Genomic DNA, 72,089 nt, shown 5'->3' with positions numbered 1-72,089 from the left:
ATGTTTTGGGGCTTACAAGGATATTTTGCAATATATTTTGGTACTTTATGAACTTTTGTAATAAATACTATAATGTTCCTGGTTCTGTGTCTTGCAAGAGCATTCTTCCAGGGACAACACTTCTGTGTTTGCTTGGAGTTATGAATGGAACTGATATGTGCAGAATTCTCTTGTTCCTTTCCCATTTATGTACAAAATGCTATTTTACATTTCTACATCTCATAGTTAAATCCAGGATATATCAATTTTAAAACAGTAAGGATCCTTTGACTGATGTCCACTGTTTAGGATACTAACCTGAACCTCAGAAGATCCAGATTTCACTCCTTATTCTGCCACAAGATAAATGTTCCTCATCTTTTAGCATTGTAATGTTCAGTATACCTAGATGTGCATATGTGAGTTGGGTACCTCCGCTCCTTAAACTAAAGGATGAGGGGAGTCAGGCACTATGGGTTGAGTATTATTGTAGTAGTATTATTTCACTGATGGAAGAATTTCTGCTCTGTTTTGCACCTGTGGAAATTTATTTGATCTGCAGGACTTCTGTCCTCACATTGAAATAGGTTGGCTCATCAGAGAGTTTATGTTTACTGATAATAGTGGGTTGGTAACAGTCCCACCAACAGCCGGCAACTGTTCTTAACTGCTGTACCTCTGGCAGGACATATGCTTGTCTTCATTAATAGTCCTGCTTTCTTCTCCCAGTGGCTTAAATTAGGCTGTTTGGTTACAGGCATCGGTTCCCATTGCAAAACAAGTACTGGCAGCCCCTGTCTCACAGCTGAGAACTGCCTGCAGACAGAGAGCTTAGCTTGGAGTTATTAAGCATTAATTGGCATTAAGGGGTATACAAACTGTGATTCCATTGACACTCTCCTTAGTTGCAGACCAATCTCTGCTTTCTGCCCATCCACCTGTTCTAACCACACATTCCCACCCCATGCCGCTCCCTCTGTTAATTGGATCTGTGAAAGGAAGCCAGCTTAAAAATGATCTTTTTTTCAGGTTAATTTTTAACACAGATCAGTGTTCAGCACTGTATCCAGTTCATCACTTAACCCTGTGCTCTTGTTGTGCTAGTACTACCAGGGCTGACGGCAGAGAATGGCAATAGGGGCAAGAAAAACGGTTCAGGTGGGCTTGTGGCTGAACACAACACTCGTGGATCCAGCTCAGTTCCACACTGATCACGTCCCACCAGAAGGCTGCATCAGCTCTACAGGCACCCTCCTAGGTTTGCTTGCAAGAAAACAGCAAGAGAAGATTCCTAGTCCCTAAATTTTGCCAGATGTTCAGCTACGGGAGTTTGTTCATTAAAGTTCACATGGCAGCCTGAAATCCAGCGGCATGTTTTGTGATCAGCCAAAGTGAGTTGACAGCTCCCTGTGCTGGCAGTAGAGGTAACCCAAAATATGTTGGAGTCCAACCAGACAACTTGCCCATCCTAGGAGCTGGGAAGTGATAGTCCAGGGTCATGCACAACTGTGATGACACCATAAAGCATTCTACAACAGATTGTATCAAAGCTTCATGTGAGAATCCTGAGCAACACAGAATAAAAACACCAATGTTTGTAACTGCTATGGATGGTCTCAGTGCTTCCACACCCAACCATATTTGTAGTTCTTGCATTGACCTGATCTTTCATACACTGCTAATATATGCTGCGTTTTAATATTTTTATATCAGCCTGAGACTCCAGCATCAGTTTCTGCTATTTAGAAACTCTGTCTCCCTTTAGTTTTCATTAATTTATCCTCAGAGAAGGACTCCTGAGTGTCATCTGCTGGGCTACTTGTCCACATGGAAGTAACTTGCCCTTAGCATCTAGCAGACATGTCCAGTGCTTCCCCTGACAATTTCTAGATCCTTCTGCCTCATGCAGATTTTACTATGTCTGATTCTAGCAGACTTGGAAGTACACTTCTTTCCCCAAGCCAAATTGTATACTTTTTTCCTTGTTGTTTCTTCCCTAGTTAGTACCCTGTCATACTGCAGTGAAAGCAAGGATTACATCTGTAACCTTATAAATCTTATAGCACAATGTGGTTTCAAACTACTTCGAGATTCTAGTTACTTGCTATGATACAAATAACTAATAATTAGAAATTGGAAAATACTATTAAATCCCTTCTGTTTCTAAACTGTGTGTAAAATTTATCTGTTGATACCATGTTTCTCTTTCCCTTGACATTTTATTAGGTTATCTGTATTCTAACAAAGACTTTCTGTCCTTGGGTCTCAAATTCTCATCTGCCTCAATCACTGTTACATCTTAACGATGCATATTCTGACTGACTGCCCAGTGATTTCCTTACTGATAGATTCTGGAGATACGAGCAAGGTCATATCTGTCTATTAAACAGGAAGTAGCCTGTGAAGGAGAGAAGATAAGTATCTGCAAGAATTACTGCCAGTTTATTTGCCACTGAAAGAGCCTGTATGTGCTCTGGGGTGAGGGCCTGCTTGTTGCAATATTCTTATTTCTTACAGGAAAAATCTCCAATCCCAAAAGCAATCCACAGCACCTGGAAATATCTCCTATATTGGTGCATCACTTCACCAGGTTTAGTTTGCAAAGGCTAATGGCTGTTCTAGGTCAGGGCATACACCTGCTCTTTCTTGCTAATGATTCTTTGAATGCCTTGCTTGTTTGGCTTCCGTAGGTAACCTCTACCAACAAAGAGGTCCTGTTCATTAACCAAAGATGTGACTCCAAGCAAACACTTTGGTCATGTGTATTTTTAATAATGTTTATAGAGTTATATGCAAATACCAGCTTGGGCTTGTGTCAATATCTTTGGGGCAGAATGTGCTAGAAGGCCTCAACTCCCACTGAAATCAATGGATTTAACCATGTTGGACTCATCCCAAACTTCAGTGACCGCCTTTACCATGATGAAAAGTCCCAGTTTAACACACAGGGTAGAAACAGCTCATTTTATCTGCTCTATGACTTGACTAGCTCTGAAACTTTGAGGATGGCATTTGTGCTGCCCAAGCTACAAATAAGCAGTCTGGGACTTGAGTTTATTTCTAGTCATGCATAGGGTCAGTAGGGCTCAGCAGGATTTCAGGGCTCTGGTCTCACTGCAGAATCAGGGCTTAAGAACAGGCACAAATGAAACTACTTTCTCAGGGAAAACCAGATGAGGATGTTAGATAGATTTGTTTTCTGTTTTTTCTTCCCTAAGACAGTTTGAGAAAGACATAGATTGACAGTGGTTAATATTTGTGGGCGCTGTGGAGTAAGTGAAGGTTTAGGGTGAATTTTAATAAACAGCATGAAGTTGGATTTGTCTTCCCCCCTTTGTGGAAAATAGTGGTTCCTCCAGAGGAGAATCATTTGAATCTGTATTGACCTTGCTGCATGAGAAGTTTAAAGAGAAACTTACTATGGATTAATTTAAAATTCACTCTTTCTATTACTTTTCCCAATTGCCTTTATTATGGAAATGAAGTATGAGGGAAAAGGTTAGTAAAATGGAAGACACTAGCATGGGTTTTCCACACCATTAACCAATGGCTCGTATGAGTCTACAGGATGGCTCCAGAGAGTATGTTAATGGAAAGGTAAAACAAAAAAACCCAAGAATGATGATACCTTGTCCTTTTGCTGTATCTGTGCATGCGATGATTTTTCTCTGCACTTTTCCAAACTGTAACGTGAGATGTGTCACAAGTCTAATAGTATAATTTTATACTATAACTATTTGATATTCCAGAAGGAAGTATTATATTGATTGTCTGCTGACTATTTGAATTGCAGTCCCAGATTACTGCTTGTTTACAGATTCCAGTTCTTTGAGGCTTCGTCTCGTATAAAGGGAGCCAAAATTCTTGAGTGTTGCAAAAGCTTAACGCAGGCTGCAGATTGCCATTGTTGGTCAGACAGTTATTGTCAGCCCAGTGCTTGCATCTGCATGAGTGTAGAAAAGCAGCCCACCTAAGGATATTTTAATGTTGGTAATAACTGTGGAAATGTTAATAAAACATTGAAAGTTATAAAAGTAATGTGAGGGCAACTATCAAATTGTATTAGAGCCGTTATGCAACTGGAAACACTAGAAACCCATGATAGTATTAGTATGCCTAAATTACAAGAACAGGGCTTGATCCTGTAAGTGGGAAGCGCCTGAGATTTGCTCCAGAATACCTGAGTTGAAGATACCTCTGCTGAGCTATAGTGGCTCCTTTGATAGACATTCTGTGGAGCTCAGAGATGTGGGCATCCTCCTGCTCTTCCAACACAGGTCTGCCCCGAGGCGCCTGCAGGCCGTACACTGCGCTGCCTGGGATGCTGAGCCACGCTGGTCGCACAGACACTGTTGTGCGACCTCAAGCCATTCCCGTGGCCTTAGTTACAGACTGTCTGGTGAATGTTTAGTGATCTTGATAGTAGCTTCAAGGCACCCTTAAAAGATGGCATAGACCTGCCCACTAAATGTCTTCCAATGTAGGAATGGTGCTGTTACCTGCCCTGTCCCTGCTTCCCCTCCTGCTATTCCCCATGAGGCCATTTGCATTCCAGCGGTGGGACGAGCGACACAGGACACGTCGTTTCAGGTATTTAGGATCCTCCAGAATGAAAAGCCAGCCAGAAATACAAGCTTTCATTATTGTGATTCGGTATTGCTATGTTATCGCCATTGCAAAATGCAAATGCAGAGCACTTCTGAAGATCAGGCTTCCCGTAGGGGGGGTCTGGAGTTGGAAACCTGATTCCTAACATGTATCCTCCTATGCTCTGGCTTCCCCATCGCTGAAATGGCAATGGCAGCTGTAATGTTAAGTACTTCGAGACCTCTGTGTTACTGATGTCAGGCAGTATTCCTAATGAATGAAAGACTGCATCCAAATGTCATTCTCCCTTTGCTTTCAGGCTGTAGCAAAGCTGATGTCAGTGGATTGCCGTTGTCACGGTGTTTCTGGGTCCTGTGCTGTGAAAACTTGTTGGAAAACAATGTCCTCCTTTGAAAAGATTGGCCGGTTTTTAAAGCACAAGTATGAAAACAGCATACAGATATCAGACAGACTGAAAAAAAACCTACGCAGGAAAGAGAAAAGCCAGCGAAAAATACCAATTGGGAAAGAAGACCTGCTGTATGTGAACAAATCGCCCAATTACTGTGTCGAAGACCAAAAACTGGGGATCCCTGGGACTCAGGGAAGGGAATGTAACCGCACCTCGGAGGGACCCGATGGCTGCAACCTCCTCTGCTGCGGGCGCGGGTACAACACCCACGTCGTCAGGCACGTGGAAAGGTGTGAATGCAAGTTTGTCTGGTGCTGCTACGTGCGCTGCCGGAGGTGCGAGACCATGACCGATGTACACACCTGCAAATAAGATGAAGTACAGAAAACACAGCAAGGTACACACAACAAGGCAGTAATTACTCGTACTATGTGGGACTGCACGGGGATCAGCTTCAGTGGGAATGGGTATTGCCAAACAATATGTAGTTCAAGCATTTGGCGTATGAAAGAGCAACTGAGGGAACAGCAGCCTGCACACAGGGACAGCTAAAACAACAAAAAAGGACTCCTGATGACACATTTGAACATGTAACTCCATGAGCATTAAAGACTTTCCAAGTCTTTAATAGCCACAACATCCTGAAGGTCCATGTGGTCGGTAGGTACAGTGAAGAAAACTCAAGATCTTTTTAGCCAGAGAGCGTGTAAGACACGTTAGATATAATCCCTATGTCTGTATTTTTAAAACTGGGACTAGATGGATCCACTAGATGGTTCATTTCTGCAGGCTTTATTAAAAAAAACAAAGATAGGGGAAATGTTCTGCTGTTGACCATGAAGCATTTGCTTTGCAACCGTTCGGAAAGCTGTCTTCTGCATAATATGCAGAAAAGTGTCTGGTACTGAGAAACATGTGTGACTGCAGAGACCTGGGCACTGCCTGGGTGGAACAGAAGGGTCCATTGGCGTGGAGCAAGCTGTGTCCAGAGTAGAGGGGCTGGAGCACAGCTTGATGAACATGAATGGTGTACCAAATAGCAACCTCGGGATTTTTTATAGGTTGTCTTTCAAATGCACAAAGGACAGGTCTGAGAAGGGACAGAAATACAGTTTGGTATTTGAAGGAAATAAAATCCTTTGCAGGCATTTCCTCAGTATCTGAATACACAATTTGCGAGTCAGACGGTCATCACCCCACTCTTGGACTGTATGCAATAACCTGACATGTTCAACCATCTCACTGGTGGTTCACCATCATTTTCACAATTAACCATACAAGATTCAGCCCCAAAAAATCTGCCATAAAGCAAAAGATTTTTTAAAACATTGCTTTCTCTTATAGAAGCAGCAGCTAGAACTTTTCATTAGGTTGCATCCTAAGTAAGTTCAATGCACAATGTAATTTATGAATTGGCTTACACTACTAAAATATTTAAACTGTTATTGATAACATTTTCTCCCCCTCCATATGTTGGCTCAATTTTATTTTACATCTGTGAAAGGTTGTTTATTTTTATGCAATGATTTAATGCCTGGCTTAAAAAGCATCATGTGAAAGGATTTCTGTTGTTTAAATGTGCAAAGACCTATTTTTGATAAGACAAGAAAGTTTATATTTTGTAAATATTTAAATTATGCAAGTTATGTAAAAGGTTTCCAAAACCAATGTGATAAGATTACAGCCTTTGACATTTGTTGGTTAGATATTTGTTACTATTGTAGTAGCCTTTAACTGATTTTTATTTGCATGTGCAGGGGGAAATTAGTCAGAGAATTACATAAATGTTCTTTTTTTTTACCATCAGGGTGGTTATAATTGTTGCAGTTAATACACACTGATGAGAAACACTTACTATGATTTTCTAAATGATCAGTTAATTAATATTCTGTATACTTTTTTAATTCTTTTAAATCCATTTCACAAAAAGTGAAATTCTGGCTCCAGTGGTAAGTGCAGAACTCCCACTGACATCAAGGAGACTTGCAAGGCTTTGCAATCCCTTAACTTGTTCCACACTACCAGTCAGTTTTTAGAAATAAATCATCTTGGACAGTTTGGTTGAGGCTTTCAAAGTTACTTTGAGGAATTCATTTTCTAGTTGTCAATTATTTTCCCATGAAAGACGGTGACCAGATTCCCTGTCACTCTTTATTGGATGTGTAGGTCAGGAAGAAGCAAACAAAATCTTCTGTTGTGGTACTTCACTGCCTTATGTGGAGTATCTTAGGAACATCAGTTCAGCAACCAAGAAGTCCTTTATCTGCTAGTTATTTTTGGACCTTCCCTCCATTTTGGACCTTCCCTACATTTGGCCAGTCTGTCTCCATTGACCTAGGCAGATAGATAATGATCCTGAAGCCGTGAAATCTGCTGTCTATGGGAAGGGTGCTCAGCTCTCCAGTCACTGTCACAGGAGGATTCAACACCTTCCCTGTGAAAACTTGGATGGGGAGGACACATCCTGGTGGAAGACCCTGAAGAGAGAGTTGTGAGCTCCAGGTTGTTCCCATCTTCCAGCAATGAAAGTAAACCCACAGGCTCCGCAGGCCATGCCACAGCACCTGTTGGCAGCATGAATGGGACATGCTACTGGTCACTGTTGATATGAAGGTGTTGTAGAGACCACCTCTCTCTCTTTCTGAATCTGCCCTACGCCAGGCTGCTGGCAGAGGTAAGTGCCTTGGTGCCCTATGTGAGACTGCTCCTAGCGGTACCTCCACTGAGTTCAGTGTTGAGGTCACCACTGTTTTGTTGTATGGGGCTCCAGCAGGAACCAGCCACTGCGAGTTCAGTGTGGAGACCAAGATCTTCTCTTGAAGCAGTCCCGATCTGTGTCTTAAAACTACCTTAGCTTTTACCAGACCTAAAGGTTCTTCCATGCCTGATCTGTAAAGTAAGGAAAATCACCAACGTACTTCTCGGTACACCTTAACTTCTGGCAGGGTAGGAAATGGGGAGAAAATGGTCCTGGACTCCTGGGTCTAAGGTCAGCTTCAGGGATTTGCCCAGGAGAAAAATCTCAGTGGCTGTTTCTGTGTGTTTGAAGGGGAAAGGCACTCACATCAGCATTGCATGGCAACCTGGGGCAGTCATGATGCAGCCAACGCAGTCAGGGTGTCTCTTGCCTGCTTGGCTAGCCAGTATTTGATGCTGCGTTATTTTTGAGAGGTCGTCTAGTTCCAATAAAAATATATTTTTGTTCTTAAATGTTGTTGTTAATAAAATATTTTTTTCTGGTTTTGTGAGGGGGAAGAGTGTATTTTTGCAAAAAATGGCAAAAAACAATGAAGATAAGTGGCAACACACATGGTTTATGAAAGCTACAATGGTGGAGCAAACAAGGTAACAGGGGTTTGAAGCTTCACTGGCAGCAGAAGGACCCATCTTGCCTCTGAGAAGCTGAAGAGAGCTATTTCATGGGAGGTGGCATTACCCTTTCTGCAGCAAGGGCAGAGCACTGGTGAGAGCAAGCGCATGCTGTCTGAGGGGCTGCTGCTTGCTCTCCTGCTGCATTAACATTGGGGGCTTGGAGAGGGAAGCAGAAGCAAAGCTGAGTGCATTGGGGAGACTGGAGCATGAGCCCCTCTCTTTACCTATCATCACAGCTGAAATTGCTGTTTAAGTTAAGATCCATTGTAACTTATCTAAGGTACATCCATCAAACTAGTTCTGGATGGGCAGCATCTGTGAAAGCAATTCTGGATGGGATCAAGATATGAACATTGTTTTGTAGTAGCATCAGGGCTAAAGAAATTAGCTGACATCTATTGCGATATTTATCCCATAAAACTGCCTTTACTCCTTCCACACTCTGGAAAAGCTCTCCTTGGGTGAGAGCAAGAGGGAGAACCATCTGTAAGACAGCATGCCTTGGCTTTCAAAGAGGAGCCTACGCACGACATACGTGGTTCAGCTACTTTTGTGGGCATATGGCACTGGGATTAATTTCATTTACTCAGTTTAATAGGGTGGGGTTTTTTTCCCAGGGCTGGGACTGGAGGATCAAGGTTGTTGACTCTGAAAGCATAGCCTTATAATACTCTTGTATAGCTTTGCAATAATACATCCTTTCTGTTTGAAAGTAGCTACATGTGTGCTTATCTGAGCAAGCAATATTAGAAAAAAAATTGGGAAGAAATTCACAGTTTGAGTGGGGGAAAGGTCTTATCTCAGTCCTGTTCCCTCACACTGCCCTTTTATGCATGGAGCAGCAGTTTGTGAAAAGTAGCAAACCTATGAAAAATGCCACAAGTTTACTTTTTGAAGAAAGGATAATTGTAACCTTTTCTGAAAGTGAAAATGGTATATGCTATTTTGAAAATAGAAATGCATGTGGACTGGCTGCATGTTTTAAGAGTAAAATTGTGTTGTTGATTGAAGTGCTGACATACTCAGAGGAGTTACTACAGGAATACAGCTGGTCAGTCTGTCGACATGCCAGCCTGTGCGTGCATCGGCAACTGAAGAACACCGTCTTCTCCTTGCCTGTTGGAGATCCCTTGTCAAAGGATGTATAGTAAGTGGAGAGTGTCTCCATTGCTATCAAAATGTCTTTGTGCTGGGTAGCACTTTTCAGTGAATGACAAGTATATGAAACGTGTAAAGTAAATAGCAACAATTAGCATTGGTCATTCAGAGGAAATGATGTTAAAAGGACATCCACTTTGGCTGAGGTTTCTGACGGCACTGAGATGCTTGATTTCATCAAAGGATGAGGTTTCACAAGATAGCAAATTTGACTTTAGGGCGATTCCTCATAGATCAAAACTGTCATGGCTAGGTCATGTAAAGTGCTGAGCCCATACCAGCTCACTCTGCTGGCTAAAATTTATTAAAGACATGTAAAAGAATCATCCCACTGTGGCAGACTTCATGCCAAATGAGGCACTGTTTGTCTGAGCCCTCTAACTTATGGTAGGTACCACACAGGGTGGAATATCAGGAAGTATCCGAGTGGAACAAATGTTATTATTTGTTCTAGATAACCTGCCAAAAATGCTAATTGTGAATCCTCTCCTGTCTGTCCTGCCACGTGATCTGGAGTGCCCAGATGCAGTAGCGGTACTAACAGTGAATGCGGTATCATGCCTTTAGTTTTCATTTCACACAAAGATTTGCAATAGCAATTTTTAGGATTTTGCACACTTTCACAATTCTTACTGTTAGTGAATTGGCATGGGCGGACAATAGCTAACAATACCTAACTGAGAAACAGGGCTTCACACCCATACATCCAATGAACATCACTAAGGAGGGTAGTAGTAGTATTCTGACTATAAATGGAAAACTGGGGAGAAATTACTTGCTCAAAGTCACTTGCAAAAGCAGTGGCAGAGCTAGGTTTAAAAAAAAATAAGAATAGGCAGGTGTCCTGATCATCAACCTAATGCTTTGGCTACCTGGTCACTGCATTTGTTTCTCAGCCCGCATAGTTTGAAACTATGGTTTGCTAGGTAGGACTATACAGTAACCATCCAAGTCGTGACTACTGGGCAAGCCCTGCTGCAGAACCCAATACAGTTTTTCAAGGACAGGCAAAGACTAAAAGAATCAGTTGGCTAAAATTGTGTTTCCAAAACATGGCCTCCTGTGGTTTGTATTTCTGGAAGTCAAATGTGCTTTTTTCCCCCACACAAATGACAAATTCATCCTGAAGGGAATGGTGCCTGCGAACTCCACGTTAATGCTGCAGATAACTAGTGCTCAAATACCCGTGCCTGTCCCAGAGTCTGCTGTTACACTAAATCAACAACTGTGTAATTCCACAGGTAGTTCTGTTAAATAACTAATGGTTTACTGATTGGAGAATGAAATGGGAATTAATCCTCTCTGGCCACTGTGTCAGCTTGCAGGGCTGGAACTATGGTGGCAGATAGGAACATGAGACTGCAATTCATTTCACGGCTAGCAGATAACACTGACTGGTGATCCCTCTGTCCGAGGCTGGAATTTGGATGCCAGGGCTGACTGTAAATGGATGGCCTTTGGTGGAGGGGGGCTATCACTTCGTTTGCACAGCAAAGAGGTGTAACAAATAAAGCGTCTAGGAGAGTGAAGGCAGACACACACGTGGAGTTTAGATGCACTAACTGAACTGGAGAAAGACAGAGACGCTCATTACAGGGTAGTGCCACATACCTTGTGAAACCTTCTGCTGAACCTGAGCCTGCAAGCACGAGTACAGCTTGTCACAGGCTAAAAGATCAGAGCCTATCTCAGGGTTTGGCCATTTCATTTTCCTCTTAGCCTTGCTATGTTTATGACTATACAGTGTAATTTTAAATGAGCTGCACATTTTCCTTGTTAATGCTTCAAGAATCATCAGCTGACCATCCATTTTTATATATATATTTTTTAATATAACGTTATGTGTTTATCAGGATGTCTTAATTAAAATGCTGAAACATCTGATTGGGTAAGACTTCTATAATCATTTTCCCCAAAGCCCTGAAAACTTGTATTTGATTGTGGAGCAGAGTGAAACACGTCATGAGCATTTCTATTTTCTAGAGAAAAAGCTTGACACTATACTAGGGGTTAAAAACAGACTGCAGTATTATTTATGTGGATGATGATTTACCCTCTGTGCTGAAAGGTACATTGTGCCTCGTGTCAGTAGCACAAAAAACAGCTGACAACTGAAACAATGTCCCATTCTCTTGCATGGACCAATCTGCCCCATAATCTAAGAAATTAATTTGACACTATTGTGTCTCAGTATGTGCTAAATAATATTTTGACGTTAAACATGCTGAGTTCTTAGAGGATTTATATATCATTAAGAGAATCAACAGGCAGAGGAAGACAACATCAAGATACTATTCAATTCCAGTTTAAGATGTGTGATTTGCGTTTTTAAAAAACAGTTCTGGCTAGTCAGTGCTGATTATGCCAATGGGAGCAAAACCAGAAGTTACCTGAAACTTAGAGAACTAAGCTGTTAAGTTTTACATTTGCTGACTTTGGAGCTTTAGGCTGCAGTCTCATGGCAGGCTGGGTTTGCCTGCCAGGTTGGCTGAGTGTGTGCTCAGGCTCCCTAGCCCCTGCCCCAAGCCCAGCCCGTTGATCGGTTTAGCAATATGGTTCACAGAAACACTCCACAAACAGTAGATTTGGAGCAGCAAACTGCAGCAAGGACATGGCAGTAAGAACTGAGCGAGGTGACCAGGAGTAGTAACTCCTTGAGCTGACTGTGCTGCCAAATCAGAATATTGTCCAACTATGGTTCCACACTCCACATGCATTGAAAACTCCAGGTTTTTAACATAAAACAAACCTACAAAACCGAAACCCACACAGCATGAATGCTAAGTATTTGACAGAAGTTCTGCAAACAAAGCAGCTAGTGAAATAGACCCATATTAGTGATTTCTATGCAAGAGATTAAGGTAGAACCAAATTTTTGGGATTATCCAATGCTACAACTACCTCCTGTAGAAGTTTTATGATCCCTCACAATGTGCTAACATTGTGCCCTCTCAGGAAAACAAGCAAGCCGTGTACAGTAAGAAGGGTTGATGCTTCAGGGCAGGCACATTTTCCATTGATCAATGATTTCGTGGCACTACAACTGCAAGTAACCTTTTTAAGAAGCCCTCCTTGCTTTGGGTCACTCAGGACTAAAGAGCACTAAGGCAAGTATCGCACTCTCTGCTGAGACCATATTTGGGGTAACACAATTCTGTCTACTTAAATAATTTTGAAATATTAGTTGGGTTCAGTGGGGTTTTTTTCCATTTGCTGATTGTCCCATAATTGCGATGCTAAGAAACCACTCTAAACCTCTTGCATTGTAGTGCAAGATCAGCAAGAGGAACAGAATAACCAGCTGCTTTGGGCTGCCTCCAGGGATCAGAAATTTCCCGTAGAGGATGGAGTGATTTCTGTGCATTTGACACAGTACATAATGTGGCTGGACTATTACAGTGCTCTATACTGATTCCTAACCCTCTCCATATATATTTTCTAAAGCCCTGAAAGAAAGTTTTAATTTCTACATACCTCAAAGGATAACAAACAGATGATGTTAATTCTATTTACTAATACACCACAAAACTTAACACAAGGTATAGTTATCTACATTGTGTGTTAGGTGCTTTTGAGACATCTATGAGGGCTTAGATATAAAAGCCATAAATCAAGACATTATCCACCAAGTTTTCCAATGGGAAGGATGATTCAGCTACTGAGATCTGGGAACATGAGGCTGTACTGATAAAGACAATGCTGAAATATTCAAGGTTGAGGAAGATAATTAGCCAGAGAGGATTGCTGCAGCATTTGATAGGAAAAAACATTTGCAGACTATGTTCCACAGAAGATAGCACTCCCTTCCACTGCCATCCATCAAGCTCAAAGAGGAGACATGATTCCTCCTCAGATAGGAGTGCCTTTTCTCATGTCAATGAGGTTATAGCTATATCCTGTATGGACAACACCCTAAGAAAGGAACAGACCGTTTTGAAGGAACGAGTGATTACAGATTTACAGATTATAGCAATTTTAAAAGGATAAATGCAAGATTAAAGGAACTGGGTTGCGTGTTCTAGAAAGAAAAAGATAGGGCCAGGAAGAATGTAAAAGACATCGAAGAGGAGAGTCATCAATTTTTAACTTGCAAAGAAGTAATCATTAACTTTCAGCAAGGAAGCTTTGGATGGTACATGAGACAACCTATCTAGATGGATAGTTAAGCATAGGAAGAGACATCTGAGGAACCTGTTATAACCTGAGTCTGTGAAGGATGCATTAGATCTTGTTTGTAAGGCTGAAAGGGCTGACTACAGGAGCAGCAAGGAGGAACTAAAAGTGGGTTTAAGCTAATATTAAGATAATCCGAAATGTAATTAAACACCGCAAATAGCATTCTCTCTAGCTGTTCCTAATTTTTTTGCCTGCAGGGAGGCAGCAGCAGGAGGTGGCTGAGCCGAGGTCTTTGTGTCCTTTTGGCACATTGCTCAGAGGGTGAGAAGCAGTGTCCCTCATATCTCTAGTACAGCATCAGAAGCTACTGACACCTCATGGTATCACCAAACAGGCCGAGAGCTGTTCTTGCACCTTCCTGCTTTGGCCTCAAAGTTCCCATCCAGCCATCCAGTTTTCTCTTTCAATTTTCTTAGCCAGGCCCCTTGTATTAAGGCTAGTGTATGGTCTTACAGAAACAAAACTGAAGAAGATTTCATCAATAAAAAGTCCCTTGCCTGGTATCCATGACCTGAGTCAGTTTAGGGAGGAACTATGGCCCTTCCCATCCTTACCCAGGAATGTCAGTCAACACTTATGGTGGCAGTATTATTACTTTATTTCCTCCTTGAATTTATCCACCTGGCCACTATTTTATTAATACACTCATTCTTGAAAAACACTCACACTGCAGAAAATCCAATTTAGGAGACGTGACGTACACATCAAGTGTTTAGTAATCAGGCCAATGTTTGAGGGAACTAAGTGCCACAGTAAGGCATCTGGAAAGCAAAACATGCCAAGCAAAGGGAAACTTTTTCCAAACTAGCACTTGGGAAACTAAAGCTGTAAAAGGCTCTGCTGTTTCCAGAGGAAAAGAAAAAAAAAGAAGTTTGATCGTGAAGGACGGTAGGAAAGATGCAGAGGGCCTATCAAGGCAGACACCCCCTTCAGCTTCTTTCTTAAGACTCCTATTACCCACATAAAGCAACACTAGCACAGCAATTGAGAGCTTTGGTTTACAATGAAGTCTTCAGGTGGCTTGGATCCGAGCTGGGCCCTCCTTGGGAAAAATGAAGTTAAAACCTTCTTGTGTTCTCCCCCCCTCTTCTCACAGCTGCATTTTTTGAGGTAGACATCCCCCACAATCTTTCTCTTTCTCTCCCTCACTGCTCTGTTCTCAACAAGTCCGCAAGATGCTGCAAGCATTCCCATCAGCTTGTGTATGAAAATATGCATCCTGGAGCTTTGTCACACACAAGTACTTTCATGTGAAGCTACCTGTACAAAATGCCTTCATCTTTGCAGCTGACTACTTCCTACCACCAGGGAGGCCAGAGAATTAATCTTTGTGTGTGGTAACTCAAAGGAAATGCACACAGAATATCAGAAAGTCTTGCTTCTTAAGAGTAAGCATCAGAAAGTTTACCTCAACAGGGGGATATTGTAACTAGCCCGCTCAAGACAGAAGAGAAGAGATGGTATAACTAGATCTCATGGCAAGTCAACAGACCAGGATGATGGACAAGAGCAAGGAGACCTCACTTGCATGACCACTCCAGTACAAGTCTTATATACTTGAAGAGAGTCTTATTAAATATATGATATGATACAGCTGTGAGGACATGGGTTAGAGAATAAGAGGAAGATTTCCGTCAAAATCACAAGAATCAAATTATTTAAGAAGTTACAAAAATAATTCTACCATTTTATCGCGTTAAAATCTGTTGTTTAAAAGGTTTGTGGCAGGTGCAACTTTAAGGGGTCAAAAGAAGTCATATTTACTTAATTCAGATTGCTGAAAAGAAAAAGCACAAATTTAAAAGATACAAGGGCCAAAAGAGGTCTATCTTTAGTCTTATTTCCTCTCCAATTAATTTTGTAAATTTTAACTTTTTAATTTGATGAAAGATTAAATATTCATTGGCATTCAAAACCAAAAGAATGAAGACAAGAGTAGCCCAGGGAAACTATTCATGCAGACCAATATTTTTTTCTCTTAAACCCCTGCCAAGGAGCTTCAAAATTATTTTGATATTATTCTGGATAGCTGCATAACCAATACTGGAATATACACCAACAAAACTGTATTTCTGTGAAAATTCTAGGACCTAACACAATTAGTTTTCCACAATAGCCTAATGTTATGAAATAGAAGTTATTTTCCAATTGAGAGAAAGAGGGGGGTTTACTTTGATGAAAAAATATACATGATTTTGACATGTCCTCCTACACAAGAAAATCTGAAAGATTTAACAAAAGCAGTTTCACTGTATAAGGTGCATTTATTGCTGTTCTACATTAAACTTTAGGGAAAATCACATTATTTAACAAGCCAGTTAAACATATAGAACCACCCAGAATCCAGTCTTACTCTGGTATCACAGGTTATTTATTTGACTTACAAAGTAATTCCCAATATTGCTTGACATTTTTAGTGCACAGAATTAAATTTGTCTCAATGCATCAACAATAATAGTATTTTGAGTGCCACTATGTTCAACTCGCACTGTGGGTTCCTCAAAAATCCTTTGTGGCTTTTGCCCCATGGTACTAACTGGAAGTTTTTGAAGATTACACCAGAACTCATGACATAAAGCTCCAAGAGATTACACCTAATTCTGTGTCAGCCCCTATTTTGTGAATACCGACACCATCAGTTATACCATACTAACTTAGTTTCGGCAAAAGTTCAAGCTGGCCCTACTTAAAAGAAACAGAAGATTCCAGAGAAAGCAATGTTTTCTCACAGCTCTGATATGAGCTAAAGAATAAGGCCACTTCAACTTGGTCCATTTTTTTCCATTAAAGAAAATCTGATTAAGGAAACCTTGTCAATTAAGTTTAAATGTCACACATTGCATAACCCAAGATACAATGCTTTCTCTAACATCTCCCTGTAAGAACAAATTGCCTCAGCTCACATTAGATGTAACATAGGTGGTAAAGGTGCATAATTGTGTACCCTGCAACAACTCTCACTAGAAGGCAGACTGCTTTCTAACATTCTTTGTGATGGGAAATTTATTCCTGATGTTTGAACTAGAAGAGGAAGCTATTCCATTATGCACATTTACTATGTGACTGGCCACTATAGCTGAACAGCTATAGGCAGAAACGATGGTTAAAGCAGCAGTGCAAAAATTGCTAGAAGAACTGAACAATTTAGCTACAGTACTGCTGCTTAACATGCCAAGTCTCTTCTACAAAGTAAACACTATTTTCATGTTAAGTACAAATACTTCCAAGCTGCTTTTAAATATCATGCACGCTCTTTATATATTTACTTTCGTTCTCCCCTAATAAAAATAATTTATTGTGCTTCTCATGGCATATCTGTATTACACTATCATGTATTCTTCCTTTGCTGATTATTCAGTTTTCATGGGGGACTACAAAATAAATTTCTGGAGCACCTGGTATTAGAATAACCAAATAGCTTTAATAAAAAGTGATGCTGCCATTAAAAAAGGCAGAGGATAAAAAAAAATAAAGCTCTTTATTAACTTATCACTAAAATCTACATATTCCACAAAGGTTACATACTCACAGCAACATTACACTGTTAAGAGGACAGTACAACATTTGTCAGGATCTGTTTATTATCCGCACATGCAATTTATTAGCCAGTTGATCTACAAGATATTATTTACCACAGGCAAACTAAATACTGTGCTTTTAAGAAATCTGCATAGAAATGATTTGATGTTTCTTTTACTTTGGACATATTTACAAAAAGGATTTCTATGTGTGTTAGCAATAAATAATACCAATATTCAAAATGTCAGTGCTCATGCACACACCGACAAGATGGTTGCATGCTTTAAAAATATTATTTACAGTACAGTCTCCTTCATAGCCCTCTCCCTAATAATAGCAGAAAGTGCATTTTCTTCCATGTTCTTTCTCCTTTCCTTTCGTTTTCATTTAGTCTTGCTTCTGAGGGATACAGCCTTCCATCTCAACAACTTCTGGCCAGCCTTCATACTTGTTTGTGTCCTTGTTGTTCTTTATATGCTATAAATAGAAAACATCAATCTACCGTTAATGTAAAGCCATTTTATCCTGTTGCTTTAACTCACAGCTTTGAAAGACATTTTATTGACTTATTTTCAGGTCATGGCCAAAGAGAAGACATCACTATTAAACTCTTGTGCTTTATATCAAATATAACAATCTCTCAGTATTCACCACTTAATGTAACTTGCTCAGACAGGTGTGTGCTTAAAATAGTTAAGCCATACTGGGGAAAAAAATTTAAAATTTATTGTGGATGTTTATTTAGGAAGAGAGACAAGGAAGAAAAAGACCAACTGCATTAAAACATGAAGCACTAGGAAAAAAAATAAGGATACCAGATTTACAAGGCACTGAAAATGAATAGTCAGAATTTTAAGAACATTAAATAATGTTGAATGTTCAGTTTGGTTTGTTTTTTTTTTTAATTAGGGGTTTATTTTTCCACCAAGCAACCATCTGCAGTCAGATAAGACATTGCTGCCTCCAAGAGTTTGCCACTGCTCCTGCACTAGTTCCCAGTCCCTCGCAAAGCTGGCAAAAGAGAACACACCTTCCTTACTCTCCTAGTACAAAACTACCTTTACTGGTAATTAAAGGCAACAATGACACATGCTGAATTTTAACAGCTAAAGTATGGGAACATATTCTATTTCACATATTTTGCTATGGCAGCAATAATTTTTGCCAGAAGTGCAAAGTGAACAGCTGGGAACACCAACACCTTAACTACCATTTTTCTGTCAGAGGTCTACCATTGTTAGTGCATCTAAAATACAAGCGTTCGGCAGTGAGTTTTTAATTCTTCAGTTTAATTGCATTCATTAGAAAGATAAATAATCTAGTTATTGGGATACTAAGATCTACCCCATATAAGATTTTTTTCTTATTTGTGAATCACCAAACAATCTTTTTTGTACATTCAAGAGGAGGAGGCTAGTCAAGGAATAAGTTTGAAAATAACACTGTGTGTCACTCCTGCAATAGATAACCATCTGGAACAAATGCATGGTATTTATAACACGTTATGCCTTTATTAATGTGAGCTGTTAAATTCCAGTAAGTTACAGAATCACAGACCTGTTCAAATGGACTTTTAGTCTTAATTCCTTTTCCACCGCAGAAGACCCAGTTGTCTCTAAAGCCAAGGTTAGTAATAGATGTGCTTCCTAATTCAGCAATCAGTTTCCTTGCTTCCTCATTAAGCCTTGAACAAAACAGAGAAGTTCAGTATGTGAATAAAATACATGCCCTTAGAGCTTTTATTGTTCAGTAGACCATTCAGCTTTAATCTGATTAAATATAGTTTACGTCAGTCAATATTGGGCAAGATCTATCTTTCAAGATCAGATAAGGCCAGTTCTGAAATGACCTGATCTAATGAACACTGCTCTTTAACATTATAATCTCAAGGAATCAGCATACAAACCTATCAGTACACCAACAAAAGCCAAGAACCCTCTCCTGTGAGAATTTATACATACATCTCAAGTCATGTTAGCAGTTCTCCAAGCAACTAAAAAAGTCAACCTTTAAAGTAAACATTGTTTGCAGGCTCAAGCTGAAGTCTAGATAAAGTAAAAGCTATTTCAGATTAGAAGAACGACCTAAATATATCAAAGAAGTTCTTGTCTGTTGGGTCAATTAATTCAAAGTTCAGAATGCTGCCCCACAGCACAGTTCAGTGCCTGTAGGTCCAAGTAGGATAATTTTAGCATGGAAGGAAAAATTACTCTGTAGGATGATAAGTTATCATTCCAAAACCTCCAAACAACAGCTCTTTATTTCTTCCTTTCAGTTACTATATTTGCCCAATTGCTAAACCATACACACAACTTCTGATTATTACTATTTACTGAGATACAGTTGTATGACTCACTTCAGCTAAAATTATAAAAATGATTAAGTTCTTTGGACATTATTTGCACAACCCACACTTCAAGTTTCTAGAGCATTAGGGCAGCTTATATTTAAACCAAAAATCAAAATATTTCATCTTTTAAACATGTTGGTTCTTCACAATTTTAATTGCTTTCAAGAACTGGCGTTTATGATTACCATCAACCACCAGTGGTAAGGTTTTGGCTAATTATGTAGTATCACTCGTAAGCAGTAAGTAGTCCCTGGCTGTAAGCATGAATGGGCCAAATTCATCTTCTTGTTTAGCTGATATTGTATCTACATACAAGCTTTCAAAAACATCAGCTGTGACATGATTATTGAAACAAACTAAATGTACTTATTACCTAAAACAAAGAAGAAAAGAAAAAGAGCAAAAAGAAAAGTAACAAAACAACTGAACAGAACAACAGACAGAAGATCCAGCCTTGGCATAATGAAACATTAAATTGCTTTCTTCTAAAAGCAGTGAATGTACAGACACTAAAAAATTTACTGCAAATACTGCATGCTGCAAAGTCAGGACTTTATCATAGGAAAGCTGCTCCTATATAAAAAATACAGACAAGCTGTGGATAACAAATTGGACTAAAAGAGAAAAAATGTAGAGAACACATTAGCAAAAAGTTAAATATTATTAAAACAACAGAGGAAAAGGAAAAAAACCCTCTTAATTTTCACTATGAAAAGCAATCCTTTGGACAGGATGACTTAAGTGAGGAGTAGATTACCATGCAAATTCTACGGTAATTTTTAGTATCTATTAAAGCTGACCAAAGTTGGGAAGGTTGGAAGATAATGCTTAAAGAGAACTAAAACCTCTTAGGCTATGTCTACATTAATAAACTGAACAGCTTTAGGGTGGGACAGTCCAAACACTGAGGCCAAAAAGTACAAGGCATACACTAATAACCTCTCAGATTTCAAAAGGAAGGATACAGGCAAGGCCTATTGGGAACAGTCTCTGCACCCCTGTAACCACCAAACTCCGTCTTGGAGTTGATCTGAGAAAAGTGCTGGATGAAACAGACCAGTTTCCACCAGAATATGTTCTCACAGTCATGTTCCTATGTCTGGACATACCTGAATTTACTAGCATAAGACAGAATATGCTATCAGCAATAGGAAAACCAGCACATCTCCAAAAAGACAGATATCCTTGGCAGCATACATTCAGAAGCAGGGACAAATTCTAGGAAAGCAGCTAGAAACCTACAGGGTCTTCAGGAACCAGGAAGGATAAGGGTATGGTTTAGAAAAAGTATAATGCCTGACATGCAAATATATTCTTCATAGCTAAGAGTAAGCAGTTTGTTGGACTGACCATATGACCTACATTGTCTTCTTGTTGCATTAACATCTTTTCTCAGAGGAGCAAAAAAACCCAACTATGTGTACTGATATAGCAATTGCTAATTAGTCAACTATTAATCTCTAGCCTTTTCAGATTTTCGAACACTTGTGATATTTCTGCTAAAGGGTCTAATTTAATACCTAATTTACTGTTTCTCTGTTGTTGGGATCACAAAAGTATACATCTAACAGTCCTCTATGTAAATACATACATAACCCATTACACCTGGTTAGTTTTAATTTGATCCTTGTTTGTCCCCAAATCATATCAGCACTATAAAACTAATAAACTGAAAGCATAGTTTCAAATCCGTCATCTTGGAAGAACAAAACTTTATCAAAACTGACTGTGTGATAAAGAATGCATTTTTTTCAGTATAAAAGGGCATTTAAAAGTTTAAGCAATATTTACTATATAAATCAATGACATACTTGGTTGCACCATCATCATATGTTCCCATTAGCACTATCGTTCCATCCTGGATGGACTTCAGAAATTCAATAAATGGTGCCACATCTGAAACAAGAGAGAACAACAAAACTGTTTAATAACAAGCAACCATTCCATATTTAAACACCTGCAATGCCTTCCTGCAAAGACATTCCTTTTAAGAATATTTGTAAATGTACTTATAAATTTATAAAAGGATGCCAAGTGGGAGAAAGATAAAACACATCAGGGAGAACTCTTTCATTTTATAGAAGTAGTTTCATCCACATTGTGTAAAGACCTAACCATTAGTGGGAACTACTTGGGAGAAAAAGCGTGTTTGATAAACCATACCATCCCCTCCCACCTCAACTATTTGTGTTTCTTTAAAGTTGCATACTCCTCGCAACTACAAAAGGTAGAGGTGAAGCACTCCCTTAACTATCACCTTAAGTCATCACAGCAAATGGAGCCGGGGGGGGGGAAGAGTTGTTTCTCTCTAACCAGCTAAGGTAATAAGGTAACTGCACCTACCTCCTCCCCACATGTCAAAGAATTTAGTGTCTAATGGTTCTCCTGTTTTACCTGCAGACAAAGAAATATTCGGTGTCATCAAATATAGCCAAAATTATTTTACAGACAATATGCCCAACTCCTCTTAATGATTCTTTCAGAGAAAGTGCTGCAGAAGACGCCATATAAATCAATTACTATGGTAACTCTTATCTTTTTATGAAGATTTCTCCTTAAACAGCATAGTAGTTTGTGAAAAGGTGCAGGAAAGGGTAAGAGGGGAAAAAAAAAAAAAGACAAAAGATGAAAACTTCTCATTTTGCTTCAGGCAGAATATAAAGTAAAACAAAAAGCCCACAGCCTCTAAAACCAATAAAGAGAATTCACTTCATACACTTGCCTTTAAGTTGTTTTTGCAACAATAGATAGTACAGCTATAGGTTGCCTTTAGTGCCACATGAAAAGTAAGAAAGATTAAAATTCCACTGCATGTTTTGCTATAGACTGGAAATTCTTAGTTGATTTAAACATTCAGAACAAATAGAAGAAACTGGACAATATAGTAATCTCATTAACTTTTTTTTTTTTTTTTACACTATGCTGTCTACAAAGGCAGTATTTGATGGAAGGTGGAGTTTTCTTTTTAATACATTCACTTAAAAGTTTGGAAGACAGGGAGAAAGACTGGCAGCTATATAATACAAAGGTAGGTATTTTGATTTTGAACAGATTGAGACAATTTAGGAGGGCAAAATAGGATTAGGCGAGTATTGTTCAAGTCATGTCTTAGAAGACGTAAACATGAGTACAATCCAAATATAACATTAATTTATATTGCAGTGAAATGACAAAGTGCTATCTCAGTGCTACAAGGAATTGATTCCTACATATTAAGGACAAATCTGCCAGTACTGACGTTCAGTTCCGCTTTCAAGGTGACACACAGGTACATTTGTTTGGTTTTAATGAAAGTTAAGAATCCTGAACACAATTACATAACATGGTGTATTTAGGGACAAGATCTATAGATACGGACTAATCAAGTATACTGATTTCAAGCTAGGAAATAATGAGCTGGTCTTTCCATGTAGTAACAGAATTGTTAAATAAGTTTCACTGAAAAGACAGCAACAGAATAATTCAGTCTACAAAGTTTTATTAGTGGTGGCAACACACAAAGTCAAAAGTAGCAGCATGCATCTCATGTCTTTTTCCATTTTACATGTGCATTAGGAATTTATCTGACATATCACCGAGATAGTAATGTGGAGTGCTGTGGTAACTATTTTTACTACACATTTTTAGAAACAAAAATGTACTGAGTTTTTCTACTTTCTAACAAAAAGGTGTTAAGTGCCAAGATCTGACATTACCTCAGTATAAATATGCTGAACACTTCCTTTTCTCCTCCTGCTTGCCTTTCACCATCCCTTAGTATTTCACCTTAAATTTCAGAAACAATTTGAAAATGAAGACAATCTGCTCACTTAAAATGTCACTTACCATTGACCAAGGCCACATTTATTCCTCTGCCAACATTATTTTTAACTCCACTCATTAAACTGAAACAAAATAAACAATTTTATTTTTAATAAGACAATTTACTGATGTGAAATATTTCTGGTTTTTAAATAGGATCAAACTGTAAGAGATACATAGTTGAAAGACCACATGTTCATGAGTACTTAAATGAAGTAAAATCTCCTTGAACTAATCTGTGTGCTCTTATAGCACCACTGAATTGAGAACAATAGATCAAATATTCCCCAGTTGTATCCATTTCATTTGATCATTTGGTTGCTTAATCATCTTGGTTTCAAAGTATGTGTGTATATTAAAAGTGTCACAAAAAATAAAGTGCTATTTATGTATTTAAGAAAATTCCTTGTAGTTAAAAAGCCTGAAACAAATAATAATTTGAGGAGCTTAGCACAGTCTTGTAACCAACATTTTAAGCTTTTTTGAAAGCACGTGATGAACAAAAATGTGTTAATGAGTTTAAAAGTTAACTCAGAGGCATTTAGAATTAACATTGCAGCATTACACTAAGAAACAAGAAAGTCAAAGCAGTTAGCAACTTGTACCTGTAATAGGAAACCTAAATCCAAGAAAAATAGTTAATACACTCATGGGACTTTAAAACAAAAGTTGAATATAATCTTGGAGTACAGTTACACATCTCAACGAAACTGTCACAATCTATGACAGCAATTACTTGGCCAAACTCAGAGTGGCAAAGGAGCTGGAAAGAAGAGATGCATTGTGAAATGTGAAATGGAAGCCCTTCAAAGCTGTAAAGAAGAGCTAATGGGAATGTCAAGACCGTTAGCTAGGGTGCTGTGCTGCCTTGGGCCATGGTGGGTGTACCACTCCAGTGAGAGGAAGCTTCCAGACCTCCTCATCCCTTTTCACTGGCACTGTATAAAGATCTCTGTTCTGCCTCCAGACCCCAAATATCCCAGCGTTAACATTTTGAAGCTAGGAGTAAAAGAGTTAACGTACGCAAGGAGAAACAGGAGTACGGGTTGAAACAATTACATAAATTAAGATAATGAAGAAGTCCTCAGCTGAGATTCAAGAAAGCACCTCAGCATAAGCATGTAGGCGCACATATCTCATTAATTACAAACACACTAACAGATGCTTTAATTCCATCCTGATCAGGATTTCTTCAACACCTCTAGCTAGCTCTAGGAAGGGTCTTGCAGATATGTACAATCCTGTTATGTTCAAAACTTTTTCCACTTTTCTTCTGCGATCATATGATTTTCAGGTCATGTCTGCACATCCATTCTAAGCAACGTTTCAGAAGGACCACATCCTTACACACACAACTGCAACATCAGCTTTCCCATGCTAACTTATTAGTGATAGGCTAGAAACAAGAAATGGTCTGTCACAGAAGTATGACAAAAATCTTCCTCTGTGATGCTATCTTTTGCACCCAGGATGAAGACAGAAGCCAAAATTTAGAGGAATGTCAAATTTAATAGACAACTATCAGGAACAGACTCAGTTTTAGCTAGTCCAGAGAGGCTGTGAAAGACTACCAGTTAATGGTAACTCTTGGCACAGTGACTTAGGTTTTAAAGAACCAGTAATCAGAGATGAAAGAGTCCATATTATTCTGTTAGTCCTCTAAGTTATACCATCTGCCAAAAATTCTGATTCAAATTAAAACTCTAATTCCGTAACTTCTGAAATAGAAGACTTGAAATTTTCTGCTGAAATGCAGAATTCAGTTCTGGTTAGTAGGGAACTCCAGAAATATTTTAGCCACTGGAGGATCATTTCTTCTCTGATCACATGATTTTCACGTCATGTCTGAGCACCTGTTCTAAACAATAAAAACATATGGCAAATAAAGACTGAAAACATTAATGAAAAAAAAGGCAGTGAAGTTCTGAACACGGTCCTTTGCTCATATACAATGTAGTGGACATTTAATTTACCAAAAAGAATAAGAACTTCCTTTTATTTTAACTACAAAATTCTCTGTAAATAAATACCAGTCAAAAAATATCCAATACTGGGGTGACTAGACACTGAAAATCCACACATACATAACAAAAGTTATAATGGACTTCAGACAACAAAATCCTGCAAATATGAATACAAGAATTACTAGTTATTGAAGAAATGCAGTGCGACATTCTGCTGCTATAAGGTTACTGCGGCACAATCATGCAACTGGCTTCTTAACAGAAGTAAAACTGCATGGAGGAGTTGCTGGTAAAGTAGTATAGCAATATCGCCCCTTCTTCTAAAAAGCCCATGAAGTAGCAACTACAATATTTAATATTTTGATGATGACTACAGTATGTTTTTTCTAATTTGGATTATGTCCTTCCAATATAGGAGAACAAGGCTATAACTGAATTTCTATACAGCAGAATTCCTATTTCACACCAAAATATCTATATAAGCAAAAAGAAAAAATGAGAAATTAAATGCATTCTGAATTATATCAGCACCTTCAGTGCTCTCAAACCAAGTGATGTCCTTATGTTTAATACACAGCAAAAAACCTACGTTGCAAATATCATTGACAAATTATGAAAACTTGTCCCTGCTTCCTTGTCTTGGAAGTATGAAGAAAAATACAAAGTAATCAGAAAAAAACACTTTGCAGGAGTGAGTTCACAAAACATCACTAAAAAAGAGCTACTGAAGAGGAAATTAGTTCTTTCAGAGCTCTGAGATACTTTACACACTTGAGATAGCTTGTGCACTGTCACAAAACTACAGGCTGTAATGCGACAGTTTTCTCACACGAGGGCAGCTGTTCATCAGTTTTAGAATTCTTCCAACAATCTACAATCAACAAGTTATGGGAGCTTTTGAAAGAGAAATCAAATGTCTTATGAGCAAAGCAGGAGATGATATAAAATTAACCAAATTTTCTGGTGGACATTTAAATAGACATTACAAGTCCTCCTCAGAAGGAATTCAGAAGGATTTTTGCCAAGGGAAACTGGACTTAAGACTCCAATAGCTGTGCACTAAAGTGCACAACTAGTATTAAAAGAATAGAGGATTTCCTGCCAGCAACTACTTTCTTTTCATCACTTTCTTCAGTGAAATATCCAGTAGAGGATTTTTTTTTTTTTTTTGGACAGGAACAACAATCTCTTCTTAGTTAACGAGTAAGTGATTAAAAAAAAAAAACAACAAATCAACCCTACAATCCTGAAGTTAAAATATTACTTGCACTCCCACAACTTGTAATCAGTGAATCACCCTAAGTCTTCACTGATATTAAGCTTCCTAGCAACCAGAATGAGAAGGTAGCAAGTTTTCTAACACCAACAAAAACACCATGCAGAGAGATTAGATAAGACTGTCCAAGGTCATGAAGCGAATCAATGATAAGAGTGGAAAGCAGAACCTAGCAGCTTTTAGTTAGTATGTGCCAACAGTGAGCTCATGCTCACTTTACACGTGCTGCCCAACTACACCGTGATGCTCCGCTGCAAATGCACTCCTACACAAGTGAGCAAGCTTGAGCTAAGTCAGCCGCACAGAAGAACAGCTTGAAATTTGAATGGTGCTTGCGGTTCTACTAATAACACAAAGCAAAGAAGCTGCATGCGTTTAGTTGTCAGGGAAAAAAGCTCCCATTTCAACTTCGCTACATCTTAATTGCTAGTTAGTGCTAAAAATAGTCTTCTCTAAGATCGTATAAGACTACTCTCTAAAGTAACTCTAAGATTAAAATGATGGAAAATGTAAATCAATACTTTTTATTCTCTTATAGATTAATTATCCTATTTACTATATTACACGGGGTTATGTTGTTCACAGTGAAGTTGCCATTTGCTCTAGAATTCATTAGCACTAACTGCTGTACGTGCTGTCTGAACCACTCTGTACTAACATAGCGTGGGCTGAGAAACAGCTAAACTGGAGTAGTTTAAATGCAAATGGAAGGCAAAGGCTTGTAATTGTGACCAATATTAAAAAAAAAAATCCTTGACAATACTAACATCATGTCTTTTCCAACACGTGACATGCAAAATTGAGTGGATAGATTATGTTACATGACACACTCTGCACACTCTGGGTGACAATGAGCAGGAGCAACCTAAGAGCAAAGAAACAAAGAGTCTAAAAGTAAATATTAATATTCCCATTATGGGGATTACTGAAAGTTACTCAGTTAAATACTCTAGGCACAGTATTATTTATAATACTGTGTTAAAAATACAGTTATCAGAAATACAGGACTTAAACTCAAAACCAAACTGTTTCAAGCAGTTCCTTTCCTCATTACACAGTTATTTTAAGTTTATTAACTTTAGTTACTATCAGCACAATTAAGTAACTACTGATCATTAAAATACTATTTTTCCCTTTTGAAGTAATCCTTTAAAGAAAAGTGGAAAATATGTTCTGACATTGGTACTGTGGAAAAGATAGTTTAAAAGATGACTTGCAAAAGACAATTCCACAGCACGGTTTTAGCTGATGACATGCAGTTAGAAGTATCAAGAGTAATTACTTAAAAATACAATTGTGCCTCTAACAGTAATTCAGTGAACAAGAACGAGTTACTTGGAGGCAAGTTTGCATCTGACTTGACAAAGTCTAACTAATCCTTAAATCTGTAAGCCTGAAATAAAGTGTAAGCTATCTTGCATGTATTAAAATAGCATACATTTCTGCATTTACTGCAGGGTAGTAAGTGTTCTTCATCAGAAATTAAAGTTACAATGCAGTATAATTTTTTCATGTGGTCAAACCATTGGCAAAACAAAACCTACGAAGAATCATTTAACCTACTGATTTTGTGTGCAAAGTGATACAAGACAGCATTTGAAAGAGATACTTAAGAGACAACAGGTAAAAATACTTACACATTATCTTCTACACAAATTTTAGGTCCAACTACATTTGCTGCTCCACTTGCCATTTTGAATGCAAAATGCTTTTCAGGACAAGCTTTAGAGATTCCACACTTGTATCTTGGAGGTTTTGTAGCTTTCAAAAGGAAATAAAACAGGATTTTAGAGACAATACCACAGGTAGGCTAACAGAGAAATATCAGTTAGGTTTTCTGAAGGAATTCAAGGAAAAGAGCAAAGACAAACAGTATTTCATCTGCAGTTTTATAGCAGCTTAAAACAATCTAGGTTCCTGCAGTATCTCATTATTCTACTTCTTGTTCTCACCCTGCTGCTTGCTCTGGCACTGTCATCAAAAGCCACATGACAAAACCACAAGTGAAATGCTGGCAAAAAACCAGACTTTGCCACAAATTTAGGAAAATCAGGACAAGAGGAAAATTAGTTTCTGATTGCATTTAAAGTGTAATTAAGACTTCCTTAACTATGAAAATTCAACAGTCTTTCTGTTATTAGCAAAACCAAGTCACAGCAGTAACACATGCATATTAATACTCACAGCGTGCAGCTGCATCCAGTGCTGATCTAGCTAAAATGCAAAAAAAGTTATACAAGATGTTACTATTAAAGTATCATCTGCTATAAAATATCCTATAAGTTTAAAACCTTTCTGTACCCCTATAAGAACAGGTTGGTTGAAATGAAGTATCAAATACATCTGAACATTATGTTCCAATATAAAACATTAACCTTTACATGGTAGAAGAATGAAAGTGTTCAGGAACCACATTTAGAAGCACTGCCTTAATTTATGACTCTCTGATTAACACAAAGATCCATGGAGATACAAAACCACCAGGGATTTGTGGAGGTGTGGGCACTAAAGTGAAATGAATTCCCTCCTTACAGCTTCACCAGGATGGGGTTCCTTCCACCTAACACTGGAAGCCTGCAACTCAGGTGTATTTGAATCCAACCATTCATGACTCCCTTTCTTGGCATAGGAAGAGACGCAAGTGACCTCGTCATGCATTTGTCTGCAATACATCTGTAATACTTAATGACACCTGTGTCTCTTCAACAATTGTTAAAGATGCCTCTGGTGACTGGTTCAGATGTTGGCTCACAGTGTAGTAACCTGCAGTTAAATAACAAGAACGCTACCCATGCAGCTGCTAATCCTCTTCTGTGTAGAATCTGGGCACATGTTCTGAAATGTTTTGATTACTGCATGTTCAATCGTACATGGTAGTGTACCTGTGCTAGCAAAAAAGCCCACCCAAAACATAAATTCTGAATTGCTTAAGCAACAGAAAGGCAGAGTGCAGATTTCCAGAAACATCATTCAAGTCACCTAGTTTACAACTCCAGACTAAGACTGTAAGTACCAGTGAACAGAAAAAGCAGGTAAAATTATGCATATTTGGCAGGCAAAAGAATCAAACTGATTAAGAGAGTAGGTTAAATATTTCATACAGTAAATAACTTAATACACACATGTATATGTATAATATATATAAAAAAACAACAAGTACACACATTAAAAATAAACACAGAATTCTTAAGTGTAAGAGCCTGAGTCAAGCTTAAAGCAAAATCAACATGATATTCTTGATTATGGGTCAAGTAAATATTAATAGATGTCTGGAGAAAAAAGAAGTCATCACTTACCAAATATGTGTCCTAAGTTTGCATCCATTTTTATTTCAAACACTTGAGATATGACATAAAACGTCAATAAAAATATTGCTATGACTACTACCAACTTTGCAGCACCTATTTAGAAGCAGAGAAAAGTTTTTAAAAAAAATCTGCAAATGATAACATTAAGTTTACCAAAATTAACTATATAAGAAATGTATATCAGATTACATTAAGGTGAACTCAGAAACAGGATGATAATTTGTGGACTCACTAAACAGAAGTAATCTGCACGAAATGGACATTATAATGCAGGATGCAACTGAGCCAGTCCATCAGGTTACTATAGCATATATACATACCCTGCTCTCAAGCCTTCTCCAGCTTCATGTTTGTCTGACACCACAGTTCACCAACTCAGCTCAGCAGCCAGGAGAAGCCACAGACTTTTCCATGGAAATCCAGCTTAACAAAATGAACTAAGTTGATCTAACTGGCTGCTGTCCAAAGGGGACATTTCTGCCTCCCCCCATTCGACCTCCCTGTTCTTAGCCATGTGTATCTGTTTCCTCATTGTTCACAAATAGTCCTCTCCCCTCGTCCCCCAGAATTGAGCTACCTCTATTTTAACATATGGCCAAGACTGAGTGATTAGGGATCTGTTCATATACTGTAGCTTGGCTGCTATGGTTAGTCAGGTCTGACCATTACATTAAAAAACCCCCAAAAAACTACCAAACAAACAAAAAGCCTCCTCACCTCCTTTTCAACAAATTTAAATTACTGACCTTCAAAAAGCAGATTTGAAAACTCAAAAGAGCTAATTTAAAAAGTAATAAAAAGCAGTACCTCTCCCCTCCCCCTTTTAATATGTTGAAGCCTCAGGTAGCTTGAAGTTTTATAAGCCTAACTTTCTCCAGTGTTGAGTGGTCAAACTACCTCCTGGGAGAACAGCTGGAAGCACACAACCACAACAATTTAAATCTGAAATGGAAACTCGGGTGTATGTGGTACTGCCATGAACCCCACCATTTTTTAGCATAATTTTCAAGGGATTTTTACAGAATACTCCACTCCTACCTTATTGCAAAATACTAACTGACTGAGTGTAGAAGTTAGGTGAGGAGGCATCTGATCAACAGCCTGCCTTCCTGTCTCACCCCAGTATGTCAAACTGTTTGGAAGAAGCAACCTTACAGCATGCTTCTGTTTCTTAGATTGCCAGCCAAATAAATCCTTCAGAAAAAACCCAAACTTATGTACTCCTGCAGTTCTCAGACTGCTGCTGTGATGGGCTGTTCAGAAAACCTTAAAATAGACAGATTACTCAGCCTTCAGAAGGATGAGAGATGTTAATCAATCCTTCCAAAAGGCTAAAAACAAGATAAGGGGATAGAAAAATAAAAGATGAAGATAGAGATACAACTTGTTTGTTTGCTTGTAGTTCAGTCTTCCTCTCCCACTTTCCCTTTTCGTGTGTGTGAGCACATACATACTATGTAAGAAAACACAGATGCAAACTTAATTTAAAAATATTATGCTGGAACTCCAAAGATTATTGCACTTGAAGGGAAGTGAACCACATGCAAGCACTCGAGAAAACAGATGATCTGAACATACGTTAAGAAGTGGAGAAAAGGTTTTCAAAGCAACACTGCTTAAAAAGACAAGATGGTACCAGATTTTAGAATGTGTCATCTAGCAAGTAGCACTTGGAGAGCGTGTTGTTTCAGTAGATAGTAGGTGAGATGAACAAGAACTCAAGTCTGAGCACTAATCATCTCCTCCACTATATATCCTGAGCCTTTCAACTGAACTGTGAGTGCTCCCTCTAAGGGAGAGGTAAGAAATCTCCTAGAAAATTATTTTAGCACTTGAACCAAAACCAGCCTGTTTGCTACAGGTTAAACGTTTTATAGCAACTGCTGTATCTTCATCTGTGGGTTTTAGCAACAAAAATAGTTAGATGGAAGAAAAAAAAAAAAGAGGTTTGGAAAAGTCATTTTCCAGGTGATTTAGCCATCTTCTAAAAACTGTAGCATTTTCCAGTTCTTTATCAGATTTACTTTAGCAGGTTGTTTCCAGTTATACATATTGAGGATAATAAAACAACTTTGGAAGTAGTGACAAAAATCAGAACTAATTTCATGCATTAATAAGGTTAATGTGCAACTCTTGGAAAATAAGGTGTCATTCTCTCCTAGAAGAGCCAACAGTTGCTCCTTCTGCAACGTAAAACTACAACTATCAATAAAAGTGCAGAAACTCAAACCTGTTCAATTGCCACACAGGCTATTCTACTACAAGGAAATATCTAAAATACTATTTTCTTGCAGTGTTATATTGGCAAAGATTTTTACAACCACTACACCTTCTGTCAAGTAAAATCAGTTTCTTAAATCCTGTACTACAGTAACTTACCTCTATGAAAAGGCTTTTATAGCTTTCAAACTCCCAGTAACCATTCAGGAAGTTTCAGACACTATACTATAATAGCGCATAAGACTTTTGGTTGGGGTGTGAGGCAGGGAAGAAATAGCTTAAGACATCAATTGGCTATTTCCTTATTCTTTCATCATCTTACACAGTTAGCAGACAAAGTATGTCAAATCATGGCACCTTAACCAGTCACTGCAGATCAGCTGAAGCATTTTAACCAGCTGCTTGCTCTTAGACCATCCCAAATTCCAAAATGAGTTTCATTAAACACCAGTTAAATGGAACAGCAATGCCTGTTATGCCAGTTAAGTTTATTCTAAAACCTTATTGTCACAACTTGTTAATGCTGTCTATTGCACTTGTTTCACAAGTGACAAAAGTCTGATTTTACTGAGCATATTTACCTGCTATTCTCATGTTTAGTCTTCAGCCAGCTAATGACACTACTGCATTAAAAATAGCCACCTAGGAAAAAAGAAAAGCACATCATTGTAATTACAGTCAAATAAGCACTTTTGTGATAACAGTAAAAAAACCCACAGATTTTCTAGCCAATAACATTAATGATGACTGTCATGAATACCTAATTCTTAATGCTCACAGTAAAGGGAAGAAGATTTAAGATGGATTTCTGATGTATTGCTTTCATTTGTTACTCTGTGAAACAAGTGTTCTGAAAAACCATTGATTTAATTTCATCAAATCCACTACCAATTCTGTTCAACTGTCAGCCCTTCAATCTGTGACATAAGTATTTATCAGCGCTGTATCTAAGCAGTCTTTGATTTCCTAAAGCTATGTGGTAAAAGTCAACAACTCCATCTGCATTGCTTCAAAGTCCTAGCAACTTTTGGATGCAAGTTGTTATTTGGCAACATAACATAGCAAACTACGCTTTGGAGAGAAAAGATTTAAGCATTTTGGCCTTTGCGATACTGCATAAACTGCATTCAATTGAACTGAAAGAAGGTTATTCTAATACTTTAATCTATGCATTACAGAAATGTAGTAACACATTCGTCACTCATAGCAGCATCCAGAAGATTCACGATGGTCAATGGTGACAGAAGCACCAACCCTAGAACTGAGACTATTTCTGAATAAACTGAAAACCATTGCCTCTGAGCAAACACCACACAAGCACCCAAAAGTTTCTTCTTGAGAAGAGCTTGCCACCACGTAAAGTCAAAACGGGCCACAACCTACACAGACTCTGTTCAAAGGCTGCTACCAGCTTCTCCTCAATCAACCCCTTGTCCCTGGGCTGTACCAAATCTCTTGCCCTCTGCCTGAAGAGCCACGGCTGCTGCTGGCCCTGCACCAAGGTCATGCTCAGCCACGGTGGGCCCATGCTGCACTGAGCCTGGACATCTTCTGTCTCGAGTTTCCCCCTACTCCCGATTCAAGAAGCACAAAGCAAAGATGACCACGTACAGCCACTTGGCACCCCCAGCACCGACATGGTATCTATGCAAATCAGGTTTGGCAAACATCGTAATCTTTACTAATGAAATACTACATATCTATTAGAAACACGGTAATTTGTTTTACAACATTTAAGTAGATTAAGCACGTAAAAAAATTATTTTAAATGAACTGAAATTAGAATTTGCGTGAAAACAGTACGCTACCTGAACTATTGTATTTTCTTCTGTTCTTATCACAAGTAAGAAAGGGCCCTCAGTTACTTTCAAAAATACATGAGGCATTCAGACAAATAACAGTCTGTAATCAGTACTTCCCTTTTGGATTTAAAAAAAAAAAATATTTCTGAATTTGCATTTTCCTGCATAACTACTTAAATTTAATATGGGAAAAGAAAAACTATTGGCATTCAGGGATCTTGTTGGATCATCTACACTAAGGACGAATTTGAAAATATGTAATAAACTATAATTCTAACCCAAGTAGCCGTCCCACACCCCCCATCACAAAAGCTACAGCATCCCTAACACTCTGCAGTCCTATGTCATGACTTCAAAAACCATCAAAAATATTATCTTTAGAAATTATTTGAAAAACTATTGTTACTAGAAGTCAGGAAGTGCAAATCACTTGAAGATCATCACCAAAACTCCCACATAGCTCTCATGGTCTATGCCAGGGAGGAAAAATTGATATTACATAAACAACCTTTTGCCTTCACTTAACTCAGTATCTGTAAATTCAGTGATTTGTGTTCAGATCCTCTTTGCCAAAGACACAGTCATTGTGCTCTACTGCTCAAAGTTTCCAAGAAAATGGTCAGCAGAGAAAAACACAGGAAAAACCAAATACAAGTATAGAAATATTTATTTCTACTCCACAAGAATTCAAAAATAAGTATCAAAGTTTGAAAAGCAGAGAAATATTTTTGAATGCTAAGGTTGTACTACAAGGGAAATCTCATAGCATATTATGGACATAATATATCCATTATATTTATAGCCACATATATTATATCCGTATATAATATCTTCTTTCAGTGAAAGGCTAGTATTTATGTGTCTTATAAAAAGGCAAAAAGAACCTGCCAGGGCAGATAAACTAATTTTATTTCAAAGTCTGTGAACAGAATTATTCTGAGCTCCTTTCTCTCCCCTCCCCACCCCCGGAAATATATCAGCATTAAAACAAACACCGTCTGTAGTTTGAACAACCACGAGCTTGTTTTAAGTCAGCACTGAAAAAGAAGTTTCCCCTTTTTGCTTTACTATAAACAAAAACACATAACAAATTCGAAGCATGAAAGCAAGAATATGAACAAAACCAAAAGCAGAAACTAAGTTGAACGACCACATGATCCAACCTTGCCTGCAGAATACCTTTATCCCAACGTCCCTATCCACTCATCTCAGTGATCATTATTTGTTGCAATCAACAAATACACAACAGATAAGATACATTTTTTAAGTGTGACATGTTTTTCATTTAGAAAAAGTAAAAATGAGTATGTTATGCCTCAACTTGAAAGGAATTTTAAAAGTGATTTAGAGATTCTTTTCCTAAATTAGAACATACCAAAAAATTTGATCTAGAAAACAGATACAGGAATGCTACAGTACAGATAAACATTGCACAGCATTTTCCAGCTGCAAGAGAATAATTTATGAATGCCATGTCCTTTTCCTATACAGTATTATCTTAGAATTTTTTTTTTAATTCAAGACAGAACAGGAATAAAATAGGACAGCCCATGAGCCCTTAGGAATGCTTATAGACCATTACTCCACATCTTTAGTAGTAGACCTCATAACTGGAATTACAGAAGCGATATAAAAATCGATTTGCAATTTCTAATAGTGCATATTTTAGGATCATTTAAAAAAAACAACCAACACAGGACCACAACTGAGTTTGACCAGACTCAGATGAACAAAAGCAGTAGCAACAACATTCCTTTGATTGCTTTAGGAATGGGCTAAAAAAATCCAGTCACTGTTTTTCTCCTCTTTGACGTAAGATTCCATGAAGCAGAGGCAGCAGAATTACAACCTAAGTATCTTCTTGACTTATGAATGTCCAGTAATATAAATAATTATTTTATTACTACATTAACATAATTTCTCCCTGTCAGGCAGTACAAGAAGGCTCACATTTATCACTCACTAGTCAGAGACTGAGGCAGGAGGTGCAGCCTATAGCAGGGTCTATAGGCAGCCCCCTGATGAGTACAGCAGAACCCCATACAGAGGCAAAGGCCAAGGAAGAGCACCACAAAACAGGCAACAGAAGCGATCAACATCTACAAGTCACAAAGTAAAATGGCTGTTTTGGGAAGCATTATATTGCACGACTGTGAAACATGGATTTTCTTTTTCTTCAGACTGTTTTCTTAGTGAAGAACTTAAGAAGTTTATCAGTCAAGGTCTAAAACCTAGGCAGTGGAAAGAAACCAAAAAATCCCTCACATGCAGCATCAAGTGCCTTGAAACAAGAAGCTATCCACAGAAGAACCTAAGTGCCTTCAGATGCTGGTTTTCCTCTATGTCAAGAGAAAGGATGTTGTTATTCCCCAGGGTGGCCTATTGGAAGGAGAGGTGTGGCAAACTGCAGGTTTACATCTATCATGGACAGAAGTAAAGGTGTTATAAGTCAGAACAAATTCTAGTTACAATCAGCATAGTCAAATATCTGCATGTGGCACATGCATTCGTTCACAAGATGAATATCACTGTCAATTTCAGCTATTTTATTAAACTTCCGAGGTCAGAAGTTTAAAATGCCATCAAAGGCATCTTGTGCAACTCTTCATGAGGCTGGAGGAGCATGCTCTCCTTTTCCTATGGTCTCTCTCAATGCTAAAGGTGTGGACACATCTCCCCTCAGCAACAACCACATATGTCGAAGAGCTTTCTGAACCCTGCTGCCTGTCGTCGCCAGTTCACAGGAGCCAGCATTCCAGAGAACAATCAGTGGCAAGACGTTCAGACCAGTGACCTCTCAACTACAGTAAGCCATATACACATCCTCAATAAAGAGCACAAAACTACAAAGAGGTTGTGGTCTACAGGCTGGTAGAGTCAGGCTTCTTGTCAGTAGCTGGCGGCTATTTTTCTTATAAGGCTTCGACGATGCTAACCTTCAGCCGAGCTCAGCCAGCCAGATGGTAAAATTCCAGTATGTAAAGCTATGAAATACTGAATAGTAGAAAACAAAGAAGGGAATGTTTTGTTAAACTGATGTAGAAAGTTCTCTCTGAACTGGCAGAACATCTCTCAATGACAAAAGTAAGAAAAAACCAGCAGACAAGCAGGAAGCTGGTGCTGCCAGATTAGCAAATTCAGAAATTGCTCTTTCAGGACGGCCTAGCACATGGGTTGCTCAACCCCTCAAGAGTAGGAAGGAAAAGGTAGACAGCTCACTGAACCAGAGAAGACAAGAAGTTACAGGTTATAAATCCTTTTTGAATGTTGGCATGTCATTGCCCAGTTCCCTGCATGGAGTTGCATGTCTATCCATGCAGAAAAGAGTTATTTATTCTGGATGCAAACTACTAGGGAGTGGATATGTGGAAAGACAGTTGGGAGTTGAGGTTACTGTTTTTTTTTTTTCTGCTCCACCCATCCTTGTGCATTGTATTTTGTCCCAAGGCAGGGACAATTTCCAGATGTTGTGATTTCCAGCGTCAAAGCCATTCCAAGCAACCTCCATGAGACCCCAAAATGCTATACATAGGGCAACATAACCAAAGTAGAAGAAAAACAGAAAACAGCAGCTTACAATAAAAAAAGGAAGAGAGAAAAGGGCTTTCCCCCACTCTGCTCCACATGTTTATTAACTTGTATGAGGATGACAGACTCAACACAAATCTGACAAATTTAGTACATATGTCCACATAGCTACTGCACATATTTTGATACATACTAAAACTAGCTTCAATCAAAAAAGCAGCAGATACTTGCTTTTAAAAGTGACCTGTGTCTCTTGAGGAAGGTACTTCACACAGGGAGCTTATAATATAACTTCATTTAGGAAAACTACGAACCTATAATCTTGCCAAGCAAATCATCATCATGTTTTATTAGATGATATAAAGTTTCTAACACGCCAAGATTGAGTTCTTTCCACATTCATGTATTAGATATGATGGTCATCAAGCAAGTTTTCTTCTTAGAATCAAAGTGCAAGAGGAAGTTGTATTGAGGTGAGTAAAGTAACTGATAAAATACGCACAAACACACAAATAGTTCTTATTAATACTGCCACACTGACACAACACTGAATGAAGTCCAGATTTCAGTCCCGAGCTGAATGCAATTCAATTTGGTCAATTCTTTATCAGCCTTGCTCAACACTCTTGCCCAGAGACGGTGCCGTGGGGGACACAACGTAGGGCACGTCACTCGGGAACAGCCTCTGCCCTACTTAGGGCAGGTGAAAGCTTTGGCCACTTGCAATGTACTTCTGTTTATAAGGGTTTTGCAAATACGATTGTAATAAATGCTTTTATGGATAATAATGAAACATGCAGATCAGTCTACTTCATTCCCAGGATAATGGTATTTCTATTAGCAATTTGATAGTGTGCATAGATTATACTTATGAAACAGGCACACAAAAACAAGCAATGATGAGAGGCAAGAATTTAGAAGGTCAAGATAATTTTGAATTCTGACCTTAGCTGGTTAGAAAAAAGTTCCAAAATCAACAATATTTAATAAAACAGAAGGTAATACACTTCAAAACCGACATCAAGTGCAGCAAAACAGGCAGCAGTAATGAAGAAAAGGATCTAAGAGATTACAGCAGATCTCTAATACTGGGGTCAACAATGTGGTACTGCTGCAAAAGTGTAACTGCTCATTGTGAACCGTACCAATAGGATTGCCGTGTGTGAAACAAAAAGCATTATTCTGCTCTGCTCAATGTGCTATCTAGACTTCTAATTGAGACTCATATGTAGTTTTTTCCTAAGTCTATCTTAAAGCATAATCCCCAAAATGTAAGAGTCTAGGTAACAATTACATGACCTAAATAAAACAACTAAGGGCTAAAAGAATGAGGTTTGCTTTACAAGGAACTGGGAAAGTGTCATGGTTTAGCCCCAGCCAGCAACTAAGCACCATGCAGCCGCTCGCTCACTCCCCCCCGGTGGGATGGGGGAGAGAATCGGAAGAGCAAAAGTAAGAAAACTCGAGGGTTGAGATAAAAGCAGTTTAATAGGGAAAGCAAAAGCCACACACGCAAGCAAAGCAAAGCAAGGAGTTCATTCACTCCTTCCCATGGGCAGGCAGGTGTTCAGCCATCTCCAGGAAAGCAGGGCTCCATCATGTGTAACGGTTACCTGGGAAGACAAACACCATCACTCCAAACGTCCCCCCCTTCCTTCTTCTTCCCCAGCTTTATATACTGCGCATGACGTCATATGGTATGGAATACCTCTTTGGTCAGTTTGGGTCAGCTGTCCTGGCTGTGTCCCCTCCCAACTTCTTGTGCACCTGGCAGAGCACGGGAAGCTGAAAAGTCCTTGAGTAGTGCAGCAACAACTAAAACATCTCTGTATTATCAACACTGTTTTCAGCACAAATCCAAAACATAGCACCATACCAGCCACTATAAAGAAACTTAACTCTATCTCAGCTGAAACCAGGACAGAAAGCAAAGAGAGAAGTAAGGAACAGCCACTTTTGTCTCTTACCTCCAAGGTGTAAGTTAAAAATTTATTTTATTATTATTTTTTAAGTTTTAAAAGATGCTGAGATGGACTGTTCTCAATATACACTGGTTGCTGCTTATATATTTGTAGATATAACGTTGAAGAAAAACAACTTTCCAGCTACAAGGATAAACAAGAAATACAAATGAAGACTGTAAATCATCATAAAAGTCTGGAAAAATACAAAAGACAGGTTTTCTTAACCTAGGCAGTCTACAAGGTGCGCGTTAGTGTCCCCTTCAATATTAACCTCCTATTTCTACACTAATCTGTGGAAATCTGTACCCAGATAAATCTAAATCTGTATCAGCCTGAGATGCTTTGAATTAAATTCAGAAGGAAATTGTTTCCCCCAAGCAGGATTTAGAAGTTTGTATACTTTCAAAAATAGTCAAATAATGTTATACCTGTTTTTATCTGCATTTACTATCTGTGATTGATTATCTGTGATTTACTATCTGTGATTGATAACCTCAATGATTATCAGATCCATTTTTTTTCCTGTCAGAGAACAGCTAAAAAAAGCCATTTTACCTTTTCATACCTGGTAAAATGCAATCAGTGAAACAACATTTTGTTTAATCCAGCCTCTGTTAATAGATATTACAGTCTGTTGTTTACCAGCAGTTCAGGGTGGTGGTGGTGGTTTTCTACTTAAAATTACACAGTGAATTAGATATGTCAGGGACAGCATTAGCTATTCTTATGTGAGCTCTGGTTTTAAACCAGTGGTTATGCCAACCTGAATTACATGCCACAGACCAAACAGCTGAGACAGTCGAAATCATTCCAAGTCTAAATCTGAGTAGGAATCTAGGCTTCTAGTATGATCATTTTATTCAAATACCGGATGCATTTCCTTACCCAGATGATTGCTTACCTTTCTGCAAGACTATGCATAGTTTTTCCACCATGTTTACAAAACTCATTTAATTTGAAACTGGTGAAGGGCACACACAGAAAAGAATTACATCTTTAAAAAAGTAACTACTGTACTTCAATTTTATTGTATAATCATGTACCATCTGCATCTTCTGATGACACAGGGTGTGACCCAAGTAGTTGTTCCCTACAGGCACTCCTACATCCATATGAGTGCCTTGTGGTTATGGCAGAACTCCACACAGGCAAAAGGTTTGTCCACACAGAACAACTTACAGACTCCGGATATGTATTTTTTTTTCTCCTTTGAGACAAATACTACCATGAAGTATAAATATTAACTTCTTAAAAAAATGATACCACCTGAATTGTATTCTTCCATATACGTGTAAGATTCAGCTTGCTATTCTGACAACACTGAATTAGATCCAAAGCGTTTGCCTGTTAAAAATTTTTTATTCTATCAACTGCAAATGAAAACCAGAGAAATTTAGCCAATGAAACCCAAACTTATTCCAACATTAAAAATAGGTAATTCAGCTACCGTTGCATGCCTTATGTCACAAATACTGCTATGTGGTTTCACTTCTAAGAAAGGAAATATATGTGAGAAGAAGCATTATGCCAGAGTGTTTTGATACCCCATGTACAAAACAAACATTTCCCAAACGACATGTCAAATCACTGACCATTCAAGCTTTTGCTAGTAGCATCAATCCAGTACTTTCACCTTAGGCAACACACAAACTAGTCAGTCTCAAACACAGAAAAATTCTCCTGAATCCTGGGAAGCCTGAGATAAAAGTACTAAGGCATTGTTCCCACTGAGAATGAAACTCAATCCACATTCCTTTTGCAATTAAAACAAACAAGAAAACCCCCAAACCTCATAAGCACCCAATCCATACATTGAAGACTCTTCCCAAATATTACACAAAATTTACTGGTCCATATATTTAAAAATAGGATTTCATTTACTGTCCCTAAACCCCATACCATTTATATGTGATAAAATAAATTGTACCATTGCTGCTGATGTACCTATTAAAGAGAATCTTAGCCCTGTATTTCAAAGGGTTGGATAAAACCATGTAGAGAAATTCAGATAGATAAAATCCTCAAGGACAAATTGCTGAACCTCATTCACCCACTTGCTTTCCAACTTCATCACAGAGAAGTACATAAATCTCACAAGAGAGATTTAAGAGAGTGAGGTTTAACATTTTCTTCTATCAAATGTCAAACAAACTATTTTGTACCTGAAGCACTGCCGCAATTACCACCTGTTCCAAAGTTCAAAACCACTGATTTGTTTTCTGACATGTTTTTTTCTTTAAGAAAAAAATTACCACCTTGATTTCATAAGACAGCAAAGTCTGCTGAGTCTTGCCACAACAGGAAGGAGTAAATAAAGCTTTGCAACACATTTATCTGCAAGATCACCAGGTCTCACTTGAAACAAGGTGTTGCCAGAATCCAGTAGACGTTTCAAATGTACAACAGCTTTCACATCTTTCTATCAATAAAAAAATACCAAGCCTGTTAGAGTAATGCATCACTACCATGCATCTTATCCTGCCCCCTACAGCAATTCTCAATAGAACTACCATACAAAAAGGTTATGGGTCTCAAGAACAATTAACATACATATAATTACTATGACTTGATATAACCACACATGACCATCGCAGAAATTTATTTGAGGCTATGGTTACAGGTCGTCACTTCACACTGGCGCCCATTTTAAATAAAGTTATCAAAAGCAAGCAAGCAGAACAGGAAAGGAGCATTATAAATACTTCCTCTATAGGTCCAAGCTTACTGCAGGAAGACCGATCTGCTCCTCTGCACTATTCTTCTCCCCAAGCAAAACCAGACCCTTAAAGATAGTAGCTTTGAGATGTCAGAATTAGATCATCATCTTATGGGTGATATTCATTTACTGCACAGACCACCACATCAACCTCATCACACAGCTGCACACCGAGACCACAGACGCAGCGAGGCACAGAGCTCCTATGTACTTTGGAAGGCAGAGAGGATCAAGGGTACCAATAGTAGCAAGGGACACCACCACACGGTGCTGCCAAAAACAATACTATGATACTACCAAGCATCTAAGCTTCTTTAAAAAAAGCTCAGCATGATCTGAGGCTGCACGTTGGAAAGGAGTTTTAACCTTTGCTCAGAAGCAAGCTGATCTCAACAGGAAGCTGGGATGTGCCTCTGGGGAAAGTACTCCCAGGTGACAACCAGTGCTTAGAGCACTGTGGGTATCTCTCCTTCCTCTTGCTCGAAGGGATACAGAAACCCCTGCTCCACCACAGAGCACCTTCTCATCCACTCGTCTCCCACGTGAGGCAGCACTTGGCTTTGGCCTTCTGCAGGACAGAAAAGGAGTGCCACTGGCTGAGGGAAGAACCCTGCAGAGAAAGCATCAAGCGTCAGCTCAGGGGAAGAAGGGCAGCGGCAGCACAGCAGGCCCAAGATGGAGAGGGGCCACACTATGCCTACAGGACACTGCAGGGTTGGATCATATCGCAGATATGAGACTGCTGTCAGCGACTAATAACCTCCATGCTGCACGATGCACTCAGAACTGCAGTGCTCCTGTGGTACAGGCAAGTCATTGCTACTGGTCTGTATTAGCACTGGACAGGCCATCATTTGTGAGTGATGAGGTGGAAGACACTCAGAAATGAAGAGGAAGTCGGTCAGTCGCTTGATTCTTAAGAGCTCTAGAGTGACTCACTTCTTCCTACTGAAGACACAAAGACAGCAACAAAAATTGCAGTCTCTAGACTGGTTTCTGAGCATGAAGGTATTAGAACAAAGATCCATAACCTACCTCCTGGCTGGGTGCAATATTCTAGCAACCAGTATGAAACACATAAGCCATACCTAAGAAGAATTAATTTCACAGAAAAAAAAAAAACATCTAGGGGCAATGTATTCTTTTTGTATTTTTATGGATATATATACTTTTTATACTTCAATATTTAGTTAAAAATTGGTACACAACCCACTAACTAAAAGCCAACACAGCCATCTTACATCCTTTGAGATTTTAAAATCTAAGGATCATCATAAGTGGGAAAAATTAGTTATGTGGGATAGCAAGTTACTGCATGTCATCACCCATGGAGAAGTTTGCAACATTAAGTACGCGTAAACTAATTTGAGGAACAGCATCCCTCAGTGACAGAAGGGTGCTTACCACAGCGAGCTTACCACTGAGATTCTATGCACAGCTGACATGAAGATGCTGATATGCAATCACTGTATACTGTAACAACTCCTGATGCCATGCCTCTCTGGAACAGGCTGTTGTAAAAGAAATTCACTAATTATTACAGAAATTCCTGCAATAAACTTCTACCTGAACCAATTCAAATGCAGTTCCAAAACCATCCAGGTGTCACTGACGTTCAGCTGACCAGCAAGCAAGCAAACAGCCACGACAATTCCCTCAACCACCTCACGTGGTACTTGCAGTAACATCTGGGCTGATCCAAAAGCAGAAATAAGTGTCTGGCAGCAGGTCAGCAGCTTTCTAGCAGTGGTAGTACCAGCTTATACCAGCTTAAATGTTTGTGAAATTATGACTCATTAACTGGTGATACCAGAACAGATTAAGAAAAAAAGTCTTTGCTACTAGGAGATGGTTACTTTCTCCTTAGATAAAAGAATTGGAGAGAGGGTGCGAGAAGGGAAAGAAGTCAGCCAGTCAAGAAGAAAGCAAGTCTTATGAATAGAGGGAAGACTGTAAGTGTCATCTATTTTGATGTTAATTAAGATTTTAACTGGACTCTCATGAGAACTACCATGTTTTTGTACATACAAACACATTGTGCAACCTTCTGCTATTAAAACTGACTCAACAGCAGTGCACATTAAATGCAGGGCAGAGTTTACTCCAGCAGCTCCCTCTGTCCTGATAGTCTTCCAAAGTTTCTCCCCTCTCCCATATCCTCTTGGTACTGAGCTCTAACAAGAGCTGGAAAAAGCTAAGTTGCAGCTCTGTCTGCAAATTAAAATATAAACTATTTTTGTGTCATAGAAACATGGTACTGTATATGGGGAGCAAAAACAGTTTAACAGTTCCAAAGGAGTAACTATTGATAGCTCCCTGTGAAAACTTAAGTGTGACTGGATTTCAGGAAGCCTGGGTAAAATAATATTTAATATTGTCATCAATGACTTGGACTACTGAATAGGGACAAGCTTTTTAAATTTGTGGATAACTTCAAGATGCAGGCAGATGCAAACAAATTAAAGGGCAGAATTAGAACTACAAATTTTCCAGAAAAATATTTTTTTCTTTTAAGAAAAAAAAAATCCTAATGTCCTCTTGGGATGCATATATCATTAAGAAAAGCATGAGGAGCCTATGCTTGGATTCATGGTTAGACACAGCATTTTAGATTACGAAGTAGAAAGCCAGGAGCACCTATCTAAAGGTTACAGATGCTTTTAACATCCGAGTTGAAAATTCTGGTCCTAAGAAGTGAGGTTTCAAGCAGCAATACCAGTGTAAAGTTATTCCCTCATCACCCGTCTTTCGTGTTGTTGCTGGGCCTCAGGCCTGGATAGTACTAGGAAGCATGAAAATTTATGATAGGTGAGCTCACCTGCCAGGTTGCTCCAGCCCCACTCACCATTTCTGCAGCCCAGGCCACGTGATTTTCCTCTCTAAGGAAAGCTAACCGAGTAGAAGAGAATTAATGTAATTTCTGCCAGATTAGCAGACAACTTTTAGGAGTGTCGGGAGGCAAAGCACAGCAGCATCAGGCTGTTAGATTTGCTCAGCCATCTCATGAAGTCTCATTGTAACTCTCTAAGATTTCTGACACTATTGCAGATTACATTTTTCCTAAAGTAATCCTGAGAATTTATGGACAGTCTTGGTTTCAGATCAGTGTGAGACTTCCCAGAGGGATCATTCTAAACCGTGAAACAATTACAATAATTCCAGTGCTGGTGACAGCAAAACGACTGTCACAGGGTTGTGCAGCTGGCCACTGGCAGAGAAAACACGCAGGTTTACAATAATTATGCCTTAAATTCCAAACTTTCTCAGCAGATTTTAGTGACAATCTCAAAACTGAACATATATATCACTTACATTAGGGCTCATAGAGATACCGTTCACCGACATAAGTGGTAAGACTTGCAGCCCTTACACTCACAGGTCAACCCTCTGACTTCATTGGAACTGTAGGTTTAAAAAACAGAACCTAAGTTCTATTTGAATAACAACTTCTCTTTGAACAACTGAAATCCTAAGGAACAAGTTCTCTCTGTCTGCTGCAGATTCATCTTGTGGACACCTTATCTTTAGGCTATGAAATAATTTGTAAGCAAATTGGTATTTTTTGCAGCTTACATAGTACTGATCCATCTTGTGATCTTACAGGAAAAAAATCCCTTTCCCATATATTATGTTAATATTCTGAGCAAAACCATAAACTAAATACTCAGTCGTAACAGTTCACTTTTTAAATATTAGCTTGCCAAAATTCATTAAATTCTCACACTCTTTCTATATTATCACTCTTCTCTTAAAGTGCTGAGAAAAATCTCATTAAACATGGAGCACGTATTCCCTGAAGCACTCAGGCTGCACGTAGAGAGGCTAGGCAGTAACTTGTGGGTACCGTGAAGTGACTTTTGTAACGATTTACTCTACACCCTTACTGGGTGAAATGGTCAGGACTGTTGGAAAGGGATGGAAGCAATGGCCTGCAACAAACCAGGTGCCTCCTCCATCCCAAAGTGATTAGATGTTATTGCACGAGAATGCCAAGCTATTAGCTTCTGCAGAGCCTACCTGTAGGATTAAAGCAACTTACAAAACTTGTTCTGCCACACAGATAACTATGCAAACCAAGAGATGAAAAAGATTTCTTCATACTTAAAAGAATCCCTAGGGGCAAATATGTGCTAATGAAGACATTCATACCTTGATTAGTTTCATCCGCTTTAAAAAAAAAAAAAAAAGAGACTGTTGTGCACAGTCATTAACCAGCCATTTCTGGGGGTTTCTTTTCCTAAATAATTCTCCTATTAGTATTAAATAAATACTTTGTTAAAAGAAGAGGACCAGCCAACTAGGTTCACCAGCAAAGAACGGGCCCTAAGCCTGCGCAGTGTTATGGGGCACACACAATATTGCAAAGAATACCTGCTATACGCAAAGATCTTTACAAAAGTCTGGAGTTACTACGTTATCATTTAACCTCTTTTAAATGTGAAAAAAATTGAAAGATCAAGAAATCAGGTGAGTTACACAGCCCCTCGGCAGCTCAAGCAAAAAAGTAACTTAAGATATGGTAGCACTTACCTACCAAAAAAAGTATAGAATTACTACATTTTTTCCTACTTCAGCAACTCAGAGGCTATAAACCGAAAGAACACAGACTGCTCCGACAGGCATCCTCTGCAAACCAGGATGCACAGCACATTCTCCTTATCGGTTCCCGACTGTTCTCTGTAACGGCGTATTTAGTGGGCCAGTTAAACAGGAGCCGAGCCTCAAAACCCGTCTGCCAACAACGACCGTGCCCGGCCACCCGGCAGCGCGGGAGACCAGCGCCCCGCCTCCGGCGCGGGCAGCGCACCCACAGCACCCAGCGCTCGCTCCGGCACGGGGCGAGAGCAGCTGCTGGCGCCGCACCACCGCCGCAACCGCCAGCCCCCTCGCCGTGCCGGGCCGACGGAGAGGAGGAAGGGAACGGGGAGGGGGGAGGGGAGACCCCCGCTCGCCGCCCGGCCGCTCGCTCCGAGGGGCCCCGGGGAACGGGGGTGCCGCCCGGCTCTGCCCTGCCCCGCACCCCGGGCGCCGGCCCGCCTCACCCCCCCCGCCCCGGTGGCAGCTCCCGGGCGGGAGGGGACGGGGGAAGGGCCAGGCGGCCCGGAGAAGTTGCACCGCCGGGGGAAGCCGGCGGCGGAGGCAAGGGCAGGCGGCCAGCGCCAGCCTGGCGCGGCGCGGCTGCCCCGCGCAGAGGAGAGCGATGCGCGCCCGGGCGGCGGAGCCGGCGGCGGGAGGGGCAGGGGCAGGCGGCTGCCCCCGCGCACAGCCCCGCGCAGAACGCGAGCCCCTACCTGGGCGGCACGGGCACGTCGCGCAGCGTCCCCTCAGCGGCCACGCCGCGCAGGCTGCCCCGGCCCGCCCGCCGGCGACCGAGCAGGAAGCGAGCGGAGCCGCCGCCGCTGCAGAGGCAGAGGAAGGCGCGGAGGCGGCGCGCCCGCCCCCTACCGGTGGCGGACCGGGCCCGCGGCGGCGCCGCCCCACAGCCGCGCCCCCGCCCGCCCCCAGCCTCCCCGCGCGCCCCCGCTCCCGCCCCCGGGGCGCCCCCGCCTCCCTCCCGCCGCAACCGGAGGGGCCGTCCCGGTTCGACACAGGCGGGGGGCGTGCAAGGCACGGCGGGGGCGCGCCCGGCGCCGGGCCAGACCCCTTCCCGCTGCCCCCGGGGTCTTTCTACGCGCCCCCCCGAACGCCCCGCAGGCGGGTCGCCTGGGCTGGGCGGGCCACCGCCGCCCCGCAGGGCCGCAGCGCGGAACGGGCTCCTGCGAGGGCCCCAGGGCCAGCGCTGGTGGCTGCCGTCCCGCGGGGCGGCGGAGCTCCCCTGCACCTGCCCCGCGCCCTCCGCGCCGTGCTCTCGGGCCCCGTGAAGAGACCGGACACGGGTTAGCCCTGGCTGGCAGGGCGCAGGCGCCTCGCGTAGGAAGGGCCGTTCGGGACTGCAGATTTTTTGAGTCATTTAATGGAGGCTGATATTAAAAATATCTCTTGCGCGTGTACATCCGCAGCCACGCATCCACAAGTGAACGACTGAGGGTGCTAGGTGTGCCCAAAAGCCAGCCTGGTGCCCCGGGCCGGGAGGGACTGGGAGACTGTTTGAAATGTTTATGTTTTTTTTCTTTTAAACACCCTTTTTTTTTTCCCCCAAACACAGCAGAAGTTATCTTCTGTTACCGAACAGAAAAGGCGTTTTCTGCTTAAAACAAACAAACAAAGTTTTTTTTTAAAAAAACTTTGATCAGTAGGACAGAGATGATCTGTGTTACCGCGTAAGAAAAAAAGGTAATCCCTTTATCCCTTTCTCTTCTTTATCCTTGGCTGTGCTCTGTGGCTGCTGCTTCTGTTGCCTTTTTTTCTTCCTTTTTTTTTTTTTTTTTTTTTTTGGCACTTCATGCCTCTAACCATGAGTTGGTGTAGGTAGGGAGATAGGCTGGCAGGACCCTGAGCATTTTACTGTGTGGAAGAAGACTTCTGTTGGGCTACCTCCCTCAGCCGGACTGTTGCTGGGGTGGGTAGAGAAAGTGCTGGGGCAGCAGACAGCCAGATTCAGTCAATGCCACTATTGTCAAACCACAGAGAGAGCATTTTTACAAAATTGGTAGGGCACTTCTCTTAGCAGAGAACAAAGCCACAGATACAATATAGGGCATATCACACATCGTCAAAGTCAGGTAGACAAAAGGAAGTTTCCATGTCTTATTTTAACGGCATCTGGTCAACGGATCTGTCTTTTAATGGGTTTAAAATAACATACTTTGATACCAACTGCTCCTTAGTATGGGATGGTTATCTGAACATCAGGTAATTTCTGTAGTAAATTCTCACAACACATTGAAGTTTCAGGCATACTGTAATCTCAAAATGACCAAGAAAATAGCCAGCAGGAGCATTGCTCAAGAAAAGAAAGACTTTATAGCTTTTAATTCTAAATTATGATCTAGATATATCTTAGTTTCACAGCTATTTCAGTGCTTAATATATGAAATTTCACCACGTTCACCTGATTACTTATTAGGTGACTGCCTACATAACAGACTACTAAGGTCAGTATGCTAAAGGAGGCTGGCTCCTTCAATAAGCAAATGTTTGCAATAGAAACAAACATTTAAAAAAGGTTATGAAAGTAGCAGTATCAAATTATTAGAAGGAGGAATAATACTATCTGCACAGTAACCAACACCTCAGAATACATCTGTATCAAAATCCAAATAAATAAAACTTGAGAATGGCCGTGATTAAATCCTGTTGATTATTTACCTGGCTGAAAGGGTGCCACAAGGCACACAGGGTGGAGAGTCACAGTTCCCTGGAAATGTGGCAGCTGGCAGGAGCCCAAAGAAGAGGGGGTGTGTCAGACCCCACAGTGTCTCAAGAAGTCTCTGAGTTCCTCTTTTCCCTTTTCTTTTCTAATTTGCCTTACAATTTTTCCTTTTTTCTAATTTCCTTTTTTGTAAGTTGCCTTATAATGAAATGGCTATGCCATTAAGTGGAAGTCTTCCATAAGAAGTACAAAAAATATCTGTACTAGAAGAGTTTATATTCCTTTTTATTATGGTCTGTGATGAATTGACCATTTTTGCTTCTGCAGATTAAGAAATTCAGTATGAAACAGTATGTGTTTCATAGCCACATACATTCTAAATGTTTCATCAAGACCTAGTATGGTCTAAATTTACAATTTTTAAATCTAAAATGCTTATATTTATTTAAAACAACACAACAATAAAATAGCTTGCTTTTATCGTTAAACTGTTAAACTCTGAGAAAAATATATACTGTAACTACTTATTTTGCAAACATCAGAAACTAAGGTGTCTTAAGAATTTGGGTACATTAGGCCTGAACAAAGATGACCTTGTTGGCCTTACCTGCATCTTTGACAAGTTTCTTTGCTAGTGTCTCTAGCATCGCTTTCTTGCCTCTCTTGTAACTACTAATTTTTACTAAGTGAAATTATAGCCCTGCACTATGTTTATTTTTTTAAGAAAATGGAAACGTTTCCTTCATGTAATTACAGGACAGCTAAATGTGATACGTGCCTTATTTAGCATCCTAGGGCTGATGGGGATAAACAAAACCAAGGTAAAATACAGAAGCAAACCCTTTCAGGTGCTTTGTCTTTAGGCTGTTGATTATTGCCCCTGGCAATAGATGTTCTGCTAATCCGTCATCAGTCTTGATTCTCAGTTCTGGTATCAAAGCAATTCCTGGTGGCTTTTTAAAAGTACTTTTTTCTGTAAGTCTAAACTTCACGTTTGTATGCTATAAACTAATACTTTTGCCTTAGCTGATCTTTCTGTGCAGTTTTCAATGAGCCAGCCTCAGACTGCTGGCAGAGACCCAGCTCTCCAAAGCCTGGGAAATCAGTGGCATAAAAGTTACTTTTCTCAACACAGTAACACAATCATAGGAAACACTTATGTTTGCAAGGGATAGGATCAGCAGATCAGTGCTGTTTTAAATAAGACGCAAAGCATAAGCCATCTTCTAAATGTTACACAGAACAAAACAAGAAAAAAAAAGAAGAAAAGAGAAGTTACTTAGAGAATGCTCCAGGCAGTTTGCCTTGAAGCAATACGAAAACGTGATTTTCACCAGGTTGTGAGTCACTTAACTATAAACAGAAACTAAAATGTATAAGCACAACATGAAGCCCACTCCTCTCTCCCCTCCTGCCTCTTCCAAACAGGCAAGAACATGTATGGAAAAGTCTTCCTTAAAACAACATTTTATCTTTCTGGCTGGTGTCATTAAGTTTTATATAAACAGTATGGATGTATATCTGAAAGAGAATGTGTTATTTACTGTTTGCCCTATAATGTGGTAGGTATTTGAAATAGATACCTTCTCATTTTTGTGATTTCTTGCCCTGTTGCTGTCAGAAATTAATTTGAAAGCAGCCAAAATATCAGGTCTCAGGTATGAGAAGTCTGAATAACAATGGATAGAAAGGATGGATATGGAAGTAATCAAAAAATCCAAGTCTGGAGGATGGATTTGAACACCTCCAAACCTTTCTTGTCACTGATGCACTGATCCTGATCAATATTTCACAGGTACCTCCTTTTTCTGTAATGTCAAAATAAACTCCAGGTCCAAGCATTCCCAAACTTTCAGATTTGGTTGGGTTTTGGGTTTTTTTTTTCCCCTTTATTTAGGTCTATTTTTATTTCAAGTTAAGTGCATATGATTATAAAAGGAAATCTGTATGTAAGGGAGCAAAATTCCACTGGAGTCAGTATAATTGCCATTGCTAAAATAATGTCACATTTTGACCACAGGGTTTCCTATTTCATTTTCCTCCCTGTGAGTGCATCTAATATTGTTTAACTCTTATAGACTGACAACAGCAGAGACCAAAGTCTTCTGTATATTATATATGCAGGATAGGTTAGAGGAAGCTTTCTTATCTTGTTTTAAGTACCTTAAATGTTACAAGGGCTATTCCTTGTATATGATGTCTTATTGATTCCTTATGAAATGTAATGTTTTTTGTGAAATCAGACAATTTGGTGCCAATGAGAACAGGATATTCTGCCATTTAGACAGAAGAAGTGGAAGGTGGTAATTTTGTTTTGCCATATGGGACTCCTAAATATTGGTCTTAACATCTGGTACATAGGTATTAGTGCAGATGCAGTGAAATATTGCTGGCTTGAGGTTTTATAAGCAATGTGTAATGAGCTGGAGACCCACACGAAATCTGCGTGCAGCGATAAAGAGCAAAATGGCAATCTTTTGCAAAACCTCCAATCTGTGGATGTGGAGATCTGATGGTTCCCACATATGACATTGTTGAATCTAAGCGGTTTCCCAAAGAGCTTTAGAAGTCCTAAAAATCAGTGCTCCAGTTCTAGATGAGGAGCATCTGAGGAACACTTCCAACTGAGATTGTACCCATTCAGATCAAGGACAAGCATCGCCAGCTGGAAACTGTAGGTGCCCTGAGACAGACACACTACAGATGGTATTGTTCACAAGTTGCACTGTGAAAGGTCATGAGTACCGCTCTGAACAGCTTGCATGAGAGCTCTTCTTTTCCACACAATGAAGCTCCTTCAACTACAACTGTTCTTCATAGGAGGCACATAAAGCTTGCTTCCAAGTTCATTAATGCTTCATTTCAGCAAGATATTGTTCCTGACCCATAAGCTCTCAACCAGCTCATACCTTTCCCAAGGCAGAGTTCCATGCATCCCTGCTGCTCTCTCACAAAAAGGGCAATTCCTCCCCTCCCTCCCAGTCCTTCCTAAATCGCGTGTATCCATCCATTGCACCGCCCTGGTTGTGTGAGCTATCCCACAACATCACTGAGATCCCAATGAGATGTTGTAGCCCTGCAACTGCATTCAGACCTCTAATTCCTCCGGTTGGTTCTCCATGCCATGTACATTAATATACAGGCACTTCAGATGGGCACCCAGTCGTGCTGATTTCCCAGAGAAGGTATGAGAGCTTTCCCATAATGCCATACTGTTGACACTTGCTTATTGATGTGCATTTGCTTAAGTCGACCCCTTTCACCCTGTTCTGTTGATTACATATCACCCTGCACCATTTCCTTGCCAAACTGGTCCACCACTTCCTTACTTTATTGTAGGTCGTCATCTCCCTCCCTTGTCATTCCTAGTTTAAAGCTCTCCTCACTACATTGGCCAGCCATTTGGCAGAGTTGCTTTTGCCGCACTTTGTCAGGTGGATCCTGTTTCTTCCTAGCAGTTGTGGGCCCTCAGATAGGGTCCTATAATCATAAAAACCAAATCCTTGTTATTGATGCCAGCTGTGTGATGCTGGCTGGCGATCTGCAGTATCTGTCCACTCTTCTTCAAGCCCTTCCTTTCCTTTCTCTGGCAGGATCAAGCAGGAAACCACCAGGGCCCCTGTGTCCTTGACCCTCACCACCGGAGCCGTATAGTTACGCCTCATATGTTCATGGCCTCCCCTGGCAATATCATTGCTGCCCATGTGGAAGAGCAGCAGAGGATAATAGACTAAGGCCCCACAAGTCTCTCCAGTCTTTCTTCAATATCTGAGATACAAGCCCCAGCATGAAGGAAATGCCCTTTGCCAGCAGGTGAGGTCAGCCGATGGGGACCTCCTTCCCCACAGCAGGGAGTCTGCCCCTACTATCGTTTGCCAGTTCTCCCTGGTGTTGTTGCAGGGTCAGGCTTAGCTGGTGCAACTGCTTTGCTGGACCAAGCTCCTGGCCCCTCAGCTGCTACCAGGGCACTCACTCTATTTCGTAGGTGCAGATCTGCAGATGGAGCAGGAGCCTTCCTCCTGTTGCTAGAAGCCACAAGCCTCCAGCCTTCATCATCGTTTCTTTCCTCCCACCTGTGTAACTGCATGAGCAATGATGTGCTCTGTTTTTCACAACACAACTCAAATGATGAGAGAAGAATTGATGGACAGTCTCTCCATGTCCACCCACACCTTAGAGCTTAATCAAGATAACAGCTCTTCCTGTCTTACCAATGTATAAAAACATTGTCAGTAGTTGTCAAGTCTGTGCTTTTCTAGTGGAAAGGAAAGAATCTCACCTTGTGAAGAAACTCTCAGGGTGATGGGGCAAAAAGACAGGGCAGCTCAGCAAATATCTGGAGGGTAGAGCCTGTATTCAGTTGGACCCTCGGGTGCTGCTGTAATAAAAACCATTAAATCCTATGTATCCAGAAATAGAAAGCAGCCTGTATAATTATGGATTCTGCCAGCTCACGCAGTTGTCACCAGCATGGAATGATTGGACCCCATCCTTCTAAGCCTCAAGTGATGAGTAAGATAAAAAGTGCAGAGGCATTGGTGATCACCCCATCCCTACTATCGTGCTTGGCTAGACCACAGGAAAGAAATTGCATCCTTAGCTGTAGATTGATAGGCACAACCCTGAAGAGGGGATTCTAGCTCTAACCACAGAGTGTTACAGAACTGGTAACGGCCGCATCTGACTGACTTTGAAAGTGAAAAAGAGAACCTGGACAGCAAACACACTTTGTGTGAAGCAGGTGCAAATGAAGCTGGTTTTAGGCCAAAGGGATTTATCCAGAGACCAGGCTAGGCTGCATTGTTGCCCAGCTAGTACAAGCAGCTCAGCTCTAATGAAAGGATCCCTGGCAACTGTGGAAACTCTAGGAGCAGACACCTGGTGATGCAGCAGAGCACCAACCGTAAGATCACACTGTAAAAATGATCTCTTCAAGGACCAGGAGATACAGTACTCTGAGACTAAAATACTGAAACTGGGACAGTTTGGACACTGAGGTTAGATGGCATTACTTTGCAGCTGTGAGGAAAAGAACCAGAACTGTGAGAACTTCTGGAATGACTGGAATGACTTGGAAGGTGTCAGCTCCTCAGTTAACCCATATGCCCTCTGATACTGTTCATTTGTCGTCTTCCCACCAGTATGACGCCTTTATGGATCTCACTGCTATTGCTGGGAGTCTCAAAGTAGCACAGTAACACTCATAGCGAGTTGCAATTAGATTCTGGCTTTGCCTGCAGCTAACCAACTCCTGTTTCAAAAGCTCTTCACAGTCCAGCTGGGGCAGAGGTTCAGCTTTGCTAAGCAGTAAAACAAATGCAGTGGGGAGTTTCTGTTCGTCTGGTCACAAGCATGGTGGTTTTCTGAGCTTGGCAGTTTAGAAGGAAAAAAATATTTCTCATTAGTTACTTCCTCCTACCACAGAGTTGACATGGCCACTGAAACTCAGATGTCTTTGAAGGAGGCTTACCTCAATAGTCAAAGTAGTGTGGTGTAAGAAGCAGCCAATTTTAACAACAGTCTTATTGAGCAAGATACCTTGTCAGGACTGACACCTCCTGTTTGCAGCAGGACACTCACACATCAGCACTTGTAACTGTTTCTCACACTGCTGGGTTCAATATTGTACGAGCCTAATACCGTAGATTTTCTGACAAAAGAACAATATGGCTTTCAGTGAATTTTAAAAACATATATTCCCATATGATACAACTACAGATAGCTTAAATTTTAGTTTAAAGAATGCGAATCAGGGGAATGCTTGCTCTGTTTCATAGTAATGTGCTGTACAAACAGCTTGGGAAAGAACGAGCTCATGAGGTACAGGAAGATGCAGCTTGTAAGTAATTCAAGGCAGGCACCCTTTGGTGCTGGGGTGTTTCCTACTCTGCTTTTGCTGGGTCTGTTCATGCAGTTTGTTAGGCTTGTGTTCATATCTCAACTTAAATACTAGTTTGTGGATTGTCCAGACAGCAAACTCTCCTAGATCGCCCGCACCCCCCACCAAAAATGCAGAGGGGCCCACCTTTGTGAGGAAAGCCAGCTTCTTCAAACAAGCATGAACTTCTTTCTCCATCGAGTCCATGCCCTGTCTTTCAAGCCTATGTCTCTGTAGGAAATTTCACTAGTTATAAAGGATGTGTGATTGTACATGTGCCTGCCTGTGTAAGTGCTCAAAATGGCTTGCACTTCTGAAATAAAGTACTAACAGCCCTTTCTAGCAACAATCCCAAAACATAAGACAGCAATTTTTTTATTTACCATTTGTATTTGCATGAATGCGTTTTTTTTCTTTTTCTTGGATTTTTTTTTCCTTTTTTAATTTTAACAATATAGCTTGTCAAAAGAAAAATCTATTTAATACTTTTAAAAAAAATAATCTAGGCAAGACTCGAATTCTAGACTGTTATTACTTGCAATCAGTCTTTTATCCTGCAAACGGAAACAGCATGAAAGGAAAGGAAAGGAAAATACTGGAGGAGTGAGAGTCTGTTATACTGTTGCACAGTTAGTTTCTAGACAGGACATATTGAAGCTAAAGTCACTTGATTTACACTAGACAGAAGTGTTACTGTAGCAGATTTGTGTTACAAAGCATCCTTTTGATGTACTTCTCTTCTTAAAGTACTGTATTTCTGTTAAAAATTCACTGAAGATGTTTCTCCCAGTATGCTGGTTTAAATTATGTCTAAATGCTTTCCTTTTAGAATACACCAAAACTGCTGTTGGTTGATCAGATAAAGCCACACATAGTTTTCGTAGAATATTAAGAAGAAGCTGAAAGCAGCCTTTAGTGGTCACCTAATCCATCTTCCCATCAGAATCAGTAATACATAAACCCTTCCTTACAACTGTTGTTTCGTATTTGTATTATCTCCATCTGGTGATGGAGAATCTAGTTTCCATAAGTGATCCATACCATTACCTACCTATGCCTGTGATCCTAACGTCTAACCTAAACCTTCTCTGCTGTAGTGCAAGCTCATTTCTTCCTTTGTCTACAGTGATGACAGAGAACCATGCATATCCTTTACCTTTGCTATTAGCCTTTTATGTGTTTGAAGACTTTTTTTCTGTTTTCTCTCAGCCTTCCCTAAAGAAAACAGTCACACTTCTTCTAATCCTTGTTCTCAGATCATGTTTTCCAGACTTTCAGTCTCCTTCTCTGGATTACAATTTCTTTGAAACTCGGTGCCCAAACCTCGATGAAACTCTCCTAATTTAGGCATTACCAACATAAAATTATCTATGGGACACAGTACTCTTACATGATGTTTTCTCCCATTTTTGCCACAGCAATCTTGTTGACTGATGTTCTGCTGTGGCTGTGTATGACCCCTACATCCTCTTCTGTACAGCTGCTACCCCGCGGAGAGTTTCCAGTCCTGTATTTATACAGCTGATTTTTCTAACTCTAAACTGTAGCCTGTCTTTTTAATACCATTTCTGCTATGTGTCAAGTTCTGCTTGAAGTTAATACTGGTCTCTAAAGTCCTCACAGGCTTTTGCAGATTGGTTTTTGGTTTTATCTGTTTATTTAACAATGAGATACTCCGTCGGCTGGAGTGTTAATGGGAGTAGTGTTCTGTACTAGAACCAGGACAGACCACTGTCGATAGCACAGCACAAAGGGATTTTGGCATTATACAGCTGAGTGACGTTTTTTTCCGTCAGTGTTGCAATCATGTCATAGCAGTTTTCTCTAAATCTTGCATGCCAAGATTGTTCCTGAAAATCTGATGGAAGTCAGAGTCCACAGCCCCACTAACATCAAGGTATATGACATCCACTGCTTTTCTCCTATCTACATGACCTGTTACCTTGGTTAGGTCACTTACCAAAATTTTATTCTTCTTTAGCATGATAGGGCCTCTGATGTTTGTCTGAGGAAAGACATTTGGTCTTCATGGCATTTGAAGTAACATTTCTCCTGCATTAATAGAATCTTCATTGATTTCACAGCAATTGGGCGATACCTGTCCACCTAACCACAAAACATATTTATAGCCACAGAATGATTGTTATTTATATATTACCATTTTTAAATTGAAATAGCCAGAAAATCCAACACTTTTTGAAGCTGCTTATGGGGGATTAGATTTTATGTCTTGTAGCACTATTACAAGCTGTCTAAGTGAACACAAACTGCTTACAGAAACATATACCAGGATTTCCATAGAAAATCTTCCGTTCCTGTATTTAAGACTAATCTGGTATGAATGTGTATATTTAATCAGAGGCAGGCCTGTAGTTCAGTTAATTGTGCAAGAGGTGTTCTGAACTTAAAAGCACTTATGGGCATACGAGAAATGTAGCTGTAGAGAGCAATTGATTACCACGTTTAGCAGCGTGCTTCTCTTGATACAGTTTCTCTGAGGCCTGAATGATGGAGCTGGAACTTAGATTTCAGCCAGAGGGAGGGGTTCCTGGAGTAAAACCTCAGAATCAAATGTCGTTGCATGTTGTCCTGGTTTCGGCTGGGATAAAGTTAATTTTCTTCCTAGTAGCTGGTATCGTGCTGTGTTTTGGATTTAGTATGAGAATAATATTGATAACATGCTGATGTTTTAGGTGTTGCTAAGTAGTGCTTACACTAGTCAAGGACTTTTCAGCTTCCCATGCTCTGCCAGGTGCACAAGAAGCTGGGAAGGGGCACAGCCAGGACAGCTGACCCAAACTGGCCAAAGGGCCATTCCATACCATAGGACGTCATGCCCAGTATAGAAACTGGGAGGACTTGCCTGGGCACCAGTGATCACTGCTCAGTGATGGGCTGGGCATCAGTCAGTGGGTGGTGAGCAATTGCATTGTGTGTCACTTGTTTTGTACATTCTTTTTTTATTTTTTTTTTCTCTTCCTCTGCTGTCCTATTAAACTGTCTTTATCTCAACCCACGGGTTTTACTTTTTTTTCCCGATTCTCTCCCCCATCCCACCGGAGGGCGGGGGGGGAGGGTGAGCGAGCGGCTGTGTGATGCTTAGTTGCTGACTGGGGATAAACCACGACACATGTTCAGAGTGCTTTGCTCATTAATCCGATCCTACCAAACCACGTGGGAGTGCAAAAAAAAAAAAAAATCCATAAAATAGCTTTATCTGCTTCCAGCAGTGAAAAATCTGGCTAGAAAATTTCTGATGAAACATTTCCTCATCTGGATATGCCATTCACTGAAATCAAAATGTTCCACAAGAGAATTTCCATTTTTGACCAATTTCCAATGGAATCCAGGCAGGTTTCCAAGACAACTGAGCCTGCCAGTTTGCCTGTCTGTCTTCTCAACAGCCCTTCTGGCTGGTTCTAGGGGATCTTGGGCTTACAGGCTCCTTCGCTTTGGGGCTGACAGAGTGCTGAGAGCTGGGAAGGAAGGACCCTCCAGCTTGTGGCTTCTTGGCAATCCTGATTCCCCCAGACACGCAGGGGGCGAGGCTGACAGGCTGTCCCAGAGCTGAGGCATCGTGCCATGAAAAGACTCAACACTCCTTGGTTTCATTCCAAATTTTGAAATATTAAAATCTTCTACTGGAAAAAAAATCTGTATTTCTTCATGCTGCTTTAATGAGTCTGTATTCCTGATCAGAGCCTAATACTGCAAGAGACTGCATATCTATTTTTACAAGCTGTTGTATAAAATTACACAGATATTAACGGGGCTTTGGCAGGCTGACTACACATAGGCGTATAAAGGATAAAGGTCACACCTGAACATAAGACAAGGAAGTAGTGCTCAGGGTGATGTGGTTACATACCACTGCTATTACTAACGCTTTTCTTCACAGTACTTAACAACTGATAAGTTCTTCCAATATAGTCTTGAAGTACTACTAAGTAATATTCCATTTTAGAGGCAAAAACCTGACATGGAAATGTTACTGGTTTGCTCAGAACCACAAAACATATCAGCATCATCAGGTTTACTATTGCACAGTCCAGCATATTCTGTTAAGAGTCTTAGTTAACATAAAATATCTTCTTTTGGGCCTTAGATGATCATCCTGTTCTGTCTTCAGCCAATGAAAACAACACCTTCCCTGCCTGTTCTTTTCACTTTTCACGTGCTAGTCTTACAATCAAGGGACTTAGTGTCCTTACAGCTCAGCTCACAGAGGGAGTATGTGATTGTTTCTTATCCACTTCCATGTGATGGCATTGCCTCTGTCTCAAACTTAGCCTAACATGGCAACATGACTTATGTACTGATTCTGCTGTTGGCTTGGGGATCTACAGAAAAAGGACAGTAGAAAACAGCTGTGGAGATGGCAGTGACTTAAAAGCCACACCAGACTTTTCCAAAATGGCTACTTGCTACTAATCATGGTATTCATGGTGGTTTGGCATTCCCACACTAAAATGTTTTGGGAAAAGCTCCAGTATCCCTTTCATGATGCACAATGCCAAATACAGAAAAATATACAATTAGAATTACTAAATGTAATGAAAACTGCTAACAATCAGCTAAATTGGGGTAATGTGTGGCCTACCAAGTAGTGGAGCTTCAGTCCAGAAAGGCCTTTGGAAACTTGATGATTGGGCCAACAGAAACCTCATAAAGTTGTAAGAGGGGAGGTGTGAAGTTCTGCACCTGGAGCAGGATAGCCCCATGCACTGAGAGTTAACTGGCTGAGTAGCAGCACTGATGACAAGGGCTGGTGGTGAGGGTCACAGTGGATGCTAAGCTGAATATAAGCCACTAACATGGTAAAGGGGTAGGAGCATGTGATGTACCAAGCCTGAGGGAGTTTGTTCAGCCTGACGAGAAAGCCAAGAGAGTAATCCAATAGCTGTTTTAAACTGTCTAATGAGGGAGGGAGGGTTTACAGATAAGACAGAGCTAGTCTTCTCAGAATGAGAAGAGTGGACAAGAGTCCACATTCAAAACCTGCAGCAAGGGAGATTTCAACCAGATAGACAGACGTGAAGCCCACAGTGGGAGAGATTAAGCACAGTGGGAGAGATTGCCAACAGAGGCTGTGGAATCTCCATCCTTGGAAATACTCAAAGCCTGGTTGGAGAAGACCCTGAGCAACTTAATCTAACTTGGAAGCCAGCCCTGCTTTGCTCAGTAGGTTAGCCCAGGTGATCTAGAGCAGACCTTTCCAATCTAAATTATTCTGTGCTTCTGTAACTGTGCTCTCATGGTGAATAAGACAAACTGCATACTGGCTCTATCAGGAGGACACTGGTCAGTAGATCAGTGGGAGCTCTTGTCCCCCTTATTCAGCACTGGTGAGGCTGACCCTGGGATGCTATGTGCACTTTAAGGGTCACCAGTTGAAGAAGGATGCCAAAGACTGGATAGGACCCACAACACAGTTAAGGGCCTGAGACACTTGACTGATAACCCACAGCTTATCAGCTAGCTGGTTAGGCTTAGCTTATCCTGTAAGCCAGAGTTTATGGGATTTAAGCTTATTCACTCTGGAGGAGTCTCAGGAGTGATCTGATAGCAGCCTACAACTGCTTGAAGGACAGTTACAAAGACAAGAGATCTGAACTCTTCTCAGTTGTGGCAGATAGCTTGACAAGGAGTGACAGCCACAAAATTGCAGTTGGGAGGTTCTGTTTGGACATTAGGAATAACTTTATCTCTAGGAGAATGGCTCAGCAGAGGAACTGGTCACCCAGAGAGGCTCTGCAATCTCTGTCCTTGCAGGTTTACCAGTCCTGACTAGACAAAATGTAGCTGACCTGATTTAATGTTGGCTATAGTTCTGCTTTGGGTGGGAAGATGGACCAGTCAACCTCCATAAGTCCCTTCTAACCAACATTTCTATTATTCCATTAAAATTATATTTCCTAAAATTCTATTTGATTAACATTAAACACAATTGTCTAGCTGAAACCAAGACCTCTGGAAGTTTCTTTATTGCAAATAAACAGGATATCAGGGTAGGACGTACCATGGAAAAACCCTGTTATGTTGTACTCATTATTTTTCCTGACCTTTTTTCCTCAAGTATACAGTACTAGCCACTGTCAAATACTGAGCTAAAGGGACCCTTAGATTGACCTATCTATTAAGGAAAATACCAGTTCTGGGGTCCTAAAGAAAAGTATAATGGCTCTTTCCACGTTTGTAGAATGTAAACATTTGCTGAAGGTAATAAAAAGTCTGACTGTCTTCCAGTCAACAGTCACGGCTGTTAGACACAGTATGTTCAGATACTGCCTCTGAGGGAGCATGAAATCCTGGCGCTACGCAACATCTGTGGAAGTTTTCCTATTGGTTTCAGTGAGCAGGATTTCAAGCAGATAGTCTTAATCTGCCTGCTTATGAGACTGTAAGACAGTGGTAATTTACCACTCACTTGACTAAAATTGAGACATATGTGTATTTTAGAAAGTAAACTAAGCAAAAGAGTGTGCCTTGTATAAGGATAAATATGTGTTGGCAAAGATGAGTTATTGGATGGATTCACCTTTGACTACTTACCTACTACTCTTTGCACATAATAAATGAGTTTTAAAATATCCTTATTTTTGCTATCATGCGAAATATACTGCCATGTGATGAACATGGGGGAAATCCTGACTCCTTTGAAGTCATGGCAAACTTTCCATTGCTTATATTGGCCAACACCTTGTATGGACATGACTGTGTGAGGCAAATGAAATGAAATTTTAACAAATGTGAGCAAGAGTTGCTGGAAGAGTTGTATCTAAGACCAAATTATCTGTTATATAGTGATTAAACTTTATTTCCCACTTAGTCAAACAGCCAGTTATGTTACGGGATAACAACTACTGTGCCATAGATGGAAAACACAGAGCGACTGGGCAGCAGATGAAAGGCTGGTGTCTGAGCCTATCTCAAAGCTCAGGCTCCTCTTTCTGTCTGTTACAGCATTCTTAGGCTAACCCACACTCAAGTTTCTTGCCTTAAGGATGATCTTATTCCTTGATTTTCTTTCCAAAACACTGGGGCCCCAATTTTACTCTCATTGACTTCAAAGTAAGCAGATTCACTCCCTCTGTGGATATACTTTCATCTACTGTATTGGAGTATTTCACATTTAATTGGCTATTTTAAAATTAAATTCCAAATTTTATTTATACAAAACCTCTGGGTAGTTTTGACTCAATCTGAAATTTGTGTATCTTTGTGCTCCTGCTACTATTTGTCTTGGCTTGCTTTGACAGTTCTCATTTCTCTGTATGTTGTAGTACTTGGGAACTCAATTGGTAACTATTCTTACTCTTGAATAGGATTTTTCAGTCTTACAACCTAACACTTCTCCAGGAGACAAAAAAGAAATATTGGATGCAAGAGCGAGAGAAGGAGTTAACTTTCTCAAGTCTTCTGCTTCGCTCCATTGAGTACCCAGCCAGTCAGAAAAACACAGCTGAAAAGGCATTTTGTACAAGTAAAGTTAAGTACAGGTCAGTTTGGCATAGTGTGGAGAACCCGACCGAGAGAAGTCAGAGATACCAGTATAGGATTGGTTGCATCTACGCTCATCATTTCTGACATGGGTTTCCAGTCCAATATATTCCCTCAGACTTTCTATTCACAGTTTAGTGAATACACTGTCTAAATAGTTTCCAAGCTCTCTGGAATAATCTGAGAACCTAAATCAGTTTATTTGTAATGTAAATGGTCATCGCACCCCAGTTACGCTGTGGTCTGGCATTACAACTGAACTGGCATCATGGCCACATTGGAAAACTAGTCTGCAGCACTGCTCTGCCAGGCGTGCAGACTAGTACTTCACCCATTTTAGCATTAGGCTGCTGTTTTTATGAATCACCTTCTGACCTACTGCTTTTTTGTCACTTTTCAAGGATTCCTAAGTGTCTGAGTGTCTGCATGTCCACAAATCCAGGACATACAGCCATTTCTCAAGTGTGTACGTGTGCTATAGTGTATAGGCACAGCATGAGAGGTTTATAGCGTGTGGGGCCCACTGTGCAACTGATTTGCACATGCACTGGAAGTAAGACACATTTTGGATGCTGATTTTGCAGCACGTGCATTGAAGATTCAATCTGCTTGTGCACAATAGCTCTAATGCATCTGGGATACATCAGGCTCCATGCACATGCAAACATGTATTAACTGTGTTAGTCTGAAAGAAGATTACAGGGATAGAGTAGGCAGGGTTGAAAAGATGATGGTATTTCTCTGACTTCATTGGACTCACTAGCAGAGTGAGATACTGTCCAACACATGCCAGTAGCATCACTGGGTTCAGGCAACACAGATCCTTTCCCCAAGGCTGCAAGATAGTTTGAAATCAGAGGGCCAGGGTGCTCACAGCTGAGGGACAAAACAAGGAGCATTCTCATCTCAGCCTCATACCTTGGTAAAGCCTATGTAAAACTTCACAATTACAGACTCAGAATTCATGGCTGTGTATGAATTGTTCCTTCATTACAGCCTGTGGTAGTACAGCATGACCTCCCCCTCAGCCTGGCTGGCCAAGATGGACATCTGCTGTAGGATCAGAAAGAAAAAGGTATGGTGTATGAAGAGGCACTGCTGCAGCTATCTGCTGTACATACTTAATGACAAGTATGTAGGAAACTTTCTCAGAAGTAGAACTGTGTTTCCTATAAGGACACAGTGCTATCTTTTAATCCCAGTGCTTTGGGAGCTCTCTCGTGCAGCACAAAGCAAAGAACAAAATGTAAACCTGTAAATCAGGTACCAACTCAATAAACCAAACCAAAAAAATTAAGCTTCGTTGCTGAGAGAAGACAGACAGACAGCTAGTGCTGCAGTGGCTGCTAAAAACTAAAAGTAATTTTGTTTTCTTCATATACAAGAAAACCACCAAATGTGCCCACAGAGCTTCCTGAGTCTGAGCAGGCTGTGCACATGTATGTATGGTACAGTATATTTCCACTGTAGTCACTTCCATTGTGTAGAGGGGCTAGTTTTGAATAAACAGCAATGGTAGAGGGTCTTATCACAAACTAATATACTTATTGCTTCTTACTTCTCCCTTTTTGCTGCCACAGACCTGTGAGTTCAGTAGGGGTACTCACAACTACACCTATACTCGGAGATAACGCTCTGTTGCAAGACATAGCTATTGCAACATTGGTAAATACGGTATTATTTTCCCTGTTAGCTCATAAAGCAAACTATGAAGCAATATCAGTTTGACCCTAACTACAGTGGCTTGAGGTATGGAAGTCTGTACAGCTACAGGTTTTTCCACGTTGTTTTGCCAAAGTACTTCAGCCATCATGTAAAGCTTGTAAGCTGTTCTGATCCCGAGTCTGGGCTGAACTGAAACTGCCAGCTCGGATGATTTTTATGATGTAAACGCAGACCTTGTGTGAGATAACTGCCTCAATTTTCACTTTAAACTACAGATTAAAAAATCAATTAATTCAAATGCTACTGCAGCTTTAAGATCTTCAAGCTAAGGCCTTGAGAAAAGAAAGATATCTAATTAATTTTTTGAAATTGTTTCTTGAAGAAAGGAATATGGTGGTAACAGGTTACAGCATTTAACACTGTAGCCTTGACATTTCTTATTAAATATTTAGCTGCTGGCAACTGTGTACTTCACAAGCACCTGTGAAAATGAAACCTGTTTTTGAGAACACAAGGTTGATACTCATAAAATAAAGACGAGGACATGGATAAAAAGAAATATTATAAAGTTGTCACATGATTTGTTAGCTCCAGGACAAGATTTGAGACTTTTTTGATATTTACTTGAATGCATAATATTTTTCCTGTGGGGACAAGGGCTTGTAGACTCACTGGAATAAGTGCATTTAATTCACAAACAGTTTTTTTTCAGGATTGTATGTAAAACACTCCTTGTGTTTTTAAAGCAGACTATTTTTGAAACATGATGGTCAAGATAAAACAAACAGGTGAAAAGGTAGAGAACTTCACAAAGATAGCAACACTGTGCACCTTTGTACCCAACCTCAGAAGAATTTCTTTTGCAATGATACTTTTACAGTAGGAAACATCTGAGTCATTTTGCTTTTGAGAGCTAAAAGTTGGTGCTGATCTAAGTCTCTGTAAGAATTTTAGCATGACAAGTAGATGAAACATGGCAAATTAAGAATTATTTCTCTAATTCTTGTGTTAAAGTGCTTTTTTTTCCCCACAAGAATAATAAGAAATATGGTAAATCTAGTAAATTGCCTAAACACCTACAGAGCTTTTTTATTATGTATTTATTATACACTGCACTTGTCTATCCGTATTTTGCTGCCTCATATGGGAGCATTTAAATTTTGATTGTAAGTAGGGCCTAGTAACACCTAGTTTGAACAAGGAATACTCTAAGCTGCTGAGGAGTAACCTTGGCAAAGACTGCTTCTCACAGACAGCCTACACAAGTCCATCTCTAGTTATTTCTGAGGACAGCAGTTTATTATTTTCTCCTCAGTATATTAGATCACTTGAATTAATGATCACTTGAATTTTCCTAGTAAGGGCAGAAATATCAATTTAATGGCTGATGAAACTGGCCGTAGTCATCTTGAATGAAATCTCAAAAGAATAAAAAGTGGATGAACAAAAACACTGATCACAAATAATGACAGTATTACATACTTGGTATTGTCATATTTAAGCAATAGAATAGGGTTTCTGCCTATATAACTAGAACATACTAAGCAATTTATATTCTGTCTTATTCTTTTAAAAAAAATAATACATGCAAAATATCAAACCTATAAAATATATCACATCAACAACCCTGGAAGTTGAAGACCTCTGCTCACCTCAGGTGAAAGTCAACCATTCCTGAAACAAGCCTCAAGAAACTGGCTTTGTGCCTGGGGACTGTGGTGGGAGTGAGCATAACTTTTTTATATGTGCTGGTAAATCATTTAGCATGTTCACCTCAGTTCTTTATCCATTTGAAAGAAAAAGGGAAGGAACACTTTGGTACTTCACAAAACGTGAGATAAACACACACACTGCTCAAGTAATTGAGTAATGAAAGCTGTATAAGGATAGATTAAGTGGCCATAAGTTGGACTTATGGGGGAGCTGCAGGCTCTCAGGCAGTACACGCAGATGCTCACTGCTCTCTGCTCCTGCGAGTGTGTCTCATGCCTGTCCCAAATGACAATCCCTAAGGAACAGTAAAGATTTCATTCTCTGTCCTCTGGCAGTGCTTTCAGCTCTTCTGTTGAAATTGCAAGGACAGATGCCAGTTAGTGGCAGGAGCAGTGATGATTTTGTGATGAAGATGTGTCTCTCTTGGGAGCTGAATGAAATCCACCTAACTTATTTTGCAGGACTTATTTCAGCAGACTGTATTACAGCCTCTTTCAGTCACCATGAGCCTTAATCGATTCAGATGAGCAACAGATTCAGAAAATGAAGCTGAGTTTAACTGCATTTTTGAAATGGCATTACCATATCTATTCCTGTTTCTATATGTAGTCATATTTTCTTAGCACTGTTTCTAAGCGATAGTGGTTTTTGACAGCTTGCTGCCTAATTAGATTCCCGAAGAAAAGACACAAAACTGGATGGCAGATGAGATGCTTTTGTTAGACATGCTCACGTCCATCAATGTGCTGGGAAGAACCAGGCAATCAATTCTGCCTTGCCCTTGCCCTGCCAGTATGTTCATTGATAATGGCCACAGCCACAGAACAGTCCTGTGTGAGTCACTGGTTAATTCGTCCGTCTCCCCAGTGCTCTTTGGATGAGTCTGTGTGTTCTCTTTATGTTCCTCCATATACAGACATTACAGAAAATTTTAGCTTGTGGTCTGCTCTTCTTGTTTCACGCCAAGGTTGATGTGATGTTCTGTGTACATGCATTGATATACTGTAAGTACAGTGTTGCCTACTATTTCTTATCATTTGCTTAGTTATTACAGTGGTTAAGGCTTTAGTCTTGCCAAGAGAGCCATGGTGAACAAGTAAATCTCCAAGTGTGCAAACGGTTTCTGTGTCACACAGCCCACAGGAGGAAAATAATACAAAGTTCAGAATAAAGAAGACCCTACTTGCACAGAAGTACCTTAGCACTTCCATTCCTCCCTTAAAATAGAGGGAGATATTGTGGTATCTAAGATTATATTGAACAGCAACTACAGGCAAAGACAGACTTTTTAGTGGCAATGTTTATCCACAGTAAGTTATAAACATATCACGGAGTGGCATGACTGTATTATGGAAAATATTCAATTTGTCATATATAATAGGGGTATAAGATAATACATGTTCATGCTCTGCTCTGCTGGTGGTCTCTTAACCTTTTGAAATTCCTTGGCTATATTTACTGTTTTGCAGGCAAATAAATGGAATGCTTATGAAGCAAATGGTGTTAGACCTTCTTGTACCAGTGGTGCATTTGGCCCTGTACAGATGGTCAGAAAGTATCAAGCCACTTTCTAGATGCTCAGTACAATGCGTGATGCTGGAGTATAGTTGAGATAACTAATTTAACACAGCAGTTTCTGTCTTTAGTTTAAAACATTTAAGTATTCTACCTGCATCTGTAATTTCCATGTATATGACTTGCGACGCAAAAGTACTGTAACACATATGGAGTTGTGTCATCCAGAAGAATACTTAACACTATGAGACTGGATGAAATAGCATAGAATAGTATAGTTACAGTCAATCTGTTTTACAGATTATTTTTATATTATAATATCATATTTGTTTGTAAAATTGCTTCACGACCAAGAAAAGGCTGTCCTATATCCCTGGAAATGTACCACTATGCAAAATAATAACAAGCAGAGGTGGGGTCTCATTATCTGTGGGCTGTTGTGCTTACAAGGCACGCTGCTGTGTGTACAGTATGAAGTTCCATCAGCCCTACGACACCTCTGAAAATCATAAACATGTTCCAAAAAACTTTAGTCCCTTAACTGAATTGCCCAACAAACCTTCTGTAATCAATGAATAGAGATAGGCACTTGCAGGTGGCTTGGCTGAATCACTCTCTAAAGGTATATCTCTGTCACCACTGGCTGTAAAGCAACAAATTAGGCACTTCGGTTAGGAGCCTAAAATAACCAAGATGAACTGTGCAAATGGCTGTCCAAATTTGGCAATATCCAAGAAAATGTTTGCACTGTTATACTTGAAAAGGACATTGTTTTCTTTCTGTTCTGTATCCTTCTGTGGCTGCAGAAGGATCACTAGAAGGGGTACTCCATTCTGCACTGCTAGAACGGAGCTGACCATTTTCTCAAGGGATAACAAATACTGGCACTGTAACCATTTCACATGCAGAGTATAAGGGGATATCTTCTGACACCTTTTCACCTTCTTGGATATCTACAGAAAAAAAAAATCCTGATCTTGCTCTTTATTACTGCTCCTTAATTGATTTCAAAAACAAACAGCGCTTCAGGCAGAGCATTTCTAAAGGCTAATTCCATGCGTCTAGGAGTCAGTCACTTAGCATGCGGCATCATGGCTTACAACATTCACTACCTGAAGTGTGATAATAATTACTCAGAAATAGATTTGTTTATTTGCCTGCGAGGAAGCCTTTACTCTTGAAGTTGTCTTGATAGGAATGTCAACAAAAGCCACAGGCTTCCAAAGATGGACTGATTTTTTTCCGTATCAGCATAAACAAGCTCTGTATAATTCCATTTCTAACTGAATCACTCATCTCAGTCATAGCTGCTTGGCTAATTACTCTGGAAAATTAATTTTATTTACTTGGCTGGCTTTTAAAAATGATTACTTCTGTGATAGTGCAACTTAAGGGTAATTAGTTATTTGGGAGCCAAGGTGTCTTTGTGATCTAATGACTATGAGAAAAGTGAAATCTCCATCCTAGCAAAGTTTATTTTTAGTGCTGTGATTTCTACATTTACCATAAGATAAATGCAAGCTTGGCACATCAGATTTTGAAACTTTTTAGATCGCTTATGCTAATTTATGTGATATGCCAGATTCATCTCTGTCAACTCTCAGTCAAAACCAGGATGTCTGTCATCGGTTTGTTGCAATGCACAAATTTGACTGCATAAGGGCTTCATCTGGATGCTATTAGTAGAAGACAGATTGGTGGAGCTAAGGTTGTTTGCGAGAAGGAGAAGTATGGTGGAACAGTGAAGTTGACAGAGGACAAAGGTTGACCCTAGCTCTAAGGCATGACCTCAGCTAGAGACAAATGAATGAGCTTTTAGGGGTGTGTGTAGACTGAAGGAAAACTCAAAATGAATTAATAATCTATTTTTATTTCTTTCTCCTTCCTCAGTGCAAAGATATGGAGCTTGGTACATGTTTGAAAATAAAGAGAACATTAACAAAGAAACACACTGCCAACCACTTTTGCTTCTAGATAGAGTAGCCAACAACTCCACCATTTTTGGCTAGCTGCTCAGGATGAAGGAAATAGCAGTATTAGTTAAAAATGCTGCTTTGTCAGGAATATTTTGGGTCCTACTATGTTAGAACAACATTATGGTTTCATGAGTTACCAGTCCCAAAGGAGGTCCAAAGCAAAGGTTGCTTGTGTAAAACTTCACTACCTGTCTCCTACGGAGTAAAGCCTTTCAGAGAGATGCTTTTCATGCACCACGACAGGTGGGAAGATAGGTGGAAGCATATCAGCAGATCAATAAGTGTGCAGGTGCAGAATTTTGGTAGGGATTCTCCCCTGCAGCATGTTGTGGGGATAGAAGCTTAGCAGGACCCTGCATCCTCTACCGCTATGGGTCCTAACAGGAAGAGCTCCTTTAGCCTCTCGTGCAGTCTCTTGTAACTTCGTGCATGGCTGCTAGTATTAGCTGTTAAGATTATACAGCATTTTTGATGGTCATACTTGTTTTTCAGGATCTTATTTTTTAAATTTTAGATGCTCAGAGCTCATGGTTGAATTTGTTGAGAAACATGGCTAAATGAGAGAAGAATCCCAACTCATTAGAGTTGGGAAAGCATCATGTGCTATGCTTGCCAAAGCTTGACTGTATTTTAAATCTCCAAATATTCTCAGCTCTGGAGGTGAAGTGTGACTTTTTGTGTAATGGAGCTAAACAGAATACTGCTGTGTGTAAATTCATTGAGGGCGTTTGGAAGCTAGGAAGGAATTAGGGAGGTAGAAGATTAATAATCTGAATAGCAGAAGAGCAGCAGACAAAAGAAATTGGAAGGAAAGAGATTATAATAACTAACATATATATCTTGGTATCAGAAAACAGCTTCCAAACTTATTCTAACATTTGTGACTCTCCTATTCTTAGCATAGCATCTTATTATTACTATCTGCTTTTCCAGAAGTTCAAGTGATCAAGTGGACACTGGAAATGAAAGTTAAAAGTTAAAAATTATGTTCAAAATCGGTGCACTAAAATAGATAAAAGATTTTAAATTCATATGTTGAGAACCTAGAGGATAACAGAATTGGGGATCTCTGTACAATTTTAATTTGCTCCTTTGATGCACAGACATTGTGATTGTCTTTAATAGTATGAAACTGTACTGCCATTTTTCAGTAGTTTCCCACCTCATCCAGTGATTTGGATTAAAAAGAAATCTCATTTTCTTTACAGAGGTTTCAGGAGTGCTCTTAATAGAATAAGCTAAGTAATTCAAAACCATGATTATAGTTATTTCCACAATGAAACTGATACATTATGTGGTACCATTATTCTCATTCTATAGGCAGAGGCAAAGAAATGAAAGCCAAAATTATCAATACAAAATATATGCCAGTTTCTGCTGTTCAGAAAAAAAAAAATCAGGGCCCTAAATTTTGAAAGTATGAGGATCACTTGTCGGCCAAGACAACAGGATGAATGTAAAAAAATTGTCTAGAATCACAGAAGCAGTCTGTAGCTGAGGGAAGGTTAGGATTCAGTCCCCCAGAACAGCACTCAACTATCTAGCCCTAAGGTCATCACTTGCCATCCTGTTTTTCCCTGGCTTACCCACTGCATGTCTACTTATGTCTTTAAAGGAAGCAGCCTCCAGAGTCTACCCTTACAGGCTCCAGATTTGTCCCAGTGCGTCACCCATTCCCTTTGTGAAGTTTGATTATCTTGTAATTAACTTACAATTAAATATGATATCATAACACTTGCGGACAAGGAAGAACAAACTGAGATAGCATGAAGAGCCCTAACTGGGACATCTAACAGGCTAGCGAATGCTTGGCTTTACTATCTTATTTTTTTCAATGTTTGTGTTAGGAGGGAGGAAGCGAATTTCAAGCATGTTTCCAGAGAGGGCATGATCATCAGCATGCTGGAGTTGTACTGATTTTCAGTGTTAGTAATAAAGCAATCAGCCATCCAAATAATCTTACAGTAACTATTGTGTCCTCAGCTGCTCAAATAAGTAAAAACAGAAGGAATAATTATAAATTTCAAAAGCATAGTGTATTTTTTTTAAAGAATGGTACAAGACAATTTACTGCAAATTCATTCTGTTGCACTGTGTGTTAATTACCTGTCGTCTTTGAAATGGCTGACTCTGATCCAGCTCATACTGAAATGTGTGAGAATCTTTCCACTGAGTTCAGCGAGCATGACAGCATCTCTGCATGGCTGTAAGGTTTGTTGGCATTTGACCTGAACTAGGCAGATTCAGCACCTGCAATTTTGTATTACTGTTGTTAGCTCTTTTCTCCTAATCACAGTGGTTTTACAGAGCTTAATCATTCATTTGTCTGTTTGGAATTATGCTTTGTGGTAGTTGTATCGTCATATATTTTTAAACATATGTCCTGTAGTAGCTGAACCTGAGAACAAACTCCACAGAATCATAAAGGGAATGTCAGTACCTAACTGCAGCTTTTCAA

General features: G+C 40.0%; 2 protein-coding genes across 3 annotated transcripts in view; one reads left to right on the top strand and one right to left on the bottom strand.

Annotated features, from left to right (window-relative positions):
• The window catches only part of WNT16 (Wnt family member 16), a 10,888-nt gene extending 5,538 nt beyond the window's left edge, over positions 1-5,350 (top strand). Inside the window, exon 4 of the mRNA XM_072861142.1 lies at positions 4,886-5,350. Coding sequence (XP_072717243.1) covers positions 4,886-5,350 — 465 coding nt within the window. The remainder of the gene's footprint in view (positions 1-4,885) is intronic.
• Positions 5,351-15,936: 10,586 nt separating this feature from the next.
• Positions 15,937-47,572, bottom strand: FAM3C (FAM3 metabolism regulating signaling molecule C). Of its 2 annotated transcripts, none has more exons than XM_072861124.1 (10): positions 47,424-47,572; positions 32,704-32,764; positions 29,891-29,995; positions 28,779-28,808; positions 28,232-28,355; positions 23,379-23,437; positions 21,897-21,947; positions 21,365-21,449; positions 18,761-18,887; positions 15,937-17,680 (listed from the first exon to the last, which is right to left on the bottom strand). In XM_072861124.1, the coding sequence occupies exons 2-10, from the start codon at positions 32,714-32,716 to the stop codon at positions 17,591-17,593; spliced, it is 684 nt and encodes a 227-aa protein (XP_072717225.1). In that variant the 5' UTR covers positions 32,717-32,764; positions 47,424-47,572; the 3' UTR covers positions 15,937-17,590. The 2 variants fall into 2 exon arrangements, with proteins under 2 accessions (XP_072717225.1, XP_072717230.1); XM_072861129.1 differs by lacking the exon at positions 47,424-47,572 and adding an exon at positions 43,551-43,643.
• Positions 47,573-72,089: the final 24,517 nt, after the last annotated feature.

This window comes from Ciconia boyciana, chromosome 1, assembly GCF_034638445.1.
Source record: "Ciconia boyciana chromosome 1, ASM3463844v1, whole genome shotgun sequence".
Lineage (NCBI taxonomy): Eukaryota > Metazoa > Chordata > Aves > Ciconiiformes > Ciconiidae > Ciconia > Ciconia boyciana.
Note: the sequence above shows the minus strand (reverse complement) of the source record. Positions and strands in the feature narration are given on the sequence as shown.

What these genes read in the sequence shown, in the direction of transcription:
- FAM3C (XM_072861124.1), bottom strand. An exon ending in AAACTTAGGACACATATTTG is followed by an intron (nt 28,809 to 29,890) that starts GTAAGTGATGAC and finishes TTTGCATTTTAG; the next exon opens with CTAGATCAGCACTGGATGCA. An exon ending in ATTTGTGTAGAAGATAATGT is followed by an intron (nt 23,438 to 28,231) that starts GTAAGTATTTTT and finishes ATTTTGTTTCAG; the next exon opens with TTTAATGAGTGGAGTTAAAA.